Source organism: Zootoca vivipara, chromosome 8 (assembly GCF_965207765.1).
Source record: "Zootoca vivipara chromosome 8, rZooViv2.hap1.1, whole genome shotgun sequence".
Lineage (NCBI taxonomy): Eukaryota > Metazoa > Chordata > Lepidosauria > Squamata > Lacertidae > Zootoca > Zootoca vivipara.
In genome coordinates, this window is record NC_142591.1 from 23422977 (window position 1) to 23495065 (window position 72089).

At 44.3% G+C, this 72089-nt stretch overlaps 1 protein-coding gene across 2 annotated transcripts; it reads right to left on the bottom strand.

The window, feature by feature from the left end:
- Positions 1 to 21495: 21495 nt before the first annotated feature.
- DUSP22 (dual specificity phosphatase 22) lies at positions 21496 to 57001 on the bottom strand. 2 transcript variants are annotated; one of them, XM_035126372.3, is made up of 7 exons: positions 56561 to 57001; positions 51451 to 51484; positions 45605 to 45687; positions 38527 to 38576; positions 31597 to 31671; positions 30211 to 30382; positions 21496 to 23061 (listed from the first exon to the last, which is right to left on the bottom strand). In XM_035126372.3, the coding sequence occupies exons 1-7, from the start codon at positions 56579 to 56581 to the stop codon at positions 22873 to 22875; spliced, it is 624 nt and encodes a 207-aa protein (XP_034982263.2). In that variant the 5' UTR covers positions 56582 to 57001; the 3' UTR covers positions 21496 to 22872. The 2 variants fall into 2 exon arrangements, with proteins under 2 accessions (XP_034982263.2, XP_088531254.1); XM_088675128.1 differs by lacking the exons at positions 45605 to 45687; positions 51451 to 51484; positions 56561 to 57001 and adding an exon at positions 40219 to 40373.
- Positions 57002 to 72089: the final 15088 nt, after the last annotated feature.

Here is a 72089-nt window from a genome sequence, read left to right on the forward strand (position 1 = left end):
AAGTGGATGGCAGCAGCAGCAGCAACAACAACAACAACAACAACAATGGAATAGGACACACCTATTTTCATTGGAGAAATGTTGGAGAGTATGAACTAAGCCAGCAAAAGGGAGGCCACATGCAAATACGACACCCTTCTTCCTTCTCTTCAGACCATGTCAGGGCCCTCCAAAAGGCAGAAATGCATCTTGCCTCAGTACAACTCAGGGCTTGCTTGTACTCAGTATACAGAAATTATAATGACGTGACTTAAATGAAAGTTTCAGAAATCATTTTTGGGGACTAAATATATGAACACATTGTCTTAAGTATTCTGATCATCTTCATAAGTCTTTTTTCTTCTTCAGTTTTTTTTGGGGGGGGGAAGGAAACGCTTTGGGGCAAAATGGGGGAAGTCCCCCCACATCTGTCTTTTCCTGTTTGAGCCTTTACATCTTTATATTTTTCCAAATAATTTTTATTGGTTTTACAACAAAAAAGAAACAACAAAAAACAAAACAGCACAATAAAACACAGTAAAACACATTAACATAACAATAACAAAAAACAAAAAAAATCGAGTTCCCTCCATCTGCGGTTCATTTCTCTTTTATCTTTAGCAATTTCCAATTCATTTTTAAAAATTCATTATAATTTCAGATCACTCATACATCTATTTACTTCACATAATTCTCAAATCCACAGTTTCTATACACTTCTAAATCTAGTCTCAATATACAATTTTAGCATATTTTTTAAAATAAATTTTAAAATCTTTCCACTCTTCTTCTGTTGCTTCTTCTCCCCGGTCACGAATTCTCCCGGTCATCTCCGCCAGTTCCATATATTCCATCCAGCCTTTACATCTTTAGACCCACCCACCCACCCACAGGATCAAAGGGTTGGAGTCAATCTGGCATCCCCCCCCCCAAAAAAAATCTGGGCTCAAGGTCCCAACCTTGTTGTTTTTCTTTTTTGTTTTTAAACCAAGCCAACAAAGCGCAGACCTATGTGACTAACATCAGGTGTCATTTGCCTTTGGTCACAAGTTCATGGGACAGATTTGGGCTCATATATATATATATATATATATATATATATATATATATATTCAACTGTCACCATAAAGTCGTGGTATTACCACCTCCATTATTGGTTTGAATCTCCCTCTGGTCTAAGCAGCTCTCTTCTATTTCAGTATGAAGAGTTCCCGGAAGATGTCAAATTCACATAGAAAACAGAAATTAGCCCAGCGCCGATTGGAGTGGGCGGTGTTACATTCATAAAGGATTACTGTAGAGCATAGCCCATGTAGAAGTCCATTGTCTAGGCAGGGCCAGATTAAGACCATAAGCACTTAAAAGAGTTTGGTGCCCCCATATATATCTAATTCGAAATCTAAACAATGGTAACATTTCATTTTTCGAAATGAAACACAACCTACAGTGAGGTGGAAAACAATGTTTATTTTTCTATGTTGTTGTTTAGTCGTTTAGTCGTGTCCGACTCTTCGTGACCCCATGGACCATAGCACGCCAGGCACTCCTGTCTTGCACTGCCTCCCGCAGTTTGGTCAAACTCATGTTCGTAGCTTCAAGAACACTGTCCAACCATCTTGTCCTCTGTCGTCCCCTTCTCCTAGTGCCCTCAATCTTTCCCAACAACAGGGTCTTTCCCAAGGATTCTTCTCTTCTCATGAGGTGGCCAAAGTATTGGAGCCTCAGCTTCACGATCTGTCCTTCCAGTGGGATTATTTTTCTATACTTCCACTTTATTGGAAAAAAATTTCCCCTGCTTTTTCCAATTGCAAAGTCCTTTATCAGACCTTCAAAATTAATCTTGCTTCTATACTTAGTAGAGACCAGGCATCCAGCCTGCCTTGTTGCATGGTTGTTCTGTTGGGATTTTTAAAAATATATTTCGACTGAGAAAACGAATACTCAGCTGAGCAATTTGTGACCATGAATGTTAAAAAATGTCTGTGGTGGCCCCCTTCTCTTGATGCCCTTGAAGCACGAGTTTATTTTGCTGACTAGTTAATCCAGCCCTGGGTCCAGATCTCCAAAGGACCACTGCTTTTGGACCCAACACTCTGCAGAAAATGATGAGTCACTGCTCTCGACAGCTCTTTGGGAAGCAGCATGTTCACACAGAAGCTGCAAAACAAGAAGGGCCATATCAAAAATTTGTTTCATAATTAATGTCAGGGAGCACAGAATCAGTTCGACACAAGTACGGTTAGCAGTTAAAATGATTTTCACAAGAAAACTGCTGATCTTAATAACCGACTTCATATTTCATAAATATTTTAGTTGATTTTAATTGGAACACAGGGTACTAAAACACATTCCTTAAAAAACTTCCTTATCTCATATGCATCCATTCATGGAGATCAAGCAGATGTACATTTTAGGGCTGTCATATTTTGAAGATCAAAAAAGAGGACACATTTGCCAGCTTCTACTGTACTTTGAACTATGGATTGCTATAACGACTCTCATTTTACATACCCACGAAAAAGAGGACGTGTCCTGGAAAAAGAGGGCATATGGCAACCCTACATTTTACCCTCTTACTCACCCTATAAAGTAAGCTGGGTTGACAAATGATGATTTGTCTGAGGCCAGCCAGTAAGCTTCATGGTTGTGGCTACAACTGAATCTAGTGAGCTCTAGAAAGAAGTATTCGAAGTCATTTCTGAATAGCAAACCCTAGAAAAATGATTATGTACCAATAAATAACCTGCAATGCTTTGGACTAACCCAATGCCTCTAAGTCAGAATCTTCTCAACATGGTAGTAATAAGAATCTTGCTCAATGGAAGACAAATTAGAGGGCAAAGTATATGTGCCTGGGTGAGAAACCTCTGGGACAATGCTGCACTAATTATGACTGAGTACTGTACAGTGGTTCTCAAACTTGATCCGTTCCAGAAGCCCGTTCCAAAACCAAAGTGTTCCAAAACCAAGATGCGCTTTCTCATAGAAAGTAATGCAAAATGGATTAATCCGGTTCAGACTTTTAAAACCAACCCCTAAAACAGCAATTTAACATTAATTTTTCTATCTAACGAGACCATTGAGCCATAAAATGAAAGCAATAATCAGTGTACTGTACTATAAAATAAATAAGACAGTATTGTAGATGATAAAAATTTAAATTAATGTTTTTTTCTTACGTGTACTGATGATAGTCATTGTTTGGATGGGGGGCTTTTATCCATTTCTGCAGTCGCACAATCAATCAACCAGTAGCTGAATTAACCGAAAAAACTGCAAAAGCAAAAGCGCCAAACTTAATCCATTCCAGAAGTCCCTTTGACTTCCGAAATGTTCGAAAACCAAGGTGCAGCTTCTGATTGGTGCAGGCGCCCCTCAAACAACAGCTGATAGCCGCATTGGACATTCAGCTTCTGAAAAATGTTCGAAAACCGGAACACTTACTTCCGGGTTTTCAGCATTTGGGAACCAAAGCATCTGAGTACCAAGGTCAGAAGCCCCACACACTATTGCTATTGTAATCCTGCTCGGTGTGAGAGAAACAGAAGCTGTACACATTTACTCCCATTTATTCTGCATGTAGTGTTGTCCCTTGCTGATAAAGGTCCGTATAGTTAAAGCTATGGTTTTCCCAGTAGTGATGTATGGAAGTGAGAGCTGGACCATAAAGAAGGCTGATCGCCAAAGAATGGATGCTTTTGAATTATGGTGCTGGAGGAGACTCTTGAGAGTCCCATGGACTGCTAGAAGATCAAACCTATCCATTCTGAAGGAAATCAGCCCTGAGTGCTCCCTGGAAGGACAGATCGTGAAGCTGAGGCTCCAATACTTTGGCCACCTCATGAGAAGAGAAGACTCCCTGGAAAAGACCCTGATGCTGGGAAAGATTGAGGGCACAAGTGGAAGGGGACGACAGAGGACGAGGTGGTTGGGCAGTGTTCTCGAAGCTACCAACATGAGTTTGACCAGACTGCGGGAGGCAGTGCAAGACAGGAGTGCCTGGCGTGCTCTGGTCCATGGGGTCACGAAGAGTCGGACACAACTAAACGACTAAACAACAAGTGTTGTCCCATTGCTGGTTTTTGAAGCTGCATACACACAACTGTAAGCCACAACCCATACCTATCCTGTAGTTTCTTGAAATATACTGCATCTTGATGAATTTCCCCTAAAACCAACTTCAATCCGATTTGAAAATGGAAGCCATATGAAAACATCCACATCCGTGTGTGTGTGTGTGTCCAGTGGTGTCAGAGCCAGCCCAAGGCAGTTTGGCACCTGAGGCAAACCACAAAATGAAGTCCTCCTTCCTGCCAGTGAAGAAGGGATAAAGGAAGATTTAAATCAGGCACAAGGGGCATATAAAGATCCACATCAAAAATAAAATGAATGAACAAATGGTTCTCCTCATCCTTAGAATCTGCAAATTCATTGCTTTCTAGTTTTTAATAGCTTTTGGTAGTTTATATTGAATCTTCATTGTTGTATTTGTTTTGTGAGCTACTTACGTTTTGGGCTGGCTGTATAAATTCAGTTAATAGTAAATGAATATATCCTAGTATGACTTAGGGGCTTTTTGTTAAAACTTTTTTCTGTGACCTGTTTCCACATTAACACCCAACAGACTTTTGCAGATGTATCCTAGACAGCACTAGACTTGCCAACTGTGTCTAGTCCTTCTTCTGCGTAGAAATTATATTCAGCTGACACTTTTCTCACTCGCTGCCCAGAAAAGCTTTGCCTGCTTCATGTTCCCATGTCTTGAAATTCATGGAATCAGGATCAAGAACAACCAGTGGGCCTCATAACAAAAGATGGCTGTAGAGCAGTCTTGGTCAAGATACCACGTTCTATTCTCTCTCCCACAAATGCAACAATTATGAAACAATAAAAAGCACTTATCAGTATTCTGTGGCCACTGAATATGCTCAGTCTTCATTGGACTATACTGGTGGGGGTCCCTGCTTTAGGGTTTCCCCCTTCTTCTTCTTTTTTATAAAAAAAGTACATTAGCAAACCCTGGGGTTTTCCTGAGTGTACAGACACCCTCCTCTTCTGCGTGGGCAGTGCTGTTTTGGTTACATAAGAACCAGTGCTAAGAAAATTACTGTAAGTTTTTTTTTGTTAGTATGCAATGCTGTGGAATCCTAGACATTGTGACCATGTAAAGGGAAGAGTTCTGTTGTTTTAAAACCAAAAAGCAAGGGAGAGAGTGCCATTAACAGATCATGAATGGAGTAGTAAATTATAATCTTCATGGATATTGAGTGAGGAAGATTGAGCCTGGGTTTTTTTCCAGCCAGCTTGAATAGCAGCCTCCTTCTCGTTTTGTGACAAGTTCAACAAGTATTTTTAGATAATGAAAAGCCAACTTGTGACCCAGATAGTATGAAGCCGCTGAGCTGGAGGGGTGAGGGGGTGATTTCTGGACACGGTTGCATCTCAAGGTTTTATCATTGATAAAAGTCATAACAAGCTGTCACAGGAGCGTGACAATGGACTAGTAACTACTAGTTCATATATTACACATGCAGGTTTAACATCAAATACATACGTGGCGGTCAGCTGCAGCCAATCCCAGCTTTCTGATAACTGGATGTCTATAATGCATATGTTTTCAAACATACGTCGCTTGGGGTGGGGGAGACATGCTCTTTTAATAAACCATAGAGTTATATCTTTAAAACATTTTTTTAAAAAACCCACAAAGGGAACAGCATTGCAAAAGCAATCAGAACGCATCACTCAGATCAAACTGGATTTTAAAACACACGCATCATTGGTTTACACTCCCTTGCCATTTTCTAAAGACATTTCATTTGTTTCTGCCTCTGTTAGGAACATAGGAAGCAGCCTTATATCAAGTCAGAGCAGCGGTTCATCTACTCAGTATTTTCACTAGTTGGAATGGTAGCAATTCTCTGTTTCAGATATTTTCTTAGGTCTGCCTGGAGATGACAGGGACAGAACTTCTTGCACGCAGAGGATGCGCCGAGCCCCAGAAAACTCCACAGAGTTGTTGATACGCCACAGTCTCAAATTTCAGCAAAAGGACCTTTTAGCCCATGCAGTCTGATCCTATGCCTCCTTGCTCTGAATTCAGTGAAAGAAACATACACCAGGTTGCAGCCTTAAAGAGGAACCACATAGAGATCTGGCACCCCATATCCCCCATGAAAGACCTTTTGCTGTTTTAGAAAACAGTTGGGAGATCGGTAACTCTGCCTGCTCCACTCAACGATGAAATTATGAACAGGTTCTGAACAGATTGCGAATTTTGTCTGACAGTTAATAGTGACCCACAATTTTTTCCCCTCCAACAAGCAGCTGCAACGGCTGTTGACAGCTGATGGATTCTCAACTGCATCTCGCTAAAGCCCAGAGAGAATCGCCTTCCTCTCTTCTTCATGAAAAAAAAGTGCCACTAAATGCCTGCCTGCTCACCGTGAACAGGAAGGAGACTCAAAAGGTTGAGCTCCCAGCATGGCTGAGTGCTTTGCTTTTAATTGTTTGAAATGATACACTTACAGGGTTTTGTTTTTTAAAAAAATAATGATGATGCAGAGAGTAACAACAACAACAAAAGTGGACTATGCACATATAACCAAAGTAAAGTGAAAAGGGAGTCAAGAGGGGGCATTGCATCTGAGTCACAAAAAGTGGGAGCTATCAATCAGTCAATTGACTGAGAATTGAAATGGAGAGGAGACAATGTGCTTTTGCAACACTTTGGTAATGTTGTAGCAATGGCGATCTTCTGCTTGTTGTAGCAATGGTAATGTGCTAGATCAGGCATAGGCAAACCCGGCCCTCCAGATGTTTTGGGACAACACCCATCATCCTTAGCTAACAGGACCAGTGGTCAGGGATGATGGGAGTTGTAGTCCCAAAACATCTGGAGGGCCAAATTTGCCTATGCCTGTGCTAGATGGTAATACAGCTAGATGCTGGATGATTTTAATTGCATTTTTACAGACATGCCATGGACTACCTGAATGAAGCTTGCTGACGACTGGTGATCCACAGGTGACACTTTGCCCTAAGTCATTTCCCCAAGTTTCCCTGAGCACTTGGGGATTCTATTAGCAATGCCGAAAAGACTTTAAAAATGTGTAATTTTTTTTAAAAAAATATACGGGTAATTATTTTATTCAATAAAAAGAAAATCTGTAAGCTGCTTTTTCCAAGGGGTTCACAGATAAAACGATAGCTAAAACATGGCTAAAATCCTCCAGCCAATTTAAAAAAAGCAAATATGCAGAAAAGCAAATATACCGAAATAAGCGTTTTAAAAATGCTTGAGGAGAAGTTACTCAAGTTACTTGAGGATAAGTTATTCAAACCCTGAGGGGTTTTCGCCATACTCGATCAAGTCCCTGATTGTCGGTTAATGCCGACACATCAAGCTGCTGTTAATGGCACAGCTACAGAAACAGGCTGAATATTTGGCAATCTTGATAGACAGATGCCATTTACAGCAGGGTTCCTGTACCATTGACAGCTGCATCAAAGTGGGAATTTCCTCAGGTGCACCCCTGCATGACAGGCTGCACCTGCCAGTTCTATTTTCCCCCACTGCAGTAACTTGCCATCTTGTTGCTTTATGTTAAACTTCAATACCAAGGCTGTAATCCACAGCTTTTAATGTTCCTAACATTTTTGCTGACCCTTGCCCCTGGGCCTTTAATAGCAGCACAGCACACAAACTTTCCAGGCAACACTCTCCATGGCAGGAAATGTTGTGCCTGGTTCATTTTTGCCTGTGGGCCCTCCCTCTTAGATGCAGAAGCAGGTTCAAGGTAGAAGGTGGCAGCTCTAACCCTTCCCTGCAAAATAGATATTCTGTCTCGCTTCCAAAATCATGGAAAGCTAAAAACAAATAACAAAAAGCACAGTGTTCCCATAACAACAACGACACCCGATGCCTTGGGACAGCAGACAAAAAAAGCTTTTAAAAAACTTAAAAAGAAACAGGGGGAATATTCAGGCCAAGGTCGTCTTCTTTTTTTTAAAAAAAAGCAGGGTTTTTGTTTTTGTTTTACTGGCATCCTAAATCAAGGAAGAGACAGAATGTGGTGAAGCTCAGTCAGAGGAGCACTCCATAATTTAGCTCTCGGTGCAGAGAAATCTCTGTCCATGGTAGCTGCCCATGAGGCAGGCTTGAGGGACCCAGAGCCAAACTTCCAAGGTTGAACAATGCATACAGGAAGGGGAAGACAGGAAATGGTAGTCCTTAAAGTAAAGGGGACACGGGTGGCGCTGTGGTCTAAACCACTGAGCTTCTTGGGCTTGTTGATCAGAAGGTTGGTGGTTCGAATCCCCGTGACAGGATGAGCTCTCGTTGCTCGGTCCCAGCTTCTGCTAACCTAGCAGTTTGAAAGCACACCAAAAAGTGCAAGTAGATAAATAGGTACCGCTCCAGCGGGAAGGTAAACGGCGTTTCCGTGCGCTGCTCTGGTTTTGCCAGAAGCGGCTTAGTCATGCTGGCCATATGACCCAGAAAAACTGTCTGTGGACAAACGCCGGCTCCCTCGGCCAGGAAAGTGAGATGAGCGCCACAACCCCATAGACATCTGTGACTGGACTTAACTGTCAGGGGTCCTTTACCTTTTGCGCAGTCAGGTGGAGTCCCCCCTAAACCCCGGGCAGCCCCGAGCGGAATAAAGACGCAATACCACGTTTTTGGGATTGAAATTGGCCACAACTTTATTGAAATTCAGATGTAGGAAGATCTTGGCTCAGGCATTGGGCGTGTATCCCTCCCAGCCCCCAGCCGGGGGTGGGGTGATCTTCAGGGTTGTCCAGCATGTGTGGGGGTTGGGCTAACTGTGGAGAACATATGTTCAAGCAAATAGCCCGCCCCCGCATATTTTTTGTTGCTGCTGTTGTTAAACGATTGGGCGGTGGAAAAACGTTGCTGATCCACTGCAAATCACAAGTGGATTCCAATCTACCTCCTGCCAACCTCTGATCTAAGAAATCACAGACAGCAGGTAGCTGAGATGTCCAAATCGCTTGAGGTATCCAGTCCCTTCTGTACATCAACATTGACTTTTGGATTGGAGAGAAATCATGCCCCATGTACAACTGGTGGGAGAGTCAGGGTGCCTTTTGCTTTCCTCTGTAACACATAACTCGCCTGGCTGGCTTCCGTGTTTCTAAGCTGCTTTTGAAAGCTCCCTCCTGTAATCTTCCTACTCTGCTTATGGCACACTGCGGTGGGGAATGACACTGTGGGTGGCTCTTTAGGGGGCGGCTGATCCTGCCTTTGAACTAGGACTTTGGATAGCAATGCGGTGATGCCAGTTTTCTAAAATTATCTAATTGACTCCCAAATCAGATCAGCCTGATGTCCACTGAGTAGCTTTCGTGATACATGCTGGAAGTCACTCCACAATGGATGCAGGGTAACTGCATGATGGGGGGATAAAGGTAAAGGTAAAGGGGCCCCTGACCATTAGGTCCAGTCGTGACCGACTCTGGGGTTGCGCGCTCATCTCGCATTATTGGCAAAGGGAGCCGGCGTATAGCTTCCAGGTCATGTGGCCAGCATGACAAAGCTGCTTCTGGCAAACCAGAGCAGCACATGGAAACACCGTTTACCTTCCCACTGTAGCGGTTCCTATTTATCTACTTGCATTTTGACGTGCTTTCGAACTGCTAGGTTGGCAGGAGCTGGGACCAAGCAACGGGAGCTCACCCCGTCACAGGGATTCGAACCGCCGACCTTCTGACCAGCAAGCCCTAGGCTCAGTGGTTTAACCACAGGGCCACCTGGGTCCCTAATGATGGGGGGATAGTTGTGTGTTATTTCTCTTCTGCTTGTCCATGCCTGAGTACAGAGTTGGCCTCTGTACATCGAGGGAGACCAGATGCAAATGAGGACAAGACTCTTCTACCTATGCTAGGGGATGAAGGAGGGGATTTCACAGCAGCTGCTGCTCCACCTGCTCGCATGGTGAACTGCATTGACCTAATTTCCCTTTGCCACACAACTATTAGCAAACTGCAAGACAAGCCATGCCATCTCTTGCAGCTGGTTGTCTTAAGCTTTCCCACGGCCCATTTCCCGCCCCCCCCATATGTAAAAGTCTCAAGGTGCCAACTTTTATTGCCTCCTGCTCCTCTTCCTAACAGTGGCACGATCTTTCCAGACATTAGGAGGTGATAGCGCTAAATAAATCCAGTGCTGTGAAAAGCCCCCACTCTACCCATTTCTGCCAGGGACACTGCTGTTAAAATCGGAATACCATAGGTCATTTGGCAGCCCTAGTTAGGTCAGAATGAATGCCAAAAGACAGCTTCTCTCTGATCCTAAACAGGTACCTGGAAATAAATCCTGATTTTGGTAGCATGTATTGAGGATTGCTGCCTTGATTATTATTATTTTTTAAAAAATTAACTTATTGATATTTATTCAAAGACATACAAAAATACACACCCATTACAAAGTACCGGTATCTTTTTAATAATATAATGAGATAAAACAGCTACTTAGTCTAAAAGAGAACAAAGACAGGAGGAAGAAAAGACAAGGAAAGGAGAAACCTGAAGAATGAGGAAGGAGAGAAAAGGGAAAGAAAGAAAAAACTAAAGAAGGATAAAGTGTGTGTGTGTGTGTGTGTGTGTGTGTGTGTGTTTACTACCTTAATTTCCCAACTCTAAACACAGAATGATTTAAACAACAACCATCACCCATGAATAATAACTCATGTCCTGAGGTGTGATTTATGATTTATGATTTTGTTTTCTAATTCTGATATATAATTTATGATTTATGATTTATGATTTCTGTTTTGTAATTATAAAATATGAAATAAAGGCTTTTTAATTATTAAAAAATATTAAAAAAAGAAAGAAAGAAGAATAACAACTCATGTGTACTAAGGATAATGATTTGGAGGGAAGACCCCCCCCCCAAATAGCTCTCTACTAGAGATATTTATTAAAAGTTCTAAGCAGCCCTTCATCCAAAAGGATTCCAAGATGATGATGATGATGATGATGATGATGATGATGATGATGATGATGTGCAATAAATGCAAAAGACCAAAACCAAAGAGTAGCCCAAAATGCAAATGTATGCCCCTTTCCACCTGCCTGGGCAAACAAGACTTAACTTGGCAGCTCTTATTGTTCTTCTAGAGTCATCCAGAAGAGGCTATTGAAAGCAACAGCCACTGGGGGGCCTTCATAAGCTTTCACAGGAAAAAAAAAGTGAAGCCAACTTTACAGTGCTACTTGCAAGGTTTAGGGAAGCTTCGCTGCTGTTTACAGTAGCATCTTCAAAGCAGGTAGTGCTTTTCCCTGAACTGCGACTGTGGTGCAAGGAGCAGACAGACACATCTAGATTCCAGACAGATAAGGAGATTGAATGGACCCCCAGCACTAACAGGTGGGGAAATCAAACAAAGCAATTAATACTGAAAGCAAATTGGAAGTGAATGTGCAATCCCTTTTAAATAGAATGCTTAAGGAGCAAGTAGGGGAGGAATGAGAATGTGAAGATGAAGGAGAATAGCATTTGATATTACACTTCTACCCACATCTTTTTGCTGCAAGGGTTTCTTTCCCCTTCGATTTATCCTCAAAACAACCCTGTAAGGTCGCTTAGGCGGAGAGATCGTGAGTGGCTCAAACGCACCCAGGGAGCTCCATGGCTTAGCTGGGATTTGAACCTGGGTGTTCTTAGACCTGGTCCTGCAGGCTAACACTACACTTGACTTTCCTGATGGGCACTTTCTTCCCTGCACAACCTGATCAAAATGCTATTCACCCCCTCTCATAATCTGTGGCAAAAATGCTCCAGGATACCAATATATATATATATATATATGTGTTAGTTTCCCCATCCCTGGCCCCACCTTTTGGTTCATAAGCAGCCCCTCCAGGCTCCTCTAACATCCTAATATACAGCAGAAAGACAAGGGAAAGCGTCAAGATTCAATAAAACAACAACAAAGCCATACTGATAACAAATGCAAGCTCGAGATTAATACAGCTAGTAGACTATGAATGCTCCTGCAGTCACACACACACACACACACACACACACGCCAAGCATCAAAAGTATGGTAATGTAAAGGTTTTTCCCCACCCACTTTCTGAACAAAGCGCTGGCCTTCCAGAGAGATGTGCCTTAACCGTATAGGTCAGGCACCCCCAACTGCGGCCCTCCATATGTTTTGGCTTACAACTCCCATGACCCCTAGCTAACAGGACCAGTGGTCAGGGATGATGGGAATTGCAGTCCAAAACATCTGGAGGGCCGAAGTTTGGGGGTGCCTGGTATAGGTGTTGTTCTACAGGGATGCTGACAGTGCAATCCTATACCTTGTCTACTCAGAGTAAAGTTCAAAGGAACTCACTCCCAGGTAAGTGGGGCTAGAATTGCAGCCATAACCTCTAAGAGCAGCAAACATGCATAGCAAGACCTCTAACAGCAACGCCGGAGTTTCGAATCAGAAGTTGTAAACACGACGATACTGGCATGGTCCAGTCTGTTAAAATCACTTTTGAAGTTCTGTCGGTTTCTACGGGAGATAGAAGTGCAGCATGGCAAATATGCCAGTGTTAACTGAAAAAGACATTTCATTACCTTAGGCTTTTATTTAATCTAGGCCAGCATGGTCCTTCTTCGTTTTAGGGTGTATGGATATCCCATGAGCCTCAGCAACATCCAGCCATTCAGCTGCTTTGAGCCACAGCCACGAAATGTAACAGAACCAGAGAGCTGTCTTCTTTCTGAGACAACCGGAGAGGGGGAAGTGTGGGATTTCTGAGTGTCGGTCTTTGGTGGCCAATGACGGTGATCTTTCTTTTCCCCTCATGTTATCATTACATCCAAGGATGACAATTATGGTCATCTACATATCTCAAATGACTGGTTGTCCTCACTCCTGTCTGAATCATCAACTCTTGGGGTTTTTTTCCTTCTCACTTTCTTTTATCACTCAGGGTCAGGGATGGTTTGTCACACAGGGTGGGCGGGCCTTCAGACTAAATGGAAATACGGGTTTCTACAAACACAAAATCCCATTCTTGTGAAGTACTAGGGCCTGCATTTTCAAGAAGACACGTTCTATGTCTGTATTAATGTTCAGTTGTTTTGATTTGAGGGCCTATACAACATTTGCCAACCTGGTGCCCTCCATATGTTTTTGGACAGCTCCTGCCAGACACCAACAGCACATGTACACAAGGGGAGAGTGTGTAGCCAACTAGGTTTTTACTTAGAGTAGACCCATTGAAATGGAGCTCCGTTACTCATCTGGATTTCAGTGGGTCTACTCTGGTGTGGACTAGCCATGGATACAACCTCAGGAGAGGCACCGAATCTGTTCAGATTTTAAAAAGCTGCCTATAGGAAGTGGAGCAGAAACCTACACGTTTATCAAATAGCATCAGTACCACCAAAACTAGCTCTCCTCTTGATATCCCTGCCCTCAGGTCCCACCTGCCTGCACTCATGCCTCTCTTCTGCTTGCTTGGTCCACCTCGGGCATAGGCAAACTCCAGGTGTTTTGGGACTACAACTCCCATCACCCCTAGCTAACAGGACCAGTGGTCAGGGATGATGGGAATGGTAGTCTCAAAACATCTGGAGGGCTGAGTTTGCCTATGCCTGGTCCGCCTCATCTCTTTAGCTTGTTTCCTAGCAACCCAGGTGTGAGTTGTTTGTAGGGTTGTCAGGATACGAGCCTGTGAATTCTTTTAAGAGAGCATCACACCCAATGAACACAAGCTAAGTGGCCAAGGCAGCAAGCCACGAGGAATGTGCAATAGGTGACACAAAAATCACAATCTGATAACGCCCCCCCAGATACTTGCTTTTCAGAAATGAAAGAATGCGTTTCAAATCTGCCTTTTCGTTGTTGCTAAATCAATAACCACACCGCAACCACTTCCAGATGTGCTGTAACAATCAAGAGAAGCTGCACCAGCAAGTCAGGTATACAGCCTGTCTCCTTCTGTGATCTGCCCATGGTGCCAAACACCCAATGGGAGGTTTCCAAGAAGAATGTGATTCCCACTCATTAGATCCCAGTATTTAATCTACTGTAGTGATGATAGCTAGCATGGTACCCTCCAGATGTTGCGAACGACAGCTCTGATCACCCCTGACTCTTGTATATATAGATATTTATTAATTTTCACAGTAGAAAAAGAATTACAGAAAATTGGAAAGGGTGGGGAAAATACAAATTCAAAAAGCAAAAATACAAAAATCAGAAAAAACATAGAAGAAAAAACACAAAATAAGAGAATAAAAAGAAACTGTATAACTTATCTTTATCACAGTGTATATTGGGACCTCCTCGGGTTCCCGTCCCTGTGTATCCCAAACACATTTCTAATTTAGCAAATTCTACCTCTAATTATTCACTTTTAATACTAAATTTCTTATTTTCTAATTTAAAATAACCTCTTCACTTAATCCACAGGTTTATTTACCACCTAATTTCTATTCTTAAAATATTACTTTAACATGATTTTTTAAATACAATTTAAAATCTTTCCACTCTTCTTCAATTGCTTGTTCTCCCTGGTTGCGGATTCGTCCGGTCATCTCTGCCAATTCCATAAATTCCATCATCTTCATCAATCGTTCGTAACGTTTGCTGCTTCCAATATTTAGCAATCAAAAGTCTCGCTGCTGCAGTGGCATACATGAAAAAAGATACCTTTCTCTTGGGAATCTCCCTCCCTACAATGCCCACTAGGAATGCCTCTGGTTTCTTCACAAATGTGCCTTTTAGCACTTTCTTAAGTTCATTATAAATCTTATTCCAGAAGTCATTCACTAGTGGACATGTCCACCACATGTGGTAAAATGAACCTATTTCTTTCTTACATTTCCAACATTTGTTATCGTTGTTGTGGTAAATCTTTGCTAACTTTTCTGGTGTAAGGTACCATCTATACATCATTTTCATTATATTCTCCTTTAATAAGCTACACGCAGTTAACTTAATATTTTCCTTCCACAACTTCTCCCAATCCTCCATCATAATATTATGTCCCACATCCTTTGCCCACAAAATCATAGCATTTTTAGTTTGTTCATCTTTTGTATGCCATTCTAGCAGCAATTTATACATTCTCGAAATTATTTTCGTCTTAGGTTCTAACAATTCTGTTTCCACCTTTGACCTCTCAGTTTGAAAACCAATTTCTCTATCCATTTTAAACGCTTCATTTATCTGATGGTATTGGAGCCAATCATCCAATTTACCTTTCAACTCCTCATATGTTTTTAATTTAAATTGGTCTCCATCTTGAATCAATAAATCTCTATATTTCAGCCAACTGGTCTCCATATTTAACCTTTTTCGAACCTTGGCCTCCAGAGGCGAAAGCCAATTTGGCGTTTTTCTTTCTAATAAATCTTTATATCTGGACCAAACCTTGAACAATGAATTTCTGACAATGTGTCTTTTAAAGCTTCCATGGGCCTTAACCTTATCATACCACACATATGCATGCCAACCATGAACATTATCATAACCTTCTAAATCCAAAATATTAGCATTTTCCAATGTGAACCACTCTTTCAACCAGCAAAAGGCAGCTGCTTCATAATAAATTTTTAAATCAGGTAGAGAGAAGCCTCCTCTTTGTTTGTCATCAGTCAATATCTTATATTTAATTCTTGGCTTCTTCCCTTGCCATATAAACTTTGAAAGCACCTTTTGCCATTCCTTAAAACAACTCAACTTTTCAATTATTGGCAATGATTGAAATAAAAACAACATCTTTGGCAATACATTCATCTTAATCATTGCTATACGGCCCAACAAGGACAGTTTCAGGTTGGTCCACGTTTCTAAATCCTTCTTAACTTCATTCCATAATTTCACATAATTATCTTTAAACAAGTTTAGGTTTTTTGCTGTCATATCAACACCAAGGTATCTTACTTTTTTAACAAAAGATAAACCAGTTATTTCTTGCAATTTCTCTCTCTCTTCCTTATTCAAATTTTTATCTAATACTTTAGTTTTTGATTTGTTCAATTTAAAACCTGCTACCCTTCCGAACTCTTGAATAACTTCCAGAGCCCTCTGTACACTGGACTCTGGATCTTGTAAAGTTAACACCAAGTCATCAGCAAAGGCTTTAAGTTTATATTGTCTCTTCCCTACAGTTACACCTTTTATTTCATCATCTTTTCTAATCCTGTCAAGCAGGACTTCCAGGACCGATATAAAAAGCAAAGGAGAGAGAGGACACCCTTGTCTTGTACCTTTCTCAATTCTAATCTCATCTGACACCATATTATTCACAATTATCTTGGCTTTTTGATCTGAATATATTGCTTTTACTCCATTCAAGAAACCACCGCCCATTCCCATTTTTTTCTAAAAAATTTTTTAAAAATAGCCAAGAAATATTATCAAACGCCTTTTCCGCATCTATAAACATAAAGATGGCTTTTTTGTTTATCTTCTGCTCCAGCATTTCCAAAATGTCAACTATATTCCTAATATTGTCTTTCAAATGCCTCCCCGGAAGGAAGCCGGCTTGATCTTGATGAATAAAATCTTTCAAAACCCTTTTCAATCTGGAGGCTAAGATGTTTGCAAATATTTTGTAATCCACATTAAGTAAGGATATTGGGCGATAGTTCTTAACTTGCGTTCTATCCATATCCGGTTTTGGTATCAGAGTGATGTAAGCTTATTTCCAAGATTCGGGGGCCTCTCCTCCATTCAAAATTTCATTGCATAAATCTTTCAATGGTTGTACTAACCAATCTTTCATTATCTTGTAATATGCATCAGTCAAACCATCCGGTCCTGGGGTCTTGCCCGACTGCATTTGTTGTATAGCATATTCCACTTCTTGCGTTGATATCTGTTGGGAAAGTAGGGATTTATTCTCTTCTGGGATTCTATGCAGCCCAAATTTGTCCAAAAACTGCTCCACTTCCTCTTTATTTTGATTATCTTGTTTGTACAATTGTTTAAAATACTTCTGAAAAGATTTTTGTATCTCTACTGGGTGTTCCAGATGTTTCCCACCTTGCACTAAACTTACAATAGTGTTCAATTTCTGCCTCTTCTTCAATTGTCATGCCAGTAACTTTCCACATTTATTTGCTGACTCAAAGGATTTCTGTTTCATCCATTTAATTTTGGATTCAATTTCTTGATTCATCAATTTAGAAAATTGAACTTGTAATGCTTTGATTTCTTTCTGTATCTGTTGATTTTTAGGATTTTCCCTCAATTTCTTTTCTTTTTCTTTCATTTGATTTAGAATCTTTTCTTTATTTGCATTAGCTTCTTTTTTCTTTATTGCATTCTGTTGAATTAGAAATCCTCTCATCACTGCTTTGCTGGCATCCCAAACAATTTTTTTCTCAGTTGTAGTCCTTAAATTTATCTCAAAATAGTCTTTCAATGCTTTCTGGGCTTTCTCCACTATTTTCTCATTTCTTAACAACGCATCATTCATTCTCCATCTGAAAGTTCCCTGGAGAGATATCCTTAAATCTAGTAGTACAGCATTATGATCAGAGCAAGTTCTTGGGCAAATCTCAACATTATTTATTCTTGGTCCTAGCTCTCTTGTAATCCATATGTAATCGAGACGACTCCACGATTGTTGAGAATTTGAGAAAAATGTCTGGTCTTTTTCCAAAGGATTTTTCAATCTCCAAGTATCAATCAGATCAAAATTTTCAATCAACTCAAAGAAAGACTTTGGCAGTCTTCCTTCTTTACTACAGGACTGTCGTTGTGATCTGTCCATTAATGTAGAGACCACTCCATTCATGTCTCCCATTAAGCATAATTTGTAATCCAAATAGTCCAAGAGTTTATTATATAGCTTCTTAAAAAACTCCGATTTTCCGTCATTTGGTGCATAGACTCCCAGAATTAAGATTTTCTCGCCTTGCGATAAAATTTCCACAGCGACGTATCTCCCTTCTTCATCTTTAAATATTAACTTTGGCTTTAGTTTTTCTTTCACATAAATCACCACACCTCTCTTTTTAACATCATCCGAAGAGATGAATTCTTCACCAAACTTATTATTCTGTAAAAGTCTTTGATGTGCTCTTGTGATGTGTGTTTCCTGAAGACATATTATATCTAGTCTTTGTTTTGCTAAAATATGATAAACTTCATTCCTTTTCCGTTTCGAATTCAAGCCATTCGAATTCCAAGACAAAATCCTAAGTGACATCTTCAAATTGCTGACGCAGCTCCTGCTCCCAAGAAAGAATCTGAATCTAACTCAATCGGATGTCCTGGTTGGCCTGGGGTGGAGGTTGCTAAGCCAGCTCTTAACAGCTCTCTCTCGTAGTTCTGAAGGAATTCTTTCTTCTGCTGGTTTGACCTGATCTTAATCTTCTTCTGTTGGAATTGAAAATTCAAGCCCTCAGGTAATTCCCACTTATAATTGATCCCTTGTCTCTTCAAGATAGCTACCAAATCAGAATATTGGGATCTCAGATCCAAAAAGAATTTTGGTAAATCTTTAAAAATTATTATCGGCGTTTCTTGCACCTTTAAGGTTTTCTCGTAGTGTAGGCTCAAAATTCTATCTCTTTGTTCTCTTGTTTGAAATGACACCAAGCAATCACTAACCAGTTTCTTGCCTCCTTTTGGTTTTGCTCCAAATCTGTATGCTTTTATCATTTGTCCTTCCAGCTCCTCCTTTGATAGATTCCAAGCCTTCACAAATTCTTCAATTATTGCCTCTTTCAGATCACTCTTCTCAATGTTGGGGAACGCTCTTATCCTGAGATTTCCTTCTCTTTGATGTAATTGTACAAAAGCCAAAGCCACCTGGGTCTGATAGGCTTGCTTCTCCAAGTCAGGTACTTTTTCTTCCTCGAGATGGTCCAGTCTCTTCTCCACACCAGTCACCTGTGCTCTCACCTGGGCAATATCCTTAGATATTGCTCCCACTTCCTCCCGCAGTTGCCGTAATTCCTGAGTGGTCCGTTGCTGTTCTTTCGTGTTTCGATCAAGAGCATTTAAGATTTGCTCCTCCAAAGTAGCAGAGATGGATGATTTTTTCTTCCCTTTGCCAGTCTCTTTGCCAGTCTCTGTTCCAGCCATACTTCCTGTCAATCCAATCTCAGAGCACACAGTTCAGTAAAAATTCCCACTCAGATGGTAATCCCAATTTAGGCCTTAAGCCCTCTGTCTCAGCCAGCAAATCAAATGTCTTTTAATCAAAACAACAAAGTAGAATATAAGCCGTTCAGTCAAGTGAAAGAGCAAGCCGTTCAGTGGAAAATTCCACTCAGTAGATTACTTCGAGTCAGTCAATAGGAGCTCTTTCACCGCCAGTAGTCCAGATGTCTTTTTATCAGTGAAGAAGTATAAACAAGTGCAAACTAGCTGTCTTTTCAAGGTCAATGCTGGCATGAGAATTCCAAACTTATAACACAGTCTCTGTATGCTTGCCTAAATATTGAAACTGGAACTGGTTCATTAAAATAATTCAAGGCAAAGGAACAATATTTCATACAGTCACTTATAGCTCAAAAGTCGATACGTAGCATAGTCTTATAGAAAAAGAAACATCCTTAAGTCCTCAAAGGAAGGTTGCAGGTAAATCAAAGCCTGTCAAGGGGTAAACAGAAGTTCATATAGAAGTTTCTTTCATGCCGTCACAATGGCGAACGGCTAGAGAGATCAGAACGAAGTCCCGCTTCCAGTTTGAGCAAGCAGTCTCAAGTATTAATATTGCTGTCCACTGCAGGGTATTTTCCAGAGCCCTGCTCTCTTTTAGATAGTACAAAGTCCAAGAAATAAAGTTACAAAGCTTTATGGTTAAAGTGCTGCGGAGACTGTCTTTGCTTTCAATCTTCCACAGGGGGGAGGGAAGAACCCGACCTCCATAAATTTTAGGTTCCCCTTTGACCAAATCTGTCCAAATTAGAGACGTTAAAAGCTTTTTAGATTCATTACTCACGATGGCCAGATGGTTCCATGTTGATATTGTAGATTTTGAAGGAGATTGGTTGCTGTTCCGCCGCCAGTAAACGGAGCTTCTCCTTTAAGGGAAAGCGCTGTACCCGCTGTGCCGTGCCTTCCACCTTCCCACTCTCGCACTCTTATTAGAGCTCTTCGGGGGGAAGGGAGGCAAAAAAAAGACAACTGCCGGGTTCCCCAAGTCTTCGGAACTCTCTATCCGAAGTTTCGGGGGGCTGCGCGCTCTGCAGACCCCCCAGAACCCCTCAAAGGACCGGGAGGAATCTCTCCCACAGCCGCCGGCGCTCGCAACCAACCAGGAAGTCCTGATCACCCCTGACTCTTGGCCATGCTCTTCGGTGCTGATGGGAGTTGCAGCACATAAAATCTGGAGAGCATCATGTTGCTTACTCCTGATCTAGTGAGAAAGAGTGAGCCAAGGGAGTAGCACGTTTTCACATGCAAAGCTTATTTTAGAAAATGTATTTGTACTTACAAGCCCAACCCTTGCGTAAATGGTCCCAAGGTGGGTTACCAAAAAAAAAAAAAAGCCTTTGCAATGAAGCCCAAAGGGTTTTATTCACATGAGAAACCAGTTTGAAGCAAGATTCACTGTAAGCTGCCTTGAACTTAGTTCAGATTTTGAGACTGCCATTAACTATTTTTGGAGGTACCCTTTTTGCATTATTATATGCTTTTGTACTTTATTGGTAGACCTTATGACAAATTGCATGGGGCTTGTTTAATTTCATGGTATATTTATTAATGAAATATTTCCATCAACATATTTATTATTATTTAAATTTGGTTCTATTTTGTAACTTAGTGAATTCTGAGCATAGTTGGTGCTGAAGACAGGAGGGGGATGAACTTGCTTTGTGTGTCTTAACCAAACTCTCTTCTCCTTATTATTCACCTTCCCCATCTACAATACAGTATTATAAAATACCTTGTTTGGTATTCATCCTTCCTTGTTCAGTGGCTGTAAAGTACTTCAAGCCCATTGAATACTAAAGTGCTACAAGTGTGACCAGCAACAAAAGGTTGCCATATGGAGTGCTCTGATTCAGGATTTTAGGCAACTACACCCTTTCCCAAGCATATGAAGAATTGGGGCACATCCATGCCAATGGCTTCCCCCAAAGAATCCTGGGAACTGTAGTTTGTTGGGGTACCTCCAGGATTCTTTGACATGTGCTAAACACATAGTGCCATTGTGCTCTTGAAATTGCGATCAGCATATAGGACATTAATTTTACTCCTCCTGCTACCACTGCTTCAGACAATCAGTATTCTAAGCATTGGGTCTGAAATGTTTTAAAGAAATTCTAGCCCTAATGATCTTGGGAGGGGGTTCCCCACTTCTTAACTTTAGTGGGACATTTTTCACCACTATGATGAATCCAGACGGCTCATTTCTCCTATAGATAAGACACAGCTCACAAATCTGATTGTCTTCTGGGAGTTTGTTCAGATTCCATAACACACTCAGGTTGGTTGATCATTCAATGGCATCACCAACAACTGATGTCAACCGCAATGATTTTTATCCAGAAAAATGCAATGAGATAACACTGGCTTTTTATTTACAAAAAGACTGGAGCTTTTATTGAATATATGCCATTGGTAAGGGCAATTAAAGATGGAACTCAATCAAGCTGCCTAATATACAAGAAAGCTTTTTTCAGTAGTACTGTGAGAATAACATTCAGAACTTTAATTCAGCACAAAAGCCATTGTATCTTTAGTTTTTCTCTCCATATACATCTTGCAATATACTTTCAGATCCCTCCAAAATATAAAAATATTTTGAGTGAACAACTTCTCTGAGGTGAAAGCCATGAAAATAAATACTGATGAGGTTATTTGTGATACTTCTGCTTCACTCTAGAGCAAAATATATAACTTTATTAGCCATACATTCCAAGATAATTTAAGAAGGGATATACACAAGAGACAACCATGCACACAACCAGAGCTTTGTCCCCTGATGTGACTTCAGCATTTCCCTGTCGCTGAAGAGAGCAGCTGTTTTTTTTACATTGGAAAATGGCTTGCCTCTTCAGCCAAGGGGCTTCCTGCACCAAAACCAGAGCTCAAGCTTATTTAGAGCATTACATGCCGAAAGAACCAGAAACTTTGAAAAGTGCAGCTGTGCCAAACCCTGGTTATACAGACAACCTGAAGAACACGCGAGGGATACATAGAAAACAATTTGGCATCTCGACAGTTAGAACGTGGCATCTTCTTTACCCAGCCACTGGAAGAGAAAGTGGGGCTTGGTGCCCACATAATGGAAGCCAATGTCAACCTGCGAGTGTGGTGCCAAGTTGTGATTCTGGAGTTCTGCTCCTCATATCTCAGAGATATACTTACTAAGAAAACGTAAGACATCTCATCATGGAACCATTACATACAAAACAAGCCCTCTTTGTGCATGTGCAGGGGGGCAGAAAAGGTGCCCTCCCTAGTGACTGGCTGTGTTTAGACATCATGATCAAACTATGGTTTATTGTGATGGAAATGGGTCTAGGAGGGCCTTGGGTTCATGTGCTTCCTCCCTCCCCTCTCTAGCACAGCCACAAGGAGTTTTTTTACTTCTGTTTTTTTATTAACTACCATTTGTTGTGTCCTCTAAACTTGGGCATATCCATGCAAATAGTTGGACATAGTTAATCTTAACAATGGTGTTCTGAAACAATCCAACGTCAAGCCATGGTTTATGAAGCTGTCTTGTTTCAACATGCCGTAGTTATGATGAGCTACAATTTAGGGTTCAGACACAAGCTAAACTGTGGTTAATCTAAAACCTCCATTCTCTTTGTGGTTGTGCGGGGAGGAGAGGAGGGGAAATGTGTGGGTCCAAGACATACCTAGGCTCATTCCCACCATGATGATTTATCATGTTGTCCAAACAAAGCCACGGAAAAGCAATGCATCCGTGTGTTGGCTGCTGCTACTGAGGAGCAGGCATGGACAAGGAGGCCACAGATGCAAAGCTATCATTCCACTGCCTTCCAGAAGTACTTGACTGAGCTGTTGCTGCTGCTGCTGCATGCGCCTTGAACTTCTGCAGAAGATCTTGGGCTTCTTGCTTGTCTTGCAACGGGCTTTCTCCATACTCAGCCCTCAGCCACTCTCTGACCTGGAGGGACAAAACAAAGAAAAGGCAAAGAAAAACATTTAAACACAGCATAATATAAAAAGGGGTTAGGTAAAGGTAAAGGGACCCCTGACCATTAGGTCCAGTCGTGACCGACTCTGGGGTTGCACGCCCATCTCGCACTATTGGCTGAGGGAGCCGGCGTATAGCTTCCAGGTCATGTGGCCATCATGACAAAGCCGCTTCTGGCAAACCAGAGCCGTTTACCTTCCCGCTGTAGTGGTTCCTATTTATCTACTTGCATTTTGACGTGCTTTCGAACTGCTAGGTTGGCAGGAGCTGGGACCAAGCAACGGGAGCTCACCCCGTCACAGGGATTCGAACCGCCGACCTTCTGATCAGCAAGCCCTAGGCTCAGTGGTTTAACCACAGCGTCACCCAGGTCCCTACATAAAAAGGGGTTGAGCGGCTTTAAATGTACAGTATTAGGCAGTTTTAAAATTGATTTGGAAATGATTACAGTTCTCGGAGAGGGATGCATGCAGTGCCGGATTTACGTATAAGCTAAACAAGCTATAGCTTAGGGCCCCACACTCTTGGGGGCCCCAAAAAAATTTAAAGGGGAAAAAACACTAGATGTACATTTCCAAAATTAAGATAAAAAACAAATAAAATAAATCCTACATACAACAACAGTGCTTTGTGTTGTGTAGGCTCCTATGACGTAAGTAATGGGCCCCGCCTGCTAGCCTGCTCCCTAAAATATCACTGGTTTGCTCATTTCTATGTATAGGGTGCCTACATTCTGCATGTCCAAATTGCTTTAGATACCTATTAGATCCATAAATTACCATATAGCATATATTCAACACAAAAAAGAGCAAAAAATTGTTGTTGACAAAGGACAGCTGGACATATAAAGGGCCCCATTACCTTCAGTAGCTTAGGGCCTCATCAAACCTAAATCCGGCCCTGGAAGCATGTGTCAAAAAACCCTCTGTGAGTGGCCATTCAGACTTCTGGCAAGGGCAATACCTCCCTCCGCTGTTGGATGAGGAGGAAAGAGGAGGCAGCATCAAAAAGAGGGTAGCCCTGCTCACTTTTGGCTCTGATCCTTCCCACCTGTCCTTTGCCCCACCCACTGTTCGCATGTGGCCCCCTGATAGGATCCTCTCCAAGCGGATATGACCCTTGATAGAAAAAAGGCACCCCCTGTTCTGCCTAGTAAACTTAAGCTACAGGAAGGTAGATGTCAGCTGACAATTAAGAGAAAATTCTTAGCGGTATATACAGGCAGTGGCCAAGCGTGTCTTCAAGGCGCCGAGGGATGGAGGGCATGGCCATGGGCATGCCGGGGGGAGTACATGGAGGGCATGAGGAGGAAGCAGAAGGCCAAGCCTGCATCCATAAAATAAGTCTGATTGGGCTGATTTTAAGGGCGCATGCCTGTTGCATCCTGCTAACACCCTGTCAGCCCCATGCTGCTTTGAGAGGCTGGGATGAGTGATTGGACTCATAAAGCAGTATAGGGCTGGCAGGGGTGGCGTGTGGAGCAAAATGCACCCTCAAAAAAACCAAAAAACTGCGCCCCAGCAACAGCCCCCCTTGTCCTGCCTATGACATGTCACTGTGTACATGTGAACTGTGGAACCAATTGTTGTTGTTGCTGTTTAGTCGTGTCCAACTCTTCATGACCCCATGGACCATAGCACGCCAGGCACTCCTGTCTTCCACTGCCTCCCGCAGTTTGGTCAAACTCAGGTTGGTAGCTTCGAGAACACCGTCCAACCATCTCATCCTCTGTCGTCCCCTTCTCCTAGTGCCCTCCATCTTTCCCAACATCAGGGTCTTCTCTTCTCATGAGGTGGCCAAAGTATTGGAGCCTCAGCTTCAGGACCTGTCCTTCCAGTGAGCACTCAGGGCTGATTTCCTTCAGAATGGATAGGTTTGATTTTCTTGCAGTCCATGGGACTCTCAAGAGTCTCCTCCAGCACCATGATTCAAAAGCATCAATTCTTCGGCGATCAGCCTTCTTTATGGTCCAGCTCTCACTTCCATACATCACTACTGGGAAAACCATAGCTTTAACTATACGGGCCTTTGTCGGCAATGTTTTCTAATTGGATTGAAGCTGGTTTGAGGGGCGAAACACACACACTGAAAATCAGTATTTTTGTAAGAACCCGTGGTTCAATATGGATTTTGGCCAATGTCACATGAGTGCAGCTTCAGAAATGAGCAGAGTAGAAGAAGAGTTTGGATTTGATATCCCGCTTTATCACTACCCGAAGGAGTCTCAAAGCGGCTAACATTCTCCTTTCCCTTCCTCCCCCACAACAAACACTCTGTGAGGTGAGTGGGGCTGAGAGACTTCAGAGAAGTGTGGTTAGACCAAGGTCACCCAGCAGCTGCATGTGGAGGAGCGGAGGCGCGAACCCGGTTCACCAGATTACAAGTCTACCGCTCTTAACCACTACACCACATTGGCTCTCAAGGTATGTGGAGGGTGTGGAGGAAACAGTAAGGTGAACATATCCTAGCTCTGGATTTCCTGCATCAAGTAAGGGCTTGGGCCAGATGTCCCCCTGCAATTTGATGGTTCTTTTTTTCTTTTTAAGTTATGATTGGCAAAATAGGCCTTCAATTAATCAGGAGGCACTTTAAAAACGTAAAAACCCACTCTTTGAAATACAAGTACCTATACTAGAAAAAAAATTTAAAGGGTATAAAAAGAACAATATGGGAAGCAGCACTTAAAATGGAGGCATCTTGTCCTGTGAAAAAATAAATGTGGAGGTGGAAGTTTGCTTTAGCTCTTCTGGGAAAGAAGCAAACTGAAAATTTGCATTCAAAACTGGATCGTCAGTACAGAATTCTTTTTAAAAACCACTATATTCCTCCTAAGCGATTTTAATCTAGGTAATTGGAATTTGAATAAAATGTGATTTTTATCTAGTTGATTTGAATCTATGCAAAAAAAAGAAACAATCCACCTATTGGTCCTTTTTTAATGCAAGCCTTCCACCCCTCCCCTTACATAAAAACATTATGGAGTGTCTGTCTGTCTGTCTGGCATTATGGCAAAAATGGTATACCTCTAGGCTATGCAAAGATGTAATATGACATTAGATGCTATTCGAAAGGTCAAAAGTTTGGGGAGAGATCTTTCCTGGAACTACCAGAGGCTGTTTTCAGAGGGAAATCTAAGTACAATTTGTGGTTATTTGACGCAAGTTTACATCGCCCCAGTGCTATTTTTCTAGAAAAAGAGGTGACGGAACGCATCACGAACGCCTCCCTTGTTTCCTTAGAATGTCAATGGCCGGAACTGAGTTCCAGTGAGTTCCAGCTAGGAAAAAAAATCCCTGATCATCCTCAACATTTTAAAAGTTTGTTTGAAAATACTTTATTTGGGGCTGAGGCCTCTACAGCCACCTTAATGTCCCCTGGGGTGGAGCTCAGCACCCACAATTTTGAGAGGGGGCAGAGGAGGCCTGGCAACATGTTACCCCGAGCCACGTAATAACAACAATTCCCGCCCAGAAAAAAAGCACTGACTAGATGGATTGTAGATGGAGTGTGGCTCACTCCCTAGCAAGTGTGTTTAGGACTGCAGCAGCTTATAATATTTATACATTGAATGGAAAAGGAATATACAAATGACAGAGTGGCAGGGGTGCCAACTATGAAGGTGCGTAAAGAATGGAGGCAGCAGCATTTCTCTCCCAGCCAATGGCAGAGCTTCAAGCTCCGGTGGGGTGGTGGTGCAGAGAGCAGTCGGAGGCGTGGCTGGCGCGCCTCCTACAGGGGCGTGGTGTGCATCCTGGGGGCGTGGCATCCAGCGTGGGGGGGGGGGCAACCGTGATGGCAGCCCACTGGGATCGTGCCGCCGGAGGCGGTGCGCTCCCCCCCCCCGCACCTCTGTTTCTCCCCCAGTGCTCCCACCTATTCTCATACTAGGATAGTCAACCCAGTATTAGCAGCGGCAGCAGTTTTCTGGTTGTGGGAGGTGGACACAAGCCCGGTTGTAATGGTCTTTAAATAAAACAAACAGGAAATAGTTTCCCTTGGGGGACCAGGAAGGGACAGCCGGCATCCTTTGAAAGGGGGGGGGAATCATATTAAAAATATTTGTGAAATGTCTAAACATAGCTGAGAGAGAGAAATAACCTTAGCCAAAGGAGGTTTCTTTTTCTGCTCCTTTGAAAAGGCTCATGTAGCAGAGAAGAGCAGCGCTTACCCTAATGGTAACCAACAGAGGGAGGTAGAATTAAAGGTGGTCGCCAGTGAATTTAAGTCAATTTATTTCCCTGGCTCTAACTCTTGGGATCCCATCCCAGATGTTGAGAGCCAGCTCGCATCATGCCTGACTCCTAGTCATGATATCTGGGGCTGATGGGAGTTGGGAGTCCAACAAGAGTTGGAGGCCGCCATATTGGCTGCTCTGAGCATGACCATCGACCTTAAAGCAAAACAAACTTTAATATACTAGGTGAAGAGGAGAGATGGATTGCATCTCACCCATCCTTGGCAGCTGCATTATCCTGAGGTGTCACATGACTTGAAGGGGCAGGGAAAAGCAGGGATCAGGGCCGCAATGCACAAACACACTTCCTATAGAGACCCACTGAGCTGAGGAGGATTCATTGCTTAGGGTTGCATGCTGTTATCAATCAACATCAAAACTGCTCATTTCTCGGCAACGGATACATAATACAGAGCATAGGAGCCAACTCCTAGGGGCCAAAGTCCCTTTGGGTCCACCCAATAAAATATTGGAGGGTCCCACTGCAAAGTTGATGGGCATTCCCATTCAAATGGTGTGCAAGTGTCATGTCATGTGATTATGTGGGGTGGGGTATACCTCCCCATCCCAATATTTTATTTCAGTTGGCACCCCTGATTCAGAGGGAGAAATGTACGGATCCCATACATACAGTGCTTTTTTTCTTCAAAAATGTTTAGGGGTACTCTCATTTTCCTACTCATATTGAAATGCTGCCCCTCAATGAGGCCAAACTTAGATTCACAAAATGTTTAGGGGTATGCGTACCCCTGCATCCCCCCCCCCCCAGAAAAAAGCACTGCATACATATATAGCAGGGGTGAGGAACTGGATCTGGTCTGCAAGCCAGATTACTTCCCCTAACCTTCGCAGGCCATGTCTGACAGGTAGGCAGGGCTACCCACCTGCCAATCACCTGATGTTCCAATGACATAGGGGATGTAATGTGTTCCACAAGATGGCATTTTCAAAGAGGCTCAGCAAGACCCACCAATCAGATGATTGTTTAGTCTTGAGCAGGCGTAGACAACCTAAGGTCCGGGGGCAGGATGCGGCCCAATCACCTTCTCAATCTGGCCCAAGGACGGTCCGGGAATCAGCATGTTTTTACAAGAGTAGAATGTGTCCTTTTACACTGGTACCTCAACAACTGAATGCTTCGACTTCTGAAGGTTTCAACTTCCGAAGTTGACAACCCCAGAAGTCTGTTTGTCGCACGCACAGCGCCTGCACAAAGCAGCACGTGTGGTCGGCGCATGCGCAGAAGCACGAAACCACACTTCGTGCATGCGCACAAGCGGCGCTTCGACAACCGAAGACTTCGACTTACGAAGATGGCCGCTGAACGGATCGTCTTCGTAAGTCGAGGTACCACTGTATTTAAAATGCATCTCTGAGTTATTTGCGGGGCCTGCCTGGTGTTTTTACATGAGTAGAATGTGTGCTTTTATTTCAAATGCATCTCTGGGTTATTTGTGGCGCATAGGAATTCGTTCACCCCCCCCCAAAAAAAAATAGTCCGTCCCACTAGATGGTCTGAGGAATGGTGGACCGGCCTACGGCTGAAAAAGGTTGCTGACCCCTCGTCTTGAGAGCCTCTTTCAAAGTGCTATACTGGGCACTGATCCACCTGCCACCCCACCCTTGGGCTCAGGCAGGTTTTCACCTTCACTATAGTGTGTGTGTGTGTGTGTGTGTGTGTGTGTGTGTGTGTGTGTGTGATGGCAGGTGGACATGGCACTCCTGCCATATGGGCAAGATGGATGGAACAGCCCCTATTTGTAGGAATATATTTTCGCAAGACAATATGTGCTTTTCTATGAAAGCTGCAGACTCTACTCCTACATGGAATTGGAAAAAAGGAAAGGGGGGGGAAACAGCATGAAATGCCAAACCCACATACATGCTATGATCTTCCTAAGCACCGTTTGCAAAATGCAAGGACAATCCATCATTTCAAGTCAAAACTTTATCAGATCAGAAATGACTGTGAGGGTTCAAATTAAGGAGGGAGACAACCAGGCTTTGGAAAGTTCCTCTGTGATGTAAAGTCAGTTTATTTCCACAGACTCTACTTCTCCATAAGCTTGGGAATGGTAAGCTTTTTGAGATGAAACAAATACATAGCTGAATAATACATTCATGTTATACGCAGCAGCAGATTCAGAGCTACCAAGCATGTTCTAACAAAGCCAGTTTGCCTCTCCTTTAAAAGATAAGGGACTAAACAGTCTTTACAAATGCAATGAGTTGCCCAAAATGTACCAACAAATGCATCATATATTAGAGAACATTTGGCATGTCAGATCCATGCTGCCATCCAGGGAGGCCTTGGCGGCAGTAGTCCACAACCCACCCTGTGCTCAGCTCTCACCTGTGGCTCCTAGAAGCTGTCAGCGTGCGACAGCAGCCACACCCCAGGAAATGGCTTTGATCGGCCAGGTGAGGGTAGCTGATGGGTCTCAAATGCTTGGCGAGTTAGGGACTTCCTCTGCATGCAAAGACAGGCTCTGGCAGATAGAGTGGATGAGACTAATAATGGGTCCAATGGTCAAGCAGGCGGTTTCTGCATGTGCTGTAGAGGGAAGTGAGGGGCAGATGGGGTGCATCAACCTGGGAAGGTAGCCCATCTAGGAGAAGGTAAACTCTGATCCTCAACCTCCACTGCCTTGCGGGATATCTTCGGGGAAAGGCTAAGGAGTAAATCCAGAGTGGAGTCCCTAAGGTGGTTGGATGACGCCTTGTATGCCTCCTTCCACCAGCCAAGCTGCTGCTAAATGTCTTGCTCTGGCCCCACCCACTGTCGGCAGGTGGCCCCAGAAGGCTGCCTAGAGAGGGAACGTGGCCCTCAGGTTAAGAGAAGTTCCCCAACCTTGATTCTCGCGTGGAGTCCCTTACGTACTTACGTGAGCAAGCTCAGTTTTCTCAAACTCTTCCAGCTGCCGTTGGAAGCCCGCGTTCGGGTTGACGCACGATCTCGAAGCTCGCACTACCGACAGCGCATCCTCCCAGCCAAGATCAGTGATTGTCATTATGTAGGCCACAACCAAGGTGGCACTCCTGGAAACGCCGGCAAGGCTGCATTGCCAAGCAGGTGTGGACAAGAAGATACACAGAGGTTATAGTAAGTTGAAAGCGCATCTTGGACATTACATTTGACAGAAAGCATGTTTTTCTTTTTTAAAAACAAGCAAACAAACAATGTAAAATAATGATGATTCCCATTCAACGAGTGTATAAATTTGAAGTTTCAAAGCAAGGCATACTTCCCAAAGCAGTGCAGTGCTGAACATGATGGCAATGTTCAAAAATTAGAGCGTTTGCAGAAAATGTTACAGGAATGCACCACAAGCTTATACTGATTTAGTGGGCATGAGTTCCTGCTAAGAATTCTGGGAATTGTAGTTTGGTAAAGATGCCCTGCCCTCAATGAACCTTATTTCTAAAGACATTGCACCAGCAACCTAAAATGGGCAACCAACTGCCTTCAGCAGCATAGATGCTCTGTGCAACTCGGAACAATGCGCAGCTGGAATGCGGTATCGCATACATGCGCACAGTCAGGCTTCAGCGACATTGGGGGTATAGCCCAGCTCTCAATGCCACATTTTTTTCAGGACCCATGGAAGGAATGACCAAAGTCGGCCTATTGCCTCTCTCCAGTACAATAAGCAACGGGGGGAAGCGGCAATGCTTCAGAGACGCATTTTCTTCCCCCAATCTTTGGGAGTGGAAGGCAAGATCATGACTGAGACTGGAAAGGCTGAGAAGCAAAAAGGGTGCATCCTGCCAGACTGCATGGTAATCTAATGGGGCACAATTTATCTCTGCCCTGCCCTGTGCTCATCCCAGAGGTCGATGCACAGAGAAGATTCCCATTTGGCTATGCATCAGGCTGGTGGGGCTCAGCCATCCTCCCTCTGTCGTGATCTGTGCAGGCCCAGCTCGACTCCAGCTTCATTCATTCGAAAAGCTACCTTTGCCCAGCTGAAAGATCATAGAAGCTACTGTTGCCGTAACCCTGTCCCCAAAATACTCCTACTCTCCCCACCACCACAACGGTGGTCTCAAATTGTTTAGCTTTTCCTGAAATTCAGAGCTGAGTGTGGATCCTTACGCAGCCAAGACACACCATTCACACACCAAAGGTATCAGCAGAGGGAACCCAAAGGGTTACAGGACTACAAAATATCTTCACAGGTGAGAACCTAAGGAGGAGAGCCTGAAAACAGACCAGTGAGCATGAAACCACGAATAATCAAATGTAGAGTAGACTTAAATGAAATACGTACCAGTGAACAAGGCAGCTCTGACCTCCAAGTCGGCATTCATGGATAAACTCAATGCTTTCTTTGAAGTGTCTGACCCTTAAAAATTAGATGTAGACTTGATTTAGTCCCATTTCTTATTCCTCTGGTATAAGTGGATTTGCCTTCTGAAATGTAGAGGTTTGCAGTATTGTCAGTGCTGTCTTTTAGAGAGACATGGTTGCCTTTGCAGCCAAATATTTGGACAGCAACAGCAGCATACTGAGTAACACCAACATAGTGGGTTTCTGGGGACAAGGGCAAAGGCATGCTTGTTCTCCCAGGCATGTGGAACTTGATGTGGTTTGATTTGTGGCCTGTTCTTGCTTTTCATCTTTTCATTGGACGGGGAAGGACGTTCCCCTTGTTACTGAAGGAGCGTCTCTACCCCCATCGCTCAGCCCGAACACTGAGCTCCGAGGGCCTTCTGGTGGTTCCCTCACTGCATGAAGTGAAGCTACAGGGGAATAGGCAAAGGGCCTTTTCAGTAGTGACACCCACCCTGTGAAAAACCCTTCCATCAGATGTCAAGGAGATGAGTAACTATAACCTTTAGAAGACATCTGAAGGCAGCCTTGTATAGGGAAGCTTTTTAATGTGTAATGTTTGCTTACGTTTTTATAAATGTGGTGTCATCTCAAACTCTGCATGTATGATGGCTACCTTGCCAGTGATTATCACAAGGACATCGGGGTAGCAAGTGTCCTTCACCCTCATTTCTTTTTCCCAAATCCTCTGGCCTCCCACTTTTTGCAGCCAGTAAATTGGGTGGTAACATGTGGCTGTACAGTATGGTCCAGATGTATGAATTGTGGTCCAGATGTATGAACCAAGCAGCTCAGTGGTTAGCACCCCACTCTGTGTGCCAGGACCCCTTGCTCCAAGTTGCAAGTCCTTGGCTTGATCAAATCTCAGCCCAGCCGTGAAGCCTATGGGCAACCTTGGAGAAGCTACAGCCACAGCTATCAACTGTAATAAAGAGATATTTCATTTCTTCATTACATTTATATACCACCTTTGTCTTCCAAGGACCTCAACGTGGTGTCCTAGCCTACTTTATATATCTGTTGTAAAGATTGGTGGGAAAATCTGTGATAAAATATTAGGATTTAGTGCTCCCTCCCCCTTCCCCAAACCGTAACTATAGTGTTAGTAGCTCATCTGAAGCAGCTGCTCCACGGTTGGGGACATTTCTCCACCACCCATAGCACGGTCTGAAATAAACACTTGTACCCAATGCAGGGACGCAGGTGACGCTGTGGGTTAAACCACAGAGCCTAGGGCTTGCCGATCAGAAGGTTGGCAGTTCGAATCCCCGTGGCGGGGTGAGCTCCTGTTGCTTGGTCCTGCTCCTGCCCACCTAGCAGTTCGAAAGCACCTCAAAATGCAAGTAGATAAATAGGTTCCACTCCAAGCGAGAAGGTAAACAGCGTTTCCGTGTGCTGCTCCGGTTTGCCAGAAGCGGCTTTGTCATGCTGGCCACATGACCTGGAAGCTGTATGCCGGCTCCCTCGGCCAATAACGCGAGATGAGCGCAGCAACCCCAGAGTTGGTCACTCATTCTCAGAGTATAAACTTCCTAAATCTTACATCTGCAAGGCTAGAGTCTTCCCAGCTCTGGCAGCACGGCCTTGGGAAATTACAACCCCTTTTGTGGCGTTCATCTTCAGCTTTGACAACAATGTGTTGAGAGAAGGTACACATCATGGAGGATAAGTCTATCAGTGGATACTAGCCACAATGGGCATGTTACATCTCCACTGTTGGAGGCACTATGCCAGGCATAGGCAAACTCGGCCCTCCAGATGTTTTGGGATTACAACTCCCATCATCCCTAGCTAACAGGACCAGTGGTCAGGGATGGTGGGAACTGTAGTCTCAAAACCTATGGAGGGCCACGTTTGCCTATGCCTGCACTATGCCTTTGACTACCGCTGGAAATCATTGGTGGAGAGAGTGCTGTTGCAATCAGGTCTGTCTTCCCATGGGCATACAGTTGGCCGCTGTGAGAACAGGGTGCTGGACTACAAGAGCCTTTGGAGCTGACCCAGCAGGGCTCTTTGCACTTGTCCTTACTGCTGTAACAGGTCTTACAGCTATTAAGAGACCATCTTCTCACTCTTGCCATTTGGTGGAGCCACTAGATGCTTTTGCCCTTCCTGGTGGCATAGTGTGCCCAGGGCCACTCGGAAGAAGTGGCTGGGAGGGAGATGCATGGCGTGTTCAATGGCCTGACAGTGTCCATGTCACCCGGGGGACTGCAGCCGCAGAGATAATAAAAGAAGAGTCATTATGTTCTCCGGAGAGGTCACTTCCCGGTTTGTTTTCAATGGAGCCCAGCTATACTGAGGCAGCACTGGGTGTTGAAATCTCACGCATCCTAACAATGTTGTGCAACCGCCCCTGTGGCCCACCCGAGGCAATGCGAGAGCCACAGGGGAATAAATGGAATGGCCAGGGAAATCCAGAGCACAGGAGATCTGGGGCTTGTTTACGTAAATTGGAAAAGCGACCAGATCACACATTCACAAAGGCATCTACTAGTATAGTCACGGTAACCACAGTGAGAGGCAGAGTGTCTCAGGGAAACTCACTGAACCAAGCAGCCAGGAGGGGAAGCCTGTAACTCAGTGGTTAGGTTCATGTTTTGCATGCAGAAGGTACCATGTTCTGCTGGGGGAACTCCTCTTTGAAACCTGGTGAGCCATCGCCAGTCAGCATAGTCAATCCTGGCCTAGATGGACTTAAGAGTCTGCCTTGGAAGAAGGCAGCTCCTATGTCCCCATCTTGCCCTTTCGCCCAGTGACAGTGCCAAGGGCACATCTGGTTTATGGGAAAGAGCTGCACGCTCGTTCAACAACCAGTTCAGCAGGCCGGAAGTGCGACTCATTAGGAAACAGGGATCACACATTGGGGACTTTTCCACACTCGCCATTTATAGTGGTCTGGCAGCCGTTTGATCCGACGTTTTCAAGAGTGAATTTGTAGCTGCCCCGGCTGCACTTTCAGTCACACATTGCCATTATCAGACAGCGAGTGCGGGGTTTTCCTTTCCACGCTAATGGCAGGTTGTGCCCAAGCTGAGAAATGTTCCGTGTCTGTAGTCACACCCCTTGTGTACTCTTGTGCTCCTCCAGCCCAGTACACATTGGAGTTAGGAGCATGCAGATGGGGAATGCTTCCTTTGTGTTTAAGGCTCAGCACCCCTATATGTCCTTTCCTGTCCTGTCCGGAAAAGAAAGATCCTGAAGCTGAGGCTCCAATACTTTGGCCACCTCATGAGAAGAGAAGTCTCCCTGGAAAAGACCCTGGTGTTGGGAAAGATGGAGGGCACAAGGAGAAGGGGACGATAGAGGATGAGATGGTTGGACAGTGTTCTCGAAGCTACCAACATGAGTTTCACCAAACTGCGGGAGGCAGTGGAAGCCAGGAGTGCCTGGCGTGCTATGGTCCATGGGGTCATGAAGAGTCGGACACGACTAAACGACTAAACAACAACAACCCCTATATGTAGTAGATTAGAAAAACAACCATGTTTGTGCCTGAGCTATGGAAAACCTGGCACCTGTAATTAAATTTTGTCTGTAGCTAATGTCTGCTGAGTCAGGACCATCATCTCTCTCTCTGCCATCTCTTTTCTTTGAGCTGAGATCACAGACTGCTTGCACAGGTCAGAGGGGAAGGGGTGCAAGACAGGTGTCTCCCAAACCACACCCAACAACCCCTCCTGCACAGAAATTGGGACCATGGTTGTGCACATGCCACACAAATGGAAATAACAAGGATCCATTCCTGATCTCTCCCAAAAGTTTGATTTTTTTGCAATAGAAAAAAATGGATTTTTTTGAGTATATTGTTCTGGAACCATGCCATATTTTTTATTTTTAAAAAAACCCAGCAACTATATCACTATAAATGGTAAGTTTGGAAAGGCTCTTAGAACAGGGGTCAGCAAACTTTTTCAGCAGGGGGCCAGTCCACTGTCCCTCAGACCTTGTGGGGGGCCGGACTATATTTTGAAAAGAAGAAGAACGAATTCCTATGTCCCACAAATTACCCAGAGATGCATTTTAAATAAAAGCACACATTCTACTCATGCAAAAACACGCTGATTCCTGGACCATCCGTGGGCCGGATCCAGCCCCCAGACCTTAGTTTGCCTACCCATGCCTTAGACTCACAACCTTCCAACATTTCGATTCACCTTGCGGGGGGCGGGGATGCCACATAATTCACTTCAGGGTGGTAGCTTTTCAAGACATCCAAATATACCTGAATTCATTGAATCTGCAGCTGGAAACTTTTCCAATGATGCAAAACTGTCACAGTTCGTTTTTTGCTCCAAATTATTATTATTTTAAGTCTCTTAACTAGTCTAAGAGATAAAAAGTCTTAACTAGTGGGAAGGACAGATCGTGAAGCTGAGGCTCCAATACTTTGGCCACCTCATGAGAAGAGAAGAATCCTTGGAAAAGACCCTGATGTTGGGAAAGATGGAGGGCACAAGGAGAAGGGGACGACAGAGGACGAGATGGCTGGACAGTGTTCTCGAAGCTACGAACATGAGTTTGACCAAACTGCGGGAGACAGTGGAAGACAGGAGTGCCTGGCGTGCTCTGGTCCATGGGGTCACAAAGAGTTGGACACGACTAAACGACTAAACAACAACAGTCCAACATACAGATGACCCAAGAGGAACTGCAAAAAGGCTTAACAAGAGGAACTGCAGAAACCATCAGCAAAGAGGAATATCCTTCCGACAAAGAGCCTGGTCACCAGGAATAGCCAACTTCCTTTGCAAAGAACCCAGTGAGCAACTGATTGTCGGGACTCTAAAGCGCTGCATCACTCAGTGTCATTGTAATGCCAAGTGACTGAACAGGTGGGGTTCCTGCCAACCTGTTATATTTAGCCCAAAGTGGGGGATAGATTTAGGGGACAGAGGATCTGGTCTGCTGGCCAGATCCAGTTGCCTAAGCCACATTAGAACCCTTGGGAACCACCAGTAAACACAGATGAAAATATTCCATGTACCAAGCACCAGCCAACTACGGCACTGTACCTGCAGATCAGCAGATATAGGGAGTGTCAACTTCGGACTCTCTCAATACTGTTATAACTCTGTGAGGCTCTATGGGCATCAATGGAACTATATAAGCAACACCACCGTGAAAAGAGAAGAGGTGCTCAAATATTGCTCCCCAAATCAGTATTCCCAACATGAACTGAAATAATCAATCAACTCGTTTTCCAAGATACTAGGGATCTCTCTGTTGCACGAGAGAAGCAAATCTACTAAAAATATCTCTCGAAAGCATCCGGCCAAAGAGGCAGTGCTTTGATCTGAGAGAAAAAGGCAGCGCTGTGTTTCCTTCCGTAGGCACCAGGCAGGCCCTTTGAAACTACTTTTGTTTCTCTATAAAACAAATTATCAGGAAGTGGCTGAAACCCCCCATCCCTCCTCACCTCTCGTATGCATAAACAGTGAAGACGAGAAGGTAAACTTGGTTCCTGCCCAAGTGTTCTTGTAAAGTTGATGCAATTACTCTTCAGAGTCAAAGTAGCCCCAAACCCCTTTGCATTGAAACGATATTGGGGGGGGGGAGAAACCTGACGGGACAACCCAACCTGAGAACTGGCAATTCAAATGCATCTCCCCCAGCCAGCTATCATGGCCTGCGAGGTGCATGACAATCTCTCCTCTCCTCCCCTTCCAAATTCTTGCATTTCTAGGTAGGAGGCAAAAAAGAAAGAAAGAGGTTTTTAGAACATTTGGCTGCATTTGGCTTGTTGCATCTCCAGTTGTACAGACCTGTTTTAGGACCTGTAGCCAGGCTCACAGACACCATGTTTCTGTCCCATTATTTACCACTTTTCTATCCTGGCATAACTCTTCCAGGAGCACTGATTCCTTTGAGCCTCCCAACAACCTTAGGGCTGCCATATACATCTGGAATTTCCTGGACACAGCCAGGATTCGGCCCTTGTAAACAGTGTTTGGGTGGAAATCGCTGAAATGTCCTGGAAAATCCAGCAACATATGTCGGAAGTGTAGGTTTTGGCATAGCTCAACACTTCTTTTCTTTTCTTTCTTTCTTTTGGAGATTTTGGCCAAAAAATTAAAAAGCTCAACAACTTTTGTGTTTTTGAAATATGGCAGATAAGGAGACATCTAGTTGCTCAAAGCTACCTAGGAAACCTCATGGCACAGATAGACATTTGAACCCAGATCTCCTGAGTCAGAGTCCACCATTACACATATCTCTCACCAGTAACAGGACTTTCAGACATAGGGCTGCATCCAGCAAACTTCTAAACAGAGTTTTAAAAAAAGGTAAAGGTAAAGGACCCCTGGCAGTTAAGTCCAGTCACGAACGACTCTGGGGTTGCGGCGCTCATCTCGCTCTATAGGCCGAGGGAGCCAATGTTTGTCTGCAGACAGTTTTTCCGGGACAAGGGCCAGTATGACTAAGCTGCTTCTGGGGAAACCAGAGCAGCGCACGGAAACGCCATTTACCTTCCCGCCGGAGCGGTATCTATTTATCTACTTGCACTTTGATGTGGTTTCGAACTGCTAGGTTGGCAGGAGCTGGGACCGAGCAACGGGAGCTCACCCCTTTGCCGGGATTCGAACCGCCCACCTTCCGATCGGAAAGCCCTAGGCTCTGTGGTTTAGACCACAGCGCCACCCGTGTCCCTTAGACACAAGCTAGCCCATTAACTTAAACGGAACTATCCTGTGTGGGATTAGCACAGAATACCGCCACCTGTTGCATGTAAAAATAAAAAGGAAAACGGAGTCATTAAGAAGTCAAAGATATTTACATATCCAAGAGGGAGGCATTCCATATCAAACAGTACTGGGTCTATAGTTCACTTGTCTAGTGTTGCCATTTTTTTAAAAAAAATACTTACAAATTCTGTGAGGGCGAATCTGCAGCAGGAATGCACAGGTACTTCACTCCCTGCATTAAAAAAATATAAATATATCAAGGAAGAGAAAGTGCACACACATTCAAAGACTGTCTTCTTTCACTTTATTGGTGCTGCTCCTGGGAAGCCATTTTAAGATCTGGTTTCATCGGCGCACAATCGCGAACCACCACGTACGCAGATGTCAAAGTGAATCTTGGTGGTGGAAACATAACCTCCAGCTCTTTTGTTGTATTTGTCATTTTAACATGTCTTGTTTGTTCTGCAATGCTATAAATTGCTAATGTGCTATTTTACACAACTTGCCGCTTTCTTAAAATGAATGTAGATGAAGTAAATGTGTATTCGATGTTGGTTGGGGAAGGCTATATTGAATTAGTTAAATAAGTAATGGAAAGCAAAGAGTAATGGTGTGGGCATGGGTATTACTTTTAAATAGATGTTTTCGTTCTCAAGATTATTACAGTGCTGAGCTGAATGAAGCCTTCCCTCCCCACAATAAAATGTATTCTTAATCAGTCCTCACCAAAATAATTCAGTCTCAGACAGAGTTAGATATGGGCATCTCGGTGGAAAAAGAGAAACATAAGCTAAAAATTGCTTCACCAGATACGTATAACTCGTGGAAGGGACTCATCAATATTTCAACAGCAGCTAGTCAGACAACTTTGAAACCTCAAAAGCTGGCCACAAAGGTGATACTCCCTCCATCACTGGAAGCCAACTTAAACCAAGACAGACCTTTGACCAATCTTATAGAATCATAGAACTGCAGAGCTGGAAGGGACCCTCTTGCTAAGTGTTGCGTATATAGAATGACATCTCTCTACAGCAGGCATGTCAAACCTGCGGCCCTCCAGATGTTTTGGACTACAATTCCCATCTTCCCCAACCACTGGTCCTGCTAGCTAGGGATCATGGGAGTTGTAGGCCAAAACATCTGGAGGGCCGCAGGTTTGACATGCCTGCTCTACAGCATCCTCCAAATGAATCGGACTACAACTCCCATGAGCACCAGGCAGCACAGTCAAAAATGTATGGAAGGCACCAGGTTGGGGATACATAAAGACTCTCCTAAACTTTTTTGGAATTTCATTACCCATAATTCCTAGCAGGAAGGCTTCCAGCTCTTTAGGGAAGGAGCATTTGAACATTTTCTTCAACTCATTATAAATCATTTTCCAGAACTGTCTAATCTTTTTACAGTTCCACCACATGTGGATCTATGTGACTTCAACCTCCCTGATTTGCAAGAATTGTTACACACACACACACACACACACACACACACACACACGAATATATGATGTGTTCAATATTGCAGGGCTCATTTTGCAGTGGTAGTTGAGCAAAAGCAGAATCTTTCCTGTGCACACCCTCATGCAAGCTGTCTAAGAATTGTCCCAAAATGACCTCCAATTGTCAACAAGCCACTGTTCTAGTGCATATATTCTATCTATCTTCTATTTATTTTTGTATGTATACATTACATTCAACAACAACACGCTTTGCTGCTTATTATGCAAGCAGACTTCATCGGGGGTTTTGTGGCTAAAGTGGACGACTAAAGGAAATCTGACTGCATAAAGCAAGAAGAAAAAAAGCAACCAAAAGAGCAAGAGAAAGGGGAAAACAACAGCCACCAGTGTAACTGATTCAAGGCGCAGATAATACCAAAGGCAAGGCTGGCGAATACATGGCAGTGGGGTGAATGGAAGATCCCGCTGATTCCAGCCGGTCTTTGAATCACATCCCCTCCAATTTCAATGATTCTGTGGCATTGTGAACAACTTCATCCAATCTGCATTGAATACCACAATATAAAGAGCAGGATAGAGGCATAAAAATTGGGTTACTTACATATGGTGGGGGGGAGCATCAAACAGAGTTACCAAGCATGAGCAGTTTCATGCAAATTCCCAATTTTGTGTAGGCATTTTCTAAGTAGCGCTGTAAAAAAATCTGTCTTATCACAGGTCATCATGACAAGAGCCTCACCCTGAAACTTACTACATCAGGGTTGCATACCCCACAACTGTCCCAGAAAAACAGGGGCATCCCATTTTTTCCTGCGAGAGCATGGTGGATATTTTGGGCACCATGGTCTCATGTGATTTCGGGATGTCATCTCACCCCCCAAAACACAATATCACACATTTTGGGGCACTATGCCTGAAAAAAAAACTTTTGGGGGGGGGCACGATCTTGTGCGGTGCCCAAATGCACTTTTTGGGTGCAGTGTCCAAAAAAGTGCTTTCTTTGGGACTGCAATCTCGCGCAGGTCACATGACTCACGTAGGAGTGTGGCCCCAGAATAGGGTGTTCTCATTTTCCCCGACATCATGTTGGAGGGTATGGAGTTGCTGGCATAATATCTAGAGCGGGACACCAACCAACAGAAAGCGAAAATCCGTCAAAATACAACTAGGCCAATTTATCCAAATTCCAGTGCCTTCGAAAAGGCGTGCATTGGAAGCCAATAAATTCATTTTCCTCTCAGTTTTCTATTTCATCAGACAAGAGTAACCACAAAGAGAAGCTTTTTTATTTCTCTTTAGGCCCTGAAAGTCAAGAGAACTGTTAAACCGATACAAAGGGAGAGTTAACAAAACTAGCGCAAGTATTCTGATTTCAAGATCGTCAAAGCTGAAAGAAGCAAGAGTTCAGCTCTGCAGAATGTCTGATATTTGCTCTTATTACTCAAACAGCTATCAAGCTGGTACCAGGTCAAGGTGCTAAAAAAATTATGATGCTAGGCTTGGTCCAGATAAAAACTACTCACTCCATTTTGCGTTTTAAAGAAAAGCTGTCATCAAAATTTACATATATTTCAGATTTTCCAAAACCATGTATTTGTTTTCAGTTAACAGGAAAACCATGACAGTAAGTACTTTAAGCTAGTTAACAGATTTGTTCACGAAACCCACAATGAGTTCTACATTTATATAGAAAATACAAATAAAAATTGTATAAAGAAAATGCTTTAAAATTCCTAGGGCATGGAACTGAACAGCTGGTTATCTCTTTAGAAAGGTATTTTAGCCTCTGTTTTAACACTCTAGAGAACCAACAACAATTTGAAAATTCTGCTTCACAATTTTGTTAGCCACATAACACCACTTCTGATTCCGAAGGAGACAGGCCACTCAGTAATTGTTGTTGTTTTTAACTAGGTCCCAATTCTTGTTCATTTAAAAGAATAAAGAATGAGCAAACACAGGATAGTAAGATCAAAATCTCCAGACTGTACAATAGCAACTTGCCTTTGATTGCTATAAATGAATGAGAACAACAGATTTTAAAAAAGTAATGAAGCCAAAGTGTAATTTCTTTACTTTCAAACAAACTTAAATGGAACAAATGTCCACATTAAACAAGCTGTTTCATTCTTAGATACACATTCTCAGCGAAAAGAATACTTATTCAAGTTCTTTAAGCTAGTAATCCAAGTACTCTAAATTTGTGGTGAAAGAAGAAAATGTAACCACCTAGTTTTAAGTACATTCTATCAATTACATGCTGTTCAAACAAATCTGGGATCAGATATTTAATTCCACTGATCTAACACCAATCTCCCCGTTTGAAAGTTTGCTTTGAAACTTCAGAAACTTTAGATGCCTGACTTCTTGGAAACTTATGAATCATCATCTTTTTAAAAATGGAAAGGGCAATAACCAATCAGGACTTTTGAGCTGTCCTAAATGACCACAAATTTCTAGGCTGAAATTAAGCAAGCAAGCAAGCAAGCAAGCAAGCAAGCAAGCAAGCAAGCAAGCAAGCAAGAAAGAAAGAAAGAAAGAAAGAAAGAAAGAAAGAAAGAAATGCCTTATTTTTGGCATTGAACTTCTCGGTATTTAAATTTATGTAAACCTTTCAACGACAGCTTCCAAGAAACACTTTAAGAGCCAAAAACAAAACCTTAGGGCACCTCATTTTGAAGGCAGATGCAAATAAAAACCCTCGAACACCTGGCAAGTTCTTTCAGGTTAGCCCAAAAAAAACCCCTATGCGTTATTTTGACTTGCCACATCAACAGATGAGGGGTGGACATACCTCTTTCGGATGAGAGGCATTTTATCAAAACGGCTTAAGTAGGAAACAGTTGGTTTCTCAAGGTTTTCTTGAGCACAACAAGAGGTTATCAAGAGTTCTGCCCAGGACAGCTACAGAACCACATCGGGGGGAAGGGGGAGAAAACCCCCAGTAATTTGTTTATTTGTCCTTTCAGTTGCTTTAAAGAGCAGTCACCCAAGTACAGTACGTGACTCATTTTATTATTGAAAATATTCAAAAGTTCCAGCGATAAGCAAAGCCATTTCACCGTTATTTTATCGTTGAAATATTTGTTGAAAACGCATGAAGAAAACAGGGTGTGCAAAATTCAAAAACAAGAAGGCAGCAACCAACTAAGGTGGGTTGTGCAATTATTTCCGAACTCAAGAGAATAACCGACCAGGACAAGTTCCATTCCACCACTAATAAAAGGGGTCATTGAATCACACTCTTAAGATTGAATTTGCTTCAGAAATGCACTGGCCACCATTGAGTGTTGTTCCGATTGACATCGCCTTACAAAAATAGATCATCATGCAACTGAATTAATGGTGGTGAGAACCAAAATATAAGAAACATTTAAACTCCAATGGTAAACTCTTGAACGAAAACTTCTTCAGACAAAGTCAAAAGGATCATTTCAAGTAAGCCCAATGCTTCTCTGAAAAGATCAGTGGAACCTGGGCTTTCCTCAGATTCCAAACAATGCTTTCAGATCACGATTGTGTTTGATTCTTTAACGCTATGAGGGCACAGACTACAGAAGAGGCCAGGTGTGTGTGTGTGTGTGTGTCCCTGTGTGTGTGTCCTGCCCTCAGCTTGGAGAATAAGGATAAAATTCAAATGTGACAAGTAACAGGGAAACTGATACCCATCAAATGAAATCAGACAGTGCTTCACACATAGAAAAATCTCAAATACAAACCAGAGAAACATTTAATTAGGCTGATAGCCTGTACTATGAAACCTCTGAATCTTAAAAGCCACAAATTTGACAGTAAATTGATAAAACGGATCGAGGTGTGATGAAATTTACAGCACCATTCCCTGCAGAATTGCATCCTGTAACTAAAGAAAAATAAAATTGCCTCCCAGATTTCTCAGTCAATTCATAAAGCCTTAAGAGTGAACAATCATCCCTATTATAATCTGGAACAAATCCAACTCATGTGAAACTATCCTGCCAGAAGCATATACGGTAGGTGGAATGGTGTTTCTTTCTTAGCAGAGTTTCCCCCATCAGTTTTGTAAAACATGAACTTACTGTGAAAATTTACCCTGTAAACTCTGGCAGACATGTTAGTCAGATTGCCCTTGTGCCTATAAATTTGGATCTTCTTAAAAGTATGCATCCACATCTAAAAAGAAGAGATGCCAGAACTCCCACTGATTTTTAACCTCACTGCTATCCAATTCAACCCATCCGTACTATACATTTAAAGCAGTATCATGCCAGCCATGGCTTCCTCTGAAGAATCCTTTCTAGGGTGCTGAGTGTAGGAAATTCCTATTCCTAGGATTCTGTGGGGGAAGCCAGGGCTGTTTAAAGTGGCATGATACTGCTTTAAACGCAGAGTGCGGATGGAACCTTTGTCGCCAATCACAGAAAATTCAAGGCAACTTTCCAAGTGGATGGCAATATATGTCAAAAAAGAATAAACCCAGCCGGGTGCACATTAAGCTCACCAAATTGGTTACACATCAAATAACCACAGTGTAACCTAGGCTTTCAAACTGAGCAAACCTTTCTTGCTGTGGTGGTGATGGTGGGGTTGTGAGATTATGCTCTTGGCCATAAATTTCAGCCTTTCTAAATGTTACCATCCAAATACAGTGGTACCTCTACTTACAAATAACTCTACTTACAAATGTTTCTACTTACGAATGGAGCTCCGTCCGCCATCTTGGATGCAGTTTAGATAGGATTTTTTCTACTTACGAATTTTTAGATAGGGTTGCTTCTACTTACGAATTTTTCCTCCCAATGCAATCCTGTGGGATTCGACTTAAAATTTTTTTCGACTTACAAATGTGCGTTCAGAATGCATTAAATTCGTAAGTAGAGGTACAGGCCTCTCCACCCCCCTTGCAAGCAAGCAAGATGGATTATCACAGCCCAAGGATTCTAACCCAAGTCTTGTGAAAACAGATGGGAGAGAGAGCTTCTGCATCACCCATTGTCCAGGATAGTGCCCCGCCATCAAACATTTGCTCCGATTCAGCACTAAAGATTGGGTTTCCCACAGGGAAAAGAGGGGAGACAAGGGGAAGTCTGGATGAACCGATAGATGGTTTCCCAGCTGAACCTGGGAAGTTGGTTGGTGAGCCGCGTAGGCAACTGGCTTTGGGCAAGATCATGTCAGAGACCAGGTACTGCTCTGATGAGGAATAATGGGAGCCTCCCCCCCCTCCGACCAGGATCCTGAAGCTGCCCAGGAGCAGTGGAGCAGTATAGATTTGGAACAGTGGTCTGCAGAGGGGCATAGTTCTGAAGACAAAAGTTGGGGCGAACTGGGGGGTGAACAGTAAGGTGAAGAAGAACTGGAAGAGAGAGAGCTAACAGACTCTCTCTCTCGCTGGAAAGTGTCCAGCCTATCAGTCTAAGGTCACGTAGAGCAGATAAGGCGGTGATACAAAAAGCAGGGGGGTTGCGAGATCAGGTTGCAAGATGGAAGTGACTAGGGGGGAAGTGGGGGGAATTCTTAAGCAGGAACAGCTTTATTCCAAGAATGGGTGCTTTGTTCTTTTGCTGTGGTCATTAAAGACTCTTTAAATGGTAAGGGAATATTTTCACTTTGTCCTGCTTATCTACAGCCAAAGGGGGGGGGGAGGAAGCCAAGTCCCCAGAGCCTGACAGATCAGGTGAAAGCCAGGTGACAATGCCTACGATGCACTGTACGAGGCAAGTTTAAAACACAGTGATGGAGTCATGTAACAGGGAGTTTAGGAGAAGGCAGTGGCAAGGGAGGCGATGATGGCTCAAGCTCTACCAGCTTTCTTCCCTTACCTCCACCATGGGCCTGGCACTGTCGTGGATCGAAAGAATGTGCGTTATGTTGTTCTTTTTCAGCTGTTCGGTGTCACGGGCATCTGTGGCAAAAGGAGACCAGGGAGGAAAAACCATTAGCACGGTCAGAGGTATTTAACTTGATTATCAAGTAGCACCACAAAAAGCATAACTTTGAGATGCGCTCCTCTCCCTATTTGCAGTGGATTGCTGAGCTACAAATGAGAAAAGCCTTCCTGAGCATCAGCTGCCACACAGAAGCACTGGTTACTTAATGGTCTTATGTCAACAAGAACAACAGTGTGCTGTGCTGACTAGGGTGCTGGGAGTAAGACGGCAGAGACCCGGGTTCAAATCCCCACTCAGCAACAAAGGTCCCTAGATGAGCTGGGCCCAGTTAATTTTTCTCAGCCTAACCAACCTCACTGGGGTGGTATGGCGAGAGAACAATGGGTGCCAACTTGAGCTCCTTAAAGGGACGGGAAGATATAAATGCTATAAATAGATTGTGCTGGGTGAGTTCTTTTTTTAGGGAAGTCAATGGCTCTTTTACAACCCGACATACATGATCACTAGAATTGTCACCGTAACACGAATTGGCTCAGGCACCTTTAAAAGCTGCACTCAAAATTCAGCAGTCACAATCTCTGTCCCCAATCACAGCATCTCCATGCCGGGGGGGGGGGGGCAGAGAAAAGCTTTTGAACACATAAACTGGAGAAGGATGTTTTCTGAAGAAGGGAAAATCCCTGGCATCTCCCATTATAAACTACGAGCCCCAAAAGCAGTCCATTCAATGGAAAGTGCTGCTCTGTAGATGTTCAGTTAATCTTCTTAATCATTTTAACAAATCATTCATGTCACAATGAGAATAGAGGGGGGGGCGGAATCTAGATTTATCACCAATTATAACCTTAAAAGTCGTACATTAGACGTCAAAGTAAATAGGGGGGGGAAGTGAATTCTAGGCCAGTGGTGCTGATTCCTGGTTCATTTCCAGGCTCAATTCAAGGTACTGATTTTAACTTAAGTTCTAAATGTACCCACCTCTCCAGCTACTGAGCAGAGGACCTGATGTGGATCTCTCCTAGCTTTACCAAAAAGCCCATAGGTTGTTTAATTAAGACTTTATAGGTCAAAACCTAGAAATATACCCATGCTGTCATTTGCTTTTCAGTAAAGGGAAGAAAGGTATTGCTAGCCTCCTATATATTGTAAAATGACACCCAAAATACATGCATTTAAGATTTCTTGCAAGAAAGAATTCATGGGCAATAAGAGTACTAAAACTGATGGCTGCTTCTACTGTTTGGACACAGATGCTTCTGAAAACCATTTGCTGGGAACTGCAGGAGAAGGGAGAGTCCTCCTTGTTGTTGTTTTTAATATATTTTTATTAAAGATTTCTTGGTTTACAAAAGTATGTGCAATGTCTCTTTTTTCAAGTTACATTTTCTACAAATCAATTTCATTTGTTGAGACATTATAGTTACATTAGGAAGAAAAGGGGGAAAGAGGTGGAGGGGGGACTGGTGAGTGGGGTTGGGGTTGGGGGTGAGGTCGGGTGGAAGTGCTTCTATTCTACTTAATAGAATAGTGTGGGGTTTTGTGTCAGTGTCTCTTGTACAAGTTCTCTTTACTATTCACTTGTATTCCTTAGGTGGTGAAAGAGGTTGGCATAGGGTGTGGTTGGTTGTCTTTGATTGGCTCTAATGAAATTTGTTTTTGTGTGTGAGTGGTGTGTGTGTGTGTGTGTATCAGGTTAGCCAGATTGATTCGAATGCTGTCGACAGGTTCTTGTCGTTGTCTTGTTGGGCTATGTATGTGACCAAGGGGAACCAAACCGGGGTGAAGGCGTCTTCTTCTATTTGTCCCCCTGTCAGTTTCAATTTGTTGGTTAGTTTTTCTAATACAGTGGTACCTCGACTTACGAACGACTCGACAACCGAATTTTTCGACTTACAAATGGGGCAAATGGCCGCACGCTTACGAATTTCTCGACATTCGAACGGAAACCATGGCAGTTTTAGATAGGGCTTTTTCGACTTACGAATTTTTAGATGGGGTTGCTTCGACTTACGAATTTTTCAATTTCCAATGCATTCCTATGGGAAATCGTGTTTCCAATGGCGCTTTTCGACTTACGAATTTTTCGACCTACGAAGGTGCCTTCGGAATGGATTAAATTCATAAGTCGAGGCACCACTGTAAGGCTGTTTCCTGTACTATTTGATACCATTTGTGGGCAGCTTGGATTTACAGTCTATGGAAACTACGGGAAGAACCACGGCGTAGTTGTAGGGCATGTGCTTTGCATGCTCCCAAGGTCCCATGTTCAACTCCCGGCTCCTCTAGGCATGGCTCAGAAAGGCTTCTGTCTGAATGAAACCAAGGAGAGCCATCGCCAGTCAGCACAGAGTCTAGACGGTATGGACTGTTCTGAGCTTAGATGGCAAATGCTCTGACTCAGTAAGGCGCTGGCAGGTTTTTAATGTAACAAAGCTTTGTTTTGTTTTGTTACTGTGTTATTTGGTGGCCTTGAGGTAGGTGGAGGAGCATGTTATGAGTAGATTTCAGTTTCATGTGAATTGCAATAGGAATTGATGCTCCCAGAAGAAACCAACTCCCTCATCTTTCTACGCCTTTAGATATCTTCCAATATCTAAAGGGCTGTCACACATAGGATGGAGCAAGCTCGTTTTCTCCTGCTCCCGAACCAATGGATCCAAGTTACAAGGAAAAAGATTCTGACTAAACATCAGGAAGAACTTTCTGACCATAAGAGCTGGCTGCCACATCTCTGAGGCGGAGTGCTACCAGTGAGAAGATCTTTTCCACCTCGTGGTGCCCTGACTATAGAACGCCCTCCCCAAACACGTTCACCTGAGGCCTACTTTGCTTTGAAGTTTTGTGACTTATATACATGCTACAGAATATGCCATTTTTACATCTCATAGAATAAAGTTTAGAACATTTCTCCATTCCAGATTTCCCCAATGTCAGTTGGACACTGCCTAATGATAAACGTGCTCCAGATTTGAAATATCAGTAATTCCAGTGGAACATTGGGGGAGCCAATAGCTGGGGTGAGGAGTTGCGAGCCTCAAATGCACTAGTTTTTCCCTTCCAAACAAGAAAACTGTAAAAAATTATGGCAGTTAAAAAGAGGCCTTTCAAATGTAGCCATCTTACATTTTAAGTCCAGAACAACCAAGACAAGAGGAGAGAGTTACTGCAGTTATTTAGAATTTGGCCTGTGGCATTCCACTTAGCATGCCGAAACACAACCAACTGTAGATCTTATTGTTGAATTGGGAAGAGTTCCCAGCAGTCCTCCTGGTGAACTAACAGGCAGCTTGCTGAAGGATTAAACTGCCGCAGCTTAACCACCAGCATTTATATCTCGCCTCCATAGAAACAGTGGGCAACACTTCACAGGCCAAGTGATGCAGCAGCCAGCAGAGGTTGCAAGGCAGAAAAGCTGCACGGCTCGAACTCGGTGGTTAAGTGCTGACTCACTCTGCAATATCAGCCAGCTTCTCTTTGCCTCGACTCAATCACAGAGGGAGAAATCTAAAAAGAACCAAATTGGGAAACAGATACCAGGTCTCGGTTTCGCCACGCTGGGTGTATTCAACCTTTAGCCACCAAGGTCTCGGTGTTACAGTCGATGAACCTCAGAGCAGTTTGTACGTTTGTTTCTCACAAACGCAAAACCACACCACCGTGTTATTTAATCTACATTACTTACCTTCTTCCCATGTTCACCAGTTTTATTCTTTGTCCACCATTTAATCATTTATTTACGTTCCCCGAATGACACATTCTTGTCAACTGCCAAAGCACTGAACCAATAAAGGGGCTAAGCTTTTAGTCAAACCTGATAAAAACATAAGTGTTTTCAAGGTTACACAACTAAGCCTCTTTGGTTTGGGGCCTGTTTTTGGAACTGTAGCACGATCCTTTTCAGGTATGAATTTAAGCAGTGCTACTGTCTCACAGGTGTGGATTGGGTATGCAGTTGGCCACAGTGTCTAACCCTGCCATCTCTTCCTTGCCGCCCGTCCAGTCTTTAGGTAAAGGTAAAGGGACCCCTGACAATTAAGTCCAGTCGCGAACGACTCTGGAGTTGCGGTGCTCATCTTGCTTTACAGGCCAAGGGAGCCGGCGTTTGTCCGCTTCCGCTGACAGTTTTTCTGGGTCATGTGGCCAGCATGACTAAGTCGCTTCTGGCAAAACCAGAGCAGCACACAGAAATACCGTTTACCTTCCCGCTGAAGTGGTACCTATTTATCTACTTGCACTTTGACGTGCTTTCAAACTGCTAGGTTGGCAGGAGCTGGGACTGAGCAATGGGAGCGCACCCCGTCGCGGGGATTTGAAGTTCGAACCGCCAACCTTTCGATCGGCAAGCCCAAGCGGCACAGTGGTTTAACCCACAGCGCCACCCGCACCATCCGGTCTTTTACCTCTTTGAAAATGCCATTCCTCTGCCACGAGGCTGAAACTGTACCATGGCCCACTACAACTTTAGAGCAAAGTAATGTCGACATAGGTGGCTGCACGACCAGAGGCCCTCGGATCACTCCGCGAAGGCCCGGATCCAAGCCCGGACCTCCGCAAAGCCATCCGAAGCTCCGTGGGTGCACTGCACCACCGGAGGCCCTCTGATCACTCCGCGAAGGCCCCAACAAGACAAACCCCAAGACAAACAGTGACAAACCTCAACATCCGAGAGGCCTCTACAACTGCCCCAAGCCAAGCCTTCACATCCACAGGATGCCCAGCAGGTAGCTTCCCAGCCCCAAAGTTAGGTAAGGAACACTTACCAAGTGAAGACCAAGAGCAGTGAAGCCGTTAAGAAAACAAAGATGAGCCTGGGCCAAAAAACCCTTTACCAACCCTTGCCCCACCCCCAGCTGTAGCAAAATGGGTGGCACCTAGGGTAAGCCCACCTACCCTGGGGGGGGGAGTAGAAGATACAATACTGTCTTATTTATTTTATAGTACAGTACATTGATTATTGCCTTCATTTTATGGATCAATGGTCTTGTTAGAAAGTAAAATTCGTATTAAATTGCTGTTTTAGGGGGTGTTTTTCATAGTCTGGAACGGATTAATCCACTTTCCATTACAGTGCAACCTCGGGTTATGATCACCTCTCTTTATGAATTTTCAGTTTACAAACGCTGCGGACCCATCTGGAACGGATTAATTCACTTTCCATTACTTTCAATTGGAAAGTTCGCTTCAGTTTATGAACAGACTTCCGGAACCAATTACACACATGCTTCAGGTTAAGTATGCTTCAGGTTGAGTACTCTGTGGACCCGTCTGGAACGGATTAAACCACTTTCCATTACTTTCAATAGGAAAGTTCGCTTCAGTTTATGAATGCTTCAGTTTAAGTACTCCGCGGACCATCTGGAACAGATTAATCCACTTTCCATTACTTTCAGTGGGAAAGTTCGCTTCCGTTTATGAACGCTTCAGTTTATGAACAGACTTCTGGAACCAATTGTGTTCATAAACCGAGGTACCACTATACTTTCAATGGGGAAGTTCGCTTAAGGTTAAGTACGCTTCAGTTTAAGTACAGACTTCCGGAACCGATTGTGTTTGTAAACTGAGGTACCACTGTACATCCATGTTTTCCCTGACATTTTGCCAATTTGGCAAAATCCCCCCCCCCCCCGGGACACCATTTTTACACCCACAAACCAGGACATGTCAGGAAATTTCCTCACGTATGGCAAGCCTAGACAAAGCTGTCACACACAGAGAGACAAAAAGTTTGGAAGCAAAATGTGGTTGGGCACTATGGCTGCTAATGACACTGAACTTACCTTTAAAATTTCCAAGGAACAAGCCAGGAAGAATCTGTGAGAAAGAAAGAAATATAATATCAAATGTACATCTCTTGTGGTAACATGCTCTGACGCAGTTCAATTTGCATACAGAATGGAACATAACACTGTTTATATCTGTAGAGTCTGGCAACATAGTAAGGGCAGCGTGTGTTTCCTTCCAATGTTCCCCACTTCACTTTGAAGCTTTTTTCTTTTTCATTTCAGGGTCCCATAGCTTAACAGTAGTTTAATAAAGGCGGGAGGGGCCCAGTAAAACAAACCTAAACCAGTGTTTCTCAAACTCGAGTCTCCAAGGGGTTTTTTGGATTACAATTCCCATCATCCCTGACCACTGGTCCTGCTAGCTAGGGATGATGGGAGCTGTAGTCTGAAAACAGCTAGGAAACCCTGCTCTAAACTAAGAATCCATCACTCATTTTACACCAAAAAATGCTGTAATTTTACTTAGATCAGTAATGGGAATGGCTTGATTTGAAGCTATCTCTGAACGCAGGGCTGGTCCACAGTTGTCCCTTAGATGGTTTCTGACTTCTTTTTAAGTGTCCTGAACTTAATAACAATTACATCTTAATATAAAGTTGTACCCATTGGTTTATGTGTCCTTCAGCATGGGTCTTCATCACCATCCACAATCTATCTCTTACACATTTGGAATTAGAGGAAGGAGCAGACACTGGCAGTCCAAGGACCATATCCGAACCTTGCCGGTTTCACTAGGTCTCTCTTTGGAAACTTAGAGGCAAAAGACATGAGGAGATTGTGGCTGTGGAAACAGGACTGGAGATTATGAGAGATGAGACAACTCTCCATGCCCTCTTCATTATATGGCCATCATATATATTGATAGCCAGAAATTTTGGGGGGGGCTATCCGTGTCCATGGTATGATTTTCAGCCCAGATCTGCTATGGGTTCCAAGCTACATGGTATCTGCTGGACAAAGGGAGCTATTTGTGCGCGGTGGCTTTTGTGGCAGGGGATCTCCAGCCCTCCCGCCATTTTGTAGAGGTGGGGAGGGCACGGAGAGGGTGTGAAGTAACAAGCACATGCAAACAAACAGCTCCTGACCTATAAAGCAGCTCCAATGTCAGATTCAGGTGGTTTTGGTTTGCCCTATTTAAATAGCTGCCAGGGAAGGAGGACAGACACACACACACACACACACAGAGAGAGAGAGAGAGAGAGAGAGAGAGAGAGAGAGCGCACAGCATGTGAAAGAGGAGCTGGTTAAATCTTCTGCCCCGTGCTACAGCTCTGATGAATATATCCCTCCTCTAAGGTGCCATGGCCATTGGTGGCATCCCCCATATGACTAAATGGGTCGCTTGAAGCCGCTTGACAGCCGGGGCTGACCAGTACAGTCATACCTCGGTTTAAGTACGCTTCGGTTTGAGTACTTTCAGTTTAAGTACTCCGCGGACCCGTCTGGAACGGATTAATCCACTTTCCATTACTTTCAATGGGAAAGTTCGCTTCAGGTTAAGTATGCTTCAGGTTAAGTACAGACTTCCGGAACTAATTGTGTACTTAAACCGAGGTACCACTGTACCTCATTTTTATCATTCCTTAGGGCAGACGGGCCTTTGCACAAGGACTAGGCCACATCACAGTCCTGAGGGATCGTTCAGCCAGTAGAGAATGAGACTCTTAATCTCATGTTGGGTGAAAGATTCGTGCACTGCAGTTAGGCTAGTTGATCCTCATGGTCCCTTCCAACTCTACAATTCTACACCCATGAAAAGAAAGTCTTGAGCAATGATTGCTGGGACAAAGAAGAAGGAAGGAAGGCTAGGATCCATCTTGGGCAGGCTGGCTGCGGTACAAGCCCCTCTTGAAATGACCATGCTGTAAGATCTGGACTCCCTCCTTACAGACTGAAGGTGTAAATAGGTGAATAAACCATATTTCTTAAAGCTGCAACTGTCTCCGCTGTGTCTGGAACCCCATGGGCTCTTGCCACCACTCGGCAGACAGAGCGGGAGGCACATCAGATCCCAGAGGAGGGAATTACACTTCAGCAGTAAAGCACAACCTTTCTATTCCAAAGATGCCAGGGTCAATCCCTCACATCTCCAAGAAGGGCCAGAAGAGACTCCTGCTGCGTGAACCCCTGGAAACCTTGCTACCGGTTCCGTGTGGTCAAGACGAACGAGATGGAACATTGGTCTGACTCGGAACAAAGCATCTTCGATGACTTGCCAAAGTTACTGAGGCAGATCCCCGCCCCCAGGGAGCTTACAAGATGAAACAGACAGTGGGGGGAAACCGAAGGCGCAAAGGGTGGGAGAGACCAGAGTGTGTGAGAGGAAGAATGTGAGCAAATGCTGCCGATTCCGCTTCAGGGAGGTTCCAGCAGCAGGCGAGCGACTAAACGCAGCATTTTAGACGGGTCAGGCAATGGGCAGGAGCAAACAATAGCCAGATGATCCAATTGTGGCAACAGCAGCTGTTAGCAATCTCTGGGGGTTGCCTTTTGTCAGAAACATTAAGGAAGCAAGTAAGCCTGCCTGGCTTACGAACAAAGGGCTGCAGTGTTTTTGGAAAAATTCAAGTAATCCACTGCTGGCCGATTTCTCTTGTCTACACCATACATGGTTACAGGAAAAGGGTACACTCCATTTACCAACTAAGGGCATTGATACCGACAGGCCCGGTCATCTCCAGGGGTGCATGGCTTTGCAGTCAGCCTCTGAGCTTCTTGCAACATGTCATTACAGCCCCAAGCATAGCATCACGGTAATTATGAATGAAAAAGGTGGCCAAAAGTAGCACGCAAGCCCACTCACTCAGCAGCCACTTCCTCTCCTAATTGCACACTTATGACCCCAGCTACAGCCAAAGTTGCCTGCTGCTGTTGGGGCCAAGATCTAGCCTGGTACGTAAATCCAAGTACAATGTGGGTGGGACTCTTCATGGGCACGCCTACCTTTCCTATTTAGCCCCACCCACATACTTGGCCAGTGCATCCTATCAATCTATGTGAAGGAGGCCTTTTATGTAAGCTGCATTAAAGCTCCAAGTACCTTAAATAATAGTAAGTGGATTACAACCCTAAACCAGCTCACATGGACGTTTCATAGGGATGGATAGGATTTCCATGATGTTATAAATAACCCCAGCAGAGTAGTAGAGAATATGCTTTGTACAGAAACAGCCCCAGATTCAAACCCCAGTATCTCCAGAAAGGGCAGGGAAATATTCATGTCAGGAACACTGGAAAGCCACTGCCTTTGGGTCCCTAGCTGTTGCTGGACTACAGCTCCCACCATTCCTAGCCAACATGGCCAATGATCAGAGATGGTGGGAGTTGCAGTTCAAGAACATCTGGGAACCCAACGATGAGAAAGACTGGTGTACTTAATACTAAGCTGGGTGGACTGATGATCTGACTTAGAATCATAGAATTGTAGCATTGGAAGGGACCCCAAATGCCATCTAGCCCAGCCCCCCTGCAATGCAGGAATCTTTTGCCCAGCATGAGGCTCAAACCCATGACCCTGAGATTAAGAGCCTCCTACTCTACCAACTGAGCTATTGATATAAGGCAGTTTCCTGTGTCCTCCTTTTTATTAAGAGAGACATCATAGTGTATCATGAGGTGGGCATGAAACATATCATCCAACTTCTTGCCAGGCAGATATAACCAAGTCTGGCCAAAGTGTTCTGCTTCTCCTTTCCTCTTCTCCCACCTCCAACGTTGAAACTATCCAGCTTCCTTTTTTTCAGCCTCCCACTTTGAAATACGTGCATCACTCCTTGGTAAACTGTGACATCAGGAAGCCATCGGTAGCAGCAACAAGACATCACACACTGAACGCCACCAACTTCCAACACAATCCATATCAGGCAAGAGATACAGAACAATTAAATCAAGAACGAATAGATTGAAAACCAGTTTCTATCCAAGAGCTATAACCATCTTAAATGATGTAGTAAATAATATGATCTTGGGGAGTTGTGATGGGTGTGTGTGTGTGTGTGGCTGTAATTGTGTTTTTTGTTTTGTTTTTATGGGATGGCATTCAATTTTGTTGTACTATGTACAATGACAATAAAGTATCTACCTACCTATCTGTCTAGTGGGGACAGCTGGGATGCCACAAATGCAAACCACCAGCCCGTGTGGAAATGTGCAAGAAGCCCAGGATCTCCTCTTCATTTTTGTTTTTTTTAAATATAAACCAAGGATGGGGAATCCGTGGCCCTTCAGCTCCCATCAATCCTGACCACTGGCCAAATGCGAGTCCATTCCTGCATTGCAGGGGGTTGGACGGGATGACCCTTCCAGCTCTACAATTCTATCAAGCTAACACCACCCTTCTTATGACCAAAGGAGAAGGCGACTGCAAGAGACTCCTCTAGCGGTTTAAAGAGCATGCACGAGCTGGCCGAGGAACCCAGCTGCAAGTTCTTCGACTAACCGGAGCGTTTCCGCCTGCCTATGCAAAAGACAAAATGCGCCTCCAGGAAACGAGCCGTGAAAATAGCACACTATGTGCAGTGGTGGTGGTGGTGGTTGATGCGTGGCAGGGCTGGCGCAGATCCAGCCGCGCGAATTATGAGGCGTTTGCTTTCCCCACTATTGGGGACTCGAGGTGTGTGAAGCACATGATGATGCGTGTGCTAGAAGGAAGTCCCACTGGCAGCTTACCGCCCCCCTGCAGCATAGAAATTTGCAGCCTCAAGGTTCAGACATTGACCTCGGTGCGGCTTACTTCCGAGTAAACAACCCGGGGGGGGGAGGGTCGGGATGCATGTGCGGACGTCACTCACCCCACCGGGGGGGGGGCAGAGACGGGGCAAACCCAGCCTCCCATTTCTTCAAGTGCCTTCGTTTGCCAGCCACCCACCACCACCACCAAAGCAGCCGCTTGTTGCCACTCAGTATCCAGAAAGTTCCCCTAAAGGAAGCGTCGCTTTTCACGCCCTATTTCCCACGGATCAAAACAAGCATCGAGTGGGTGGCTTAGTTTGGGGTGGGGAATCTTCTCCATTCGTTTCTTCACTGGATCGTTTCAGAAACCTCGCGCGCGAACGCATAAAAAAAAAACACCCAGAAACAAAACAGAATAAGCAGCGTTTTTTACCTTGTTCATCCCATTCCCCATGGCTCTAAGCGGTCTGAAACTTTAGCACCAGAGACTGGAAGCAGCCCAATTGGTGGGACGCTGCAAATAAAATAAAATAAAAATGCGCGATGGGCAGAGGAGGAAGTATTTACTCCGTTGTGAAGGGGGAATTGGGTAAACGGGGTTGTTATGTTATTTTGCTGCGCAGACCGCCAGCATCTTTTTTCCCCGCCCGCAAAACTGTCTGCGAGCCCGGGACTTTCCTCCTAGGCGTCTTATGGTCGGAGGTTTTTCCGCCCGGCCGCCCCTGGACTCGGCTGGAGTCGGAGAAGCAGCTCAGCTTGAACTAGTTGCGAGCTCGCCCTTGCCAGGAATTGCGTCTCGCTCCGGCCCTCCTTGCCTTCAACCACTCCCACGTGCAGTTAAAATCCAGGCGCCGTGCGAGCTTCCCCCGATCTCGCCGCCAGCGACTCTGGGTCTCGTAGTTTTCACGGTAACCCCGAGCCGGGCTAAGACGCGGCTCGAAACTACAGCTCCCGGCATGCGCTGCGCCAAGCACGGGCTCCGCCCTTTCGAACGCGTAGCGGAGCGTGAGCTTTCATTCCTGGAAGGATGAGTAAGCGGCGTCTCGGGGTTCTATGCGAACTGTGGGCGTGGACGTTCAGTTTCTGAGCAGGGGCAGCCCAATTCCGCGACATTTCTCTTGCATATAAAATATTTCTATTTTTTGCCGTTCATGCAAATCAACACTTGTCAGAAAAGAGTTCAAGCCCTCGTTACAGGATCTTTTTTTCCAGTAAATGGCTACTTTGGAACATTGTTTACCACTGTATTTCGATGTCCCAGTTATAGCAAAGTTTTCGGACGCTGGAGATAAGCAGTTGTTGTTTTGTGGACGTTTTCGAAGGTAGTGTTATCGGCTGTGGTGTGTGCCGTGTTTTCATCCCATCCGTTTTTGCAAATTCCGCCTCCTCCCCCCTCAAAACCCGTTGTTGTTTTTTACCAGAAGCTATCGTGGGGATTTCTGCATGCAGTTTTTAATACATCGCAACCTACTTAGCTTTAGCGCAGTGGAATCCCATGCATGTTTACACCCAGTTAAATACTCCCTTAAAAAAACAAAAACAAAAGTGGAGCTTACTCCCAGGTAAAAGGGTCATAGAGCTACAAACTTTTTGTGTCTCCTACAGTAGCTAATGGTTTTCTGGTGCTTTGGGTACCCCAAAAGTCAGAGAAACAAGCTTGAAACAGCTGCACGTTAAAAAATAAATAAATAAATTTGAAACCCAAATAAAGCTTGCAGCAGGAGTGGGGAACTTGTGGCTCTCCAGATGTTGTTGAACTACAACTCTCATCATCCCTGTCGGTTGGCAATGCTGGCTGGGGCTGATGGGAGTTGGAGTGCGGCAACTGGAGAGCCACAACTTTATGGAACCGCACTATTTAAAAGCCATTTATATAGTTGACAATTGGAATTGGAATAGTTTATTGGCCAAGTACCAAACATATTTGGAATTTTGCTTCCACTACATTGCAATGTAAACCTACCTTATACAAACACTATTCCACTCACAATACAAATAGCACAGCAAAGGAACCCCACCCATAACTGGCCTCCCCTTCTGCTATACAAGCCTTTTTGTTTCGAAGAATCTGCAGTTGCTAGTAACTTAAACAGACCACACCTCCTCCCGATTCTTTATTCTGTTTTGAATAGCCTGTTAGAACATTGATGAAAGGGATCAGGAATCAACATACCAGCAAAGTATGACACGGGTCTGACAGGTCACAAGCAGATTCCACTCTGACGGAACAAAGTCACCTGTGGTTAAGCTTGGAACTGCGTTTGGAAAACTGGAATTGTTTCCCCCAAAACTTGGTTTATTCTAGGACAAGCTGGATCTAATGGCAGCCCTGCAGATATACACCTCGTTGAAACTACATATCTTCTCATTCCTACTTGTTTGCCAGACGACAGAATAAAAGAGTTAAAAGCCAACTCCAGGTGCAGTGTTGGAATCCAGGACGTTAGTGGTGCTTTGGAAAAATGCATATATCCCTGACCCTGTGCAGCTGATTCACAGATGTAGCAGGGGGCCTGTTACCTTAATGAGAGATACCTCCCACTATCACTGAAGCAACAAGAGAGTTAGAGAGAAGAAGAAGAAGAAGAAGAAGAAGAAGAAGAAGAAGAAGAAGAAGAAGAAGAAGAGTAGGAGTAGTAGTTTGGATTTGATATCCCGCTTTATCACTACCCAAGGGAGTCTCAAAGTGGCTAACATTCTCCTTTCCCTTCCTCCTCCACAACAAACACTCTGTGAGGTGAGTGGGGCTGAGAGACTTCAGAGAAGTGTGACTAGCCCAAGGTCACCCAGCAGCTGGAGGAGCAGAGACACGAACCCGGTTCCCCAGATTACGAGTCTACCGCTCTTAACCACTACACCACACTGGCTCTCCATTGACCCCCTTCTCCAGCTTTGATTCAAATCCAAGCCATAGAATAATTTATAGGGCTGGAATGTTTGTCTTGCAAGCTTTATAATCTGCTAAGATTCCTTTTTTTGAAGCCAGGAAATAAGATTCATAGTATCTCAAGAGGAACCCTGCTCATATTCCATCAAAGAAATAGGACATAATTAAGACTTTACTCCAATATTAGGTGCTAATTTATCACATTTGTATCTCTCTCCAAGGAACTCCAAGCTGTTTTGTTTAATTTAGGCTATGAGACAATTGGCTGCACACTTCTGCTAGAATTTTCACATAGAAATCCCAAGGACTCTTACAACTGCACCATGTATATAGTTCTAGTATGGAGAAAATAGATATCTCGGACTGGGGGCATGGATTTTGTACATAAAAAAAAACCCACTCAGGAAGCCCTACGGCCATTCCGATTTAATGCCATATACTAAATGAGCCACGCTTCTCTCCCAGCCCAAAGGGGATGGCTGGGATTATGTACAGCCCACCAGGCAAAATAGTATCATCCTTCAGTAATCTGTCATACAGTGATAAGAATAAGGCACTCCTCCAGCAACAACAGGTGACTTTGCTGATGTAGTTGGATCACAGCTATCATCACCCCTGGCTGAGGCCGATGGTAGCTGGACTTCAGCAACATCTGGAAAACCACAGGTTCACTACCCTGACTCATAGCCCCATTCTCAAAAGCCAAAGTCCCTTAAAAAATGAAGAATACCCAGTGTTCCCTTTTGCAATCTGAATGATGGTTCTGCGCATGATTGGCCTTTGTTCAAATGCAGCGAAGGTCCTAACCAGATGCAGGAAAGGGTAGTACCGGAATGACACGTGTTGCAAATCTCTGTCTTGATAAATTGGGCAGAAGAAAAATGGAGGTTCTGTCAAGCCCAGGACCTGTTGAAGGAGGAAGGTGCCTTCATCCCATTGTTATTGTGACTGTATAGACAGCATGGCCTGTGTGAAGTTCCCAAAGCTTACTGTGCCCTACATTGTGGATGGGAAGTGACAGGCAAACAATGGCTTACTCCCATCTTTAGGACCACAAAATGCATAAACCTCAGCCAGTTCCTCTCTGTCCAGATTCTGTCATTGCATGGCACTGGCCAGTGCGGAGGATGAAGTCCTCTAAATATCATTGCTCTCCATTGTTAAATTTCACCTTGGAAGAAGCACCCAAAGTTAACCCTCGCCCCAAACATAAGGTGAGTGTGGCAGAAAGAATTACAGTACTGTACTTTGCAATCAGGGTGGCAGCCCACCTCTCCCTGCTAGAAGGCAAGTATGTAATCAAAGAGAGAGGAAATATGTCAGCTGGTGATTTCTACAAAGTGGAAGCTGAAGGTTTTGAGACTGGGGAGGTTTTTGTGCCACTGCTCTGCTTCATCCAAAAATTGATTTCAGGGTATATAAAATAATTTAAAATATGGAAATGCAATATAAAGCATAACCAACAACTCCCTAAAGTTAAGAGGTTAAAAACCATTCAGCAAACTAGAAATGCCCTAATGCACGGGTGTCAAACACAAGGCCCGGGGGCCTAATCCGGCCCGCCAGACCTCGTCATGTGGCCCGCGTAGCCGCCGACATAATCCGCTGACAGTAGTTCTGGAGCCTGCGATTGGCCAAGGGTCAAAACCGGGGGCGGGGCTGCAGGCGGAGGCCGGGGCGCTGGAGCCGCGCTGACGGCCTTGGCCAGGGAATTTCAATTTCGAATGAGGCTGAGGGAGGCGGTGGCACAGCGGCCAGACGGGGAAGTGAGATGCAGGAGGAGGAGGAGGAAGCCCGCCGAGGAGGTAGGAAAGCCCTACAGGCGCCGCCGGCAAAGTTGGTGCCGGGACGGAGCAGCGTTGGATTTTTTTTTGGCGGGCTTTGCTGTTGTCTCCAAGAGTGAGTGAGGCGGCACTGGGGAGCCGCCGCCCGCCACTTCCCTTCCTCTCCTCGGCTGCATCCGGGAGGTGGGCGAGCGAGCGGGCGAAAGGGACGCGGAGTGAGCCTGAGGGGGAAGTAGGCGAAGCGCAACAGCCGCTCTCTTGATGGAGCCGGGTTTCTCTTCCCTCTTCCCCCGTTTTCTCCTCATAGACACTCGGGAGGGTGCCTGGCTTTTGCTCTGCCCCCCCTTTGGCTTCTCAGTTCCGGCGGAGCTGCTCCCGGGGCGGGGGCGACGACGGCACGGGTTCCTGCTCTTCCCGCTCTGCCGCCGCCTCCTCTCAGCCCCTCGTGATGTAGGGCTCCAGATGGAGTCGCCTCGCGGTTTGAGTAGGTGGGAGGGGAATTTTCTTGGGGGGGGGGAGGTTTTCAAGCCTCCTCTGCCTGCAGTCCCGGTAGGGAGAGGCGGCGGCGAAGACGACAACAGCGCGGGTGGGGGAAAGAGCAGCTCTGAGGTGAAGATGCACGTCCGCTGGGGCTGCCGCCGCCTTCCTCCTCGGGAAATCCGCTGCCCTCCCTCAGCGCGAGGGGAAGGGACTCTGGCGCTGAGGAAGGAGGATGCAAAAGCAAAGCAGGGAGTTGGCACTGCACCGCATGTTCCTGCCCCTCTCCAAAGCATGGGGTGGGTTGCAGCGTGTGGCATCCTGCCTAGCGGGGTTTGGGTGTGCGCAGGGCGGGAGAGGGAAGCCCTCTTTCCATCTGCAGGTTTTTAATCCCAGCAGTGGCTTTCTCCTTCCTGCCGAAGGTTTAGTTGAGCCCCCCCCCCCCGAAGCCATCGATCCCCACCTTTTGTTCAAATTTCCCTCGTTTACATCCCCTCCCACACACGCGCCACGACGCAGAAATGGGATCCGCGTGGGGGCGGGAATGAGCTTACATTATTACAAATAACAGTAATAATTGAATGCAGTGACAATAATTTATGATAATAAAGAGTGGGCACATAGTCCTACAGACGCAACCGGCCCTTTGAGGGTGACCAAACTGCTGATGCGGCCCCCGATGAATTTGAGTTTGACACCCCTGCCCTAATGTAAAACCCTGAGGCAAAAGGGGTTTAATCTGATGCTAGAAATAATATTATGTCAGTGCCAGACCCCACCTCAGAGCAGGCTGTTGTTGTTGTTTGTTGTTGTTGTTGTTATACCCCACCCATCTGAACCTCCATGATGCACTTCATCTAATGATGGAACATGAGGAAGGGCACCCAAAATATAATAGTCTTTGCCACAGCTTTCCACTGGAAACTCTCACCCTCAGCGAAGTCATTTCACTAGCAAACAAATCACTTGACCAAATATTTCTGTAAATAAAGCAAGCAGCCACTCCAGGAAATTTCACAATATCCTTTTATATTATTGTTGTTGTTCTTTCACCTGCTGTGATGGTTCCTTTATTTGTCACTGTCGCACAGAAAATGAAACTTATCTGAATCTGATTGAATGTCTGGGCAGTGCAGTAATGTAGAGAGACAATTTCATATTTAGGAGCGTTTCCACTGCTGAGTAATTTTACTGTTTAATATAAGCTGATAGTATCTGGCTAAATATTCGGGGGGTAAGTCACTAGAGAAATGAAGGTAGGTTTCCTGTGTTGGTTGGAGTATTTCGCCAAAATGTGAAGTCTTGTCATAGTTTCAGAGCTGAAACCATCTCAAACCATTTTCAGAGTTTCACTGTTTCTTCTTGTGTCGCGAAGCAGGTGTGTTTCACTGGCTTAGTCAGCTGTACATCTCAACACGATTTTCAGCACAGAACCAGTCAACAGTATCATCTAACTCAAAATTGCATATACAGGAGGACATCTCAAAATGTACGGTGACAAAGGGACTTGTACTGGAAAGCTGGAAGGGCAAAACTCACCACCCCCTAATTGGTGGTCTGAAGATCTTGCTGCCCTTTCTACGTTTAAACACGTATAATGATCAATATTTAGATATCTATTTGAGCATATGGACTGCATATGTCCTGTTGAGTGCAATGAGGTTTGCTTTCAGGTAAACTAGTATAGCAAGTTCTACATCTGGAAAGCCAAAGGTTCCCCACACATGAAGTATACAATTGGGAGTATGGTTGTAACAGAAGTGTGTAGATACAAATACATATAGGCAACAATGAGTCCTGTGGCATCTTCAAGAGTCAAGACTAAACAAATTTGTTATGGTATAAGCTTTCATGGACATTTTATGCCACAATGTATTTGCTGGTTTGTTTGTTTTTTACTTTTTCTTTGCCACAATATATTCATTACTTTTTAAAGTGCTGCAAGACTCTTCCTTGTTTTTGCAACACAGCTCCCTCTTGATACAATATGTATATTCCTCTGACTGTTTCCAAATGTGGTGGATGTTGATATTCATAGGTGTTTATAATCTCAGATGAGCTTCATGGATTTGCTTCTATATTCCCACACCAGAGAATATTAACAAGCACATTATAAGAGGCTGCCAACCCCAAACTGCACACGTGTTACTCTTTGGCATTCATAGTTTGAAGTCCAGCACAGGATGCATACTGTGAACCAAACTACAGTGGAACTACATGAATGTGTGGCTCCCAGAGAGAAGCTTGCAGCCACTCTGCACCTCCCCAATCCTTTTTGTTCCTGCACCACACTGAGCTAAGCCAAGGTTTGGCTTAATGCAGGGATGGGGAACCTTTGGCCCTCCTGGGAGTAGTTGGGCTACAACTCCCACCGACCTTGACTATTGGCCATACTGGCAAGGGCTGATGGGAGAAGTGGTCCATAAACATCTGGAGGTTCAAAGGTTCCCCACTCCTGGCTTAGTGTGAGTTCTCTCCTTACTGAACACAAACTGATCTAACACAGGTGTAGATGCAAGGGAGTCGGTACGGTCAGGGATGATGGGAGCTGTAGTTCCATAAAATCTGGAAAACACCACATTGGCATATTGCCAGAGCACCCCAGTGCTACAGTGCCACAAAAGCAGGAACACATCCCATAGTGTGTGTGTGTGTGTTGAAAAATTACAGGATTTCAGAAGGAAGCTATGGGCCATGTGTCACGTGCTAATTATGCCACATATTCATCCCTGGAATGTTTTAAATTCACATATCATCTTGACTGTGGAAGTGCCTTTGACACCCCCTATAGCAGGCATCCCCAAACTTCGGCCCTCCAGATGTTTTGGACTGCAATTCCCATCTTCCCCGACCACTGGTCCTGTTAGCTAGGGATCATAGGAGTTGTAGGCCAAAACATCTGGAGGGCCGCAGTTTGGGGATGCCTGCCCTATAGTATCAGAATGCGCAAATCTTATTGAGTGCACATTAAAAGACTTGTCCAATGGTGGCCCCGGCTCTTAAGGCCTTTTGTGAATCAGCTGGGAAAGGCACAAGAAAAGGACAGCCAAAGTAATCAGGTGGCTTCTCTAACAAAGAATCCTGGGACTTTTTAGTTTAGTGTATACTTGCGCAATGTGTTCATCAAAATGCATATATTTGTGAAAATAACAGATTCTGTTAGAGGAAATGGCATGTAAAAATGCGTATATTGGGCAAAGGTGTGTTAAAATGTAGATGTTCGGGGGAAAATTTACTAAATCACCGGTGAATTTTCATGCGGTTTTAACAATAATAAATGAACTAGCGAAGATGTGAGCCTAAGACTGGAAAAATAAGAAACTGAGAGAAACTGAAATTGACAGGTACATCCATTCTCTGTGCCTCAGATGGCATTGATGAAAATTCCAGGTTTCAGGGAAAGAGTGGGCGAGTGCGTAACTGCAGCATGCTTTATGCTTTCTGTTCCGCTAAAAGTCTGTCACCTTCCTAGAGACTTCGCTCTTTGGTCTTGAGTGGCTCACCACAGGACAGCGATATGAGGCCCAGCTATTACCGACAGCTTATCGCTTCCATTTTGATCTGTTTTAAATTCGCCGTTTTGGTTTCATAAGACCATGCGATCACTTTTACCTGGTTTGGTCCGCTGATGAGGCGGCAGAACATTCTTCTAGTTGCATTGTGCACCATCCGTTGAAACTTGATAGATATGATGTCATGGACTGACTGGGCGGACTACTGCTGTAGCTTCAAGAAATGTGGTTATTCACCTATTTACACCTTCAGTCTGCAAGGAGGGAGTCCAGATCTTACAGCGTGGTCATTTCAAGAGGGGCTTATACCCCACAGCAGTGCAGTCTTGGAATCCAAGACATTTCTCCCAGCCAACCTGCAGCCAGCCTGCCCAAGATGGATGAAAGTCTCTTCCTTTTCCTTCTTCCCAGCAACCCTTGCTGAAAACTCTTTTCCTGTCACCTCAAGCACAGTTACCCTGACAACCTTCCAAACTCTTAGTCTCTGTTCACATCTCAAGGCAAGGTGGGGAGGACAGTTCTCTTACATTGCTAGTGGCCCTCAATGGCCCTGTATTGTTTCTAGCTTAGCCAGGTTGCTTGGCCTAGGGTAGCCCAGGAATTCCTCTGAAGCTTGTATTTCTCTCTTCACATCCCAAATAATCAGAATCCTACCATTTATTCATTTCTAGGGTTTTGCCCCCACCCTAAGTCTATAATAAAGGGACGCAGGTGGCGCTGTGGTGTAAACCACAGAGCCTAGGGTTTGCCAATCAGAAGGTCGGCAGTTCGAATCCCCACAACGGGGTGAGCTCCCATTGTTCGGTCCCAGCTCCTGCCAACCTAGCAGTTTGAAAACATGTCAAAGTGCAAGTAGATAAATAGGTACCGCTCCGGCAGGAAGGTAAACGGCGTTTCCGTGCGCTGCTCTGGTTCACCAGAAGCGGCTTAGTCATGCTGGCCACATGACCCGGAAGCTGTACACTGGCTCCCTCGGCCAATAAAGCGAGATGAGCACCACAACCCCAGAGTTGTCCGTGACTGGACTTAACGGTGAAGGGTCCCTTTACCTTTACCTTTTAAGTCTATAACAATACGTACAGGAGACCACAGCTTTGTAACTTTCATTTCTGCTGCATTGTTACTTTCATTTATGTTTTTATATAAAAGTTGTGCATAAATGGACAAGGAGCGTAGTGTGGAATTACATACCCTCCAACATTTCTCCGATGAAAATAGGGACGTCCTATTCCATAATAATAATTTTACTATTTATAACCCAGCCATCTAACTGGATTGCCCCAGCCACTCTGGGCGGCTTCCAACATATTAAATAACATAATTAAACATTACTCTTTTTTAAACAACAACTTCCCCATTCAGGGCTGCCCTCAGATAGTTCAGGGGTTGGATAACTCCATACCCTCCAACATTACTCCGATGAAAATAGGGACCTCTTTCCATACCCTCTGACATAGGAACACTTGGGGGGGGGGGTCTGGAATTAATGCACAGCAGTGCTTCCAAAGAGCACTGTTGAAAATTCTTGCTCTCCTCTCAAATTATACCCACCGTAGAACAAGATAGGGTTACTGCAAAAGTTTTTGCAGCCACGTGGCCATTTTTGCAGAGGTCTTGTGCACTGTGGTCTCATCATTGGGGACTCCCCCCCCCTTTTGTGACTACACCTGAATTTCCCCTGAGAGGGGAGTTCCCCACAGCAAAGGGGACTCACTCAGAAGCACATGTGAACAGCATTTGCCTTAAGAACTCCCAAGAGAGGCTGAAGTGAATACTGTGTGGAGGAGGAAGAATGAAACTCTTTCAAGCCATCCTTTTATACTAGGCCATTAGTTGTTATAAAGATGTTGTGCTCTGAGGGAAAAACCACTTGAAGAATTTGTGAAATAAAAGGAGTTTGACACACTGGAGTCTCCCTTCCTGGCTCCTTCTCGATGGGAGAGGTTTTCTCTCATGCCAAGTGCAGATGTACCTCACTTCCATGGTAGCTTTTCCTTCATGTAGTTGTGGGGATGGGGCTGAGCTAAATTAGGACCACAGCAGTGGGCTAAGCTCCCCTACCATCACTCCAGGGTCCCAATCCAGATTGGGCTCCCTCAGCTGGCTATTTCTGGAAGAAAAACCATGCACTAACATGATCAACACCATGTAAACGTGTTGTGTGGAATATATATGTATGGAATTTACTTCTAGGTAAATTGGAACTACGGCTATCTTGAGATGCTATGTTTATCTCATGCTTGTTTTCTCCTGCTCTGGAGGGTAGTACTCAAACCAAAGGCTTCAAGTTACAAGAAAGGATGTTCTGACTAAACATTAGAAAAACACTTTCTGAGAGTAAGAGCTGCTTGGAATTGGAACGGGCTCTCACAAGAGGTGGTGGACTCTCCATCTTTGGAGGTTTTTAAGCAGAAGTTGGGTGGCCATCTGTCATGGATGCTTTAGCCGAGGTTCCTGCATTCCAGGGGGGTTGGACTAGATGACCCTTGGGTCCCTTCCAACTCTATGATCCTATGATTCATGGCAAAGCAGCATTAAATTCACATACCACCACATTTCATGGATGCCATCCATTTGTTGCTGATAATTGGCACTGCAATCCTTTTAATCTGGTAGAAAAATCACGACTGTGTTGATTTCACTTATAGGATACAGCCTAATATGTGAAATCTGGTAATAAACTGTGCAGTGATACATTACAGGATACAATGTTAGGGTTTCTTTGTGTGTGGCTTGGACAGTAATTTGGATTGAACCAACTCTGATCATGGGTGTAGCCGGGGGGGGGGTTGCAGGGAGAACAGCTGCCCCCCTAAATCAAGTAAATAAATAAAAATACTTAACTAACTGACCAATTGCATCACAGATAACTCGATTCTGCCTCCCTGACAAAAAACCCCTGTCCCCTCCCTAAAATATATAATATATCCTGACTATGCTCATGACCCTGAAACTGAATTTCCAGGTTTTGTGTGGACCAAAATGCTAAGAAACATTCCTGCAGCTTATGATCAACCTGATGGCCTCCACAGATATCCTTGCACTACAACTTCCATCAGCTCAGCTGGCTGAGGATAATGGGAGTTGTAGTCCTACAGCATTGTGTAAGCACCAGGTTGGCAATTCCTGTCTTCCTGAGATGGCATAGACTTGGTTCAGGGCCTATATGAAACATCACACCCTAGGAGTCTTGGTAGATCACAAACTTGACATGAGTCAACAGTGCGATGTAGCAGCTAAAAAAAGCCAATGCAATTCTGGGCTGCATCAATAGGAGTATAGCATCTAGATTAAGGGAAGTAATAGTACCACTGTATTCCGCTCTGGTCAGACCTCACCTGGAATACTGTGTCCAGTTCTGGGCACCACAGTTCAAGAAGGATACTGACAAGCTGGAACGTGTCCAGAGGAGGGCAACCAAAATGGTCAAAGGCCTGGAAACAATGCCTTATGAGGAACAGCTTAGGGAGCTGGGCATGTTTAGCCTGGAGAAGAGAAGGTTAAGGGGTGATATGATAGCCATGTTCAAATATATAACAGGATGCCATATAGAGGAGGGAGAAAGGTTGTTTTCTGCTGCTCCAGAGAAGCGGACACGGAGCAATGGATTCAAACTACAAGAAAGAAGATTCCACCTAAACATTAGGAAGAACTTCCTGACAGTAAGAGCTGTTCGGCAGTGGAATTTGCTGCCAAGGAGTGTGGTGGAGTCTCCTTCTTTGGAGGTCTTTAAGCAGAGGCTTGACAGCCATCTGTCAGGAACGCTTTGATAGTGTTTCCTGCTTGGCAGGGGGTTGGACTGGATGGACCTTGTGGTCTTTTCCAACTCTATGATTCTAAATACGCATGGGGGGTGGGGAGCTATCCCCACAGGCCACTGGAAGCTAAAGATTCTCTGATACAGGCACACACGCTACTACTGTATGTTCATTTTCACCTGGTTCGTTTTATAAAAATAAGTGTTTGACTTCTAACTAGCAGACCCATGTGAAGTAAAGCTTTAGTGTTCCAAGAGAAAGGAGGGGTAGAATTATGCTAACAGGAGGGGGGGCACCAGTTGAGAGAGAAAGCACGAGAAAGATGGTTCAAAATGAAAAGAAAAGCCTGAAGGAAGTTGGTGAGTGGGGGAAAGCCCCGAAGTAACGGTCATGCTGCCCATGAACAGGCAGCAAACCCTACAAACCAAGGGCCTGGAAAGAGGGAAAAGAGGGGTCACGCACACACACTACGAGTTGTGTGGCTACTGAGACCCACAAGGTGAAAGGAGCACTGATGCCAAAGAGGAGGAGGGTCCCGAGGTCCCAGTTTCTCAAAGGAATATACTGATTCAAGTTGCCAGAGTGAACTATAATCTCCTGCTACGTTTGTGAGTCTGTCAGTCAGAATGCCTCCATTAGTGAGGGCCCAGCCATTTTGAAACAGTCCAGAAACTTAAAAAAAATCCTTTAGTAGCACCTTAAAGACCAACTAAGTTTTTATTTTGGTATGAGCTTTCGTGTGCATGCACACTTCTTCAGTTACACTAGAAACAGAAGTGTCAGACCCCACAGAGGGTGGTGGGGGTGGGTGGGAATGGGTGATGGGCTGATGGGAGTGGTAAACCTGTAGATGGCTGTTAATGGCTGCTGATGGCTGCAATTAGTCCTGGGCTGAGGTGCTAAAGAAAGCTTGATCATGCATAATGAGATAAGAATCCGATGTCTCTATTCATCCCAGGTGCTTCCATGGTTTTAAGCTTGGTAATGATTTCCAATTCAGCAACTTCTCTTTCCAGTCTGTTACTGAAATTTCTCTGTAATAAAACAGCTGCTTTGAGATCTTGTATAGAATGTCCTGGGAGATTGAAGTGTTCTCCTACTGGTTTTTCAGTCTTATGGTTCCTGATGTCAGATTTATGTCCATTTATCCTTTGGCGTAGGGTTTGGCCTGTTTGTCCAATATAGAGAGCTGAGGGGCACCGTTGGCATTTGATGGCATACACAATGTTAGAAGATGAGCAATTAAATAGTCCTGAGATGGTATGTTGGATGTTGTTGGGGCCAGTAATGATGTTGTCCGGGTGTATGTGGCAGCAAAGTTGGCATCTGGGTTTATTGCAGACTCTGGTACCAGTGTCTATGTTAAGTCTGGTGGTTGTATTATTGTGGGTGAGGAGTTGTTTAAGATTGGGTGGCTGTCTGTAGGCAATGACACATGGACACTGGTACCATGTTAAAAAAAAGTTTAACATTGTATTATGTTTTTATATATGTTGCAAGCCATCCAGAGAAGCTGGGGCAACCCAGTCAGATAGTAAAATTATTATTATAGGATGGGATGCCCCTATTTTCATCATTAAAATGTTGTAGGGTATGGCGCACATATAACATTCTTTTTTCCTATTTCTGTAAACAGCGTCGTGTAAAACATGGTATTTTTTCCTCATCCCACAAGTGTCTAGCACATAAAATTTCCTCCCCCAGTTCTCTTTTCTCCTCCCCTCTTGCACTTTCTATTCTCCATGTGTAGTGATTCATCCCATCTCCTGTTAACTTCACCCCATGCCTGTCATGTGACATTCTGTTGTTCACCTCAACCCAAGTTTCTGCATGACAGACTGAAGGCAGAGCCTGGGGAGAGTGAGAAGAATATGGAAAGATTACTGAAGGACATCTTTTTAATATATATATATATATATATAGCAAGTGTTTGGAGGAGCTGCTAGCCATGGGGGTTCCCCCTCTTTCTCATGACAGAGCTCTGCTGAACTTTCCCGGCAACGGGTGTGTGTGTGTGTGTGTGTGTGTGTGTGTGTGTGTGTGTGTGTGTGTACTGTTCATGAATATGCTGGATCACACAGCCTTTGACCTTTAAAGCCTTATGTGGCTTAGGACCCTCGTACCTACAGGACCGCCTCTCCCGGTATGCCCTGCAGAGGACATTAAGGTCCACAAATAATAACATACTGGAGATCCCGAGTCACAAGGTGGTTAGACTGGCCTCGACCAGGACCAGGACCTTCTCAGTACTAGCGCCAACCTGGTGGGACGTTCTCTCTCAGGAGACTAGGGCCCAGTGGGAGTTGTCATCTTTTCATAGGGCCTGCAAGACAGAGCTGTTCCGCTTGGCATTTGGACTGAACTCAGTCTGACCCTGGTGTTACCCTCCCCTAAGGCTTTATCCTACAAATATTTAAATGAGGTTGCACTTGTAGATTCCCAATTTTAAAATTGAATTTTAACATTGTATTTAATCTGTATTTTAATTGAATTGTTTCTTTTATGCTTGCTTTGATATTCTTGTTGTTAGCCGCCCTGAGCCCAGTCTTGACTGGGAAGGGCGGGGTATAAATATAATAATAATAATTAATATTATTATTATTATTATTATTATTATTATTGCAGCATAATATTAAATGTAACATCTTCTTATGCAGAATGAGTTTGGTTTATAAGCATGTGGAAAGTGAAGGACTCGAAAGAAAAATATTACTCTTGTAGTGAGAAACCCATCTTTACTGAGAAAACAACATTTTCACTAAAGACTCTAGCCATTCTTGTTGCTGTTGCATGTTTACTCAAACCACAGTCTTGAGATGCTGGATTTGCTCTTTATTTTCTTTAGGCTGTGCTACTTGTTTACACTTCCACACTCTGAAAATCAGTGCTTCCAGAGCACCTGTATCATGGACGTATTATAATTTTAAATTCAGAAAACACTTTGGTTATCAGAAGTTCGGAAAACACTGCCTTGTGCACAAAGTACTGTTGATATCACTCATATTGTACTGAACAGGGAAACCTCTCTGAGAAGAAAGGAGATCTCAGGCACATTGAAACGAAACGGTGAAGAATGAAAGTACCACCTGCGTTGTAATAACAATAAAAAATAAATCTGCCCCTTTTCTCTCTCTCTTTCACTGAAGCCTACTTATTTCATGGGTTATGGATAATCAAGAGGATACAGCAAAAGAGAGAGATGAGGGTGAAATGTGCATTTTTCGGATCTTCTCTTTTTTATCCTCACAACAAGAAAGTTGTAGAGTAGGGCAAAGGTGAAATTCGAGTCAGCTCTAGAGCAAACTGTGCGGGGGGGGGGGGTAGCATCTTTAGCAGTGGCACTGCCAATCCTATCACTTGTCCAAGCATCTGAACGTCTTATTTCTCATCACCTTCATTTCATGAACACAGTGGCAGCTGAGCCAATACAGCAACTGGGACAATGCTCCACCAACCTCAGTCTGCCCTGCTTGCCTTCTTTCCCACCAACTTGGCACTGGCGGGCAGTTTCCTCCGCTTTGTCGATCTTGGAGAAGTCAGGAGG

Bases quoted from the DNA above. Each gene is read 5' to 3' on its own strand.
- DUSP22 (XM_035126372.3), bottom strand. From the start codon at position 56,581: ATGGGGAATGGGATGAACAAG. The intron at 45,688-51,450 runs GTAAGTTCAGTG...CTTTTGCCACAG, and splicing joins GTTCCTTGGAAATTTTAAAG to ATGCCCGTGACACCGAACAG. The intron at 30,383-31,596 runs GTACGTATTTCA...TTGGCAATGCAG, and splicing joins CAGAGCTGCCTTGTTCACTG to CCTTGCCGGCGTTTCCAGGA.